Source organism: Benincasa hispida, chromosome 11 (assembly GCF_027475165.1).
Source record: "Benincasa hispida cultivar pf3 chromosome 11, pf3_genome.v1.1, whole genome shotgun sequence".
In the NCBI taxonomy this organism is placed as follows: domain Eukaryota; kingdom Viridiplantae; phylum Streptophyta; class Magnoliopsida; order Cucurbitales; family Cucurbitaceae; genus Benincasa; species Benincasa hispida.
Genome location: NC_143488.1, coordinates 21224077 through 21296165, shown reverse-complemented (window position 1 = coordinate 21296165; position 72089 = coordinate 21224077). Strand labels below are relative to the sequence as shown.

The 72089-nt window shown below is 36.5% G+C and overlaps 1 protein-coding gene across 1 annotated transcript; it reads right to left on the bottom strand.

Moving 5' to 3' along the window:
• Positions 1-42122: 42122 nt before the first annotated feature.
• LOC120091403 (serine protease, putative (Protein of unknown function, DUF538)) lies at positions 42123-43171 on the bottom strand. Its single transcript, XM_039049408.2, has 2 exons — positions 42543-43171; positions 42123-42392 (listed from the first exon to the last, which is right to left on the bottom strand). The coding sequence occupies exons 1-2, from the start codon at positions 42988-42990 to the stop codon at positions 42340-42342; spliced, it is 501 nt and encodes a 166-aa protein (XP_038905336.1). The 5' UTR covers positions 42991-43171; the 3' UTR covers positions 42123-42339.
• Positions 43172-72089: the final 28918 nt, after the last annotated feature.

Genomic DNA, 72089 nt, shown 5'->3' with positions numbered 1-72089 from the left:
TCCCAAAAATATGATTTGCATTCGTGCTTGAGCCTCCTCTTTTGGTGGTCAGTATAATCTTCAAGGAATTGCTCACAAACCAGATAATTTACCACATCTGCGTACCATGGCAATTCTTCAATATGAAATAGCTGCTCGTCTGGGAACATCGCACTCACTTCTGACTGATTGCAGTCAACCTCTGGGTTTTCCAATCTAGATAAGTGATCCGCAACTTGGTTCTCCGTTCCTTTGCGTTCAATTATTTCTATGTCAAATTCCTGAAGGAGGAGAACCCATCTGATCAGCCTCGGCTTCGCATCCTTCTTTGTCATTAAATACTTTATCACCGAGTGATCAGTGTGGACGAGTACTTTTGTTCCCAGCAAATATGCTCTAAAATTTTCCAATGCAAAAATTACCGCAAGTAGGTCTTTTTCTATGGTGGTGTAGTTAGTCTGAGCAGGATTCAAAGTCTTACTCGCATATGCTATAGGATGTAATATTGTTTTTCTCTTCTGTGTCAGAGCTACTCCCATCACATACCTGCTTGCATCGCACATTAATTCAAAGGGAAGTATCCAATCTGGTGTGACCAATACGGGCGCAGTCGTCAATGCATTCTTCAAAATCTTGAATGCGTTGAGGCAATTGTCGTCAAAGTCAAATTTTCTATCAGCCTCCATCAACGCACTCAGCGGTCGTGCTATTTTCGAAAAGTCCTTGACAAAACGTCTGTAAAATCCGATATGCCCCAAGAAACTTCTTATAGCCTTTACACTTGTTGGATGTGGGAGTTTTTCAATTGCTTCTATTTTTGCCTTGTCCACCTCCAACCTACCAAGATACCTTGTGCCCCAACACAATGCCCTCCTTCACCATAAAATGGCATTTTTCCTAGTTAAGTACGAGATTCGTCTCCTTGAATCTTTTCAATATCTTCTCAAGGTTGGCAAGACAGACTTCGTATGTGTGCCCATAGACAGAGAAGTCATCCATAAATATTTCAACAGAGTCCTCAAGATATTTTGAAAAGATGGCCATCATGCACTTTTGAACGTGCTCGGCGCATTGTAGAGGCCGAACGGCATGCGGCGAAAAGCAAAAGTTCCATACGGGCAGGTGAATGTGGTCTTGTTATGATCTTCTGGAGCAATCATAATCTAGTTATACCCGGCATACCCATCAAATAAGCAGTAGAAGTCATTTTCGGCTAGACAATCTAGCATTTAGTCAATGAACGGTAAAGGGAAATGATCTTTCTTCATTGCCACATTCAGGTTGCGGTAGTCCATGCAAATGTGCCATCCGGTGATGGTTCTTTGTGGTATCCGCTCATTATTTAAGTTCGGGACTACCATCATACCACCTTTTTTTGGTACGCACTACATGGGGCTGACCCACGTGCTGTCTGCTATCGGATAAATAATGGCCGCATCTAACCACTTGATTATCTCCTTCTTAACGACCTCTTTCATTGCAGGGTTGAGTTTGTGCTGATGTTCGATGGATCCCTTGTGGTTTTCTTTGAGAAGAATGCGATGCATACAGTATGTGGGGCTAATTCCTTGAATGTCTGCGAGTGTCCATCCAATTGGACGCACATATTTTCTCAGAATGCTCATCAACCCATTCTCCTAGTCTTCATTAAGTTCAGAGGAAATAATGACTGGCCGCTTCTCATTCTGCCCCAACAATGCATACTTTAGGTTGTTAGCAGGGTCTTCAGTTCCATTATTGGTGTTTCTTTTAAGGACTGTTGCGTTGTTTTTCTTTCTTCTTTTACTATTGGCTCTACTTCTTGGGTTGCGATAATCTCATCTTTCTTGTTTGTTTTTTCTATGATTGCATTACATGCAACAATGGATGCATTTTCATCCTCATCTTCGTTTTCATCATCAGGCTTTTTTTCTTCATTCAAATTCTGGTCGTCGTCAGATTCATTCAGGTCTTCTTCGTTAGGAAACTTCATGGCACGGATGACGTTGAACTTGAGCTTCTGTCCATTCACATTCAAGTTGATCTCTCCTTTGTGCACATCAATTTGGGCACGACTCGTTGATAAAAATGGTCACCCCAATATGATGGGCACATCTTTGTCGGCTTCATAATCTAAGACGATGAAGTCGGCTGGTAATATAAATTTCACGATTGTAATATAAATTTCACGATGGTAAGTTGGGCACAGTCGTGGGCGTAAGTTGCCTCACATTCAGCTGCTTAAAGGTTGACAGAGGCATCAAGTTGATGCTGGCTCCAAGGTCACACAATGCTTGCCTGATGTACAATCCTCCAATGGAGCAAGATATAGTAAAACTCCCAGGATCGCTCATCTTTGGTGGGATTATTGATTTCGAGCTCTACGTCAAAGCCATCGTGGCAAACTTACCATTGCCTCTCTTCTTGGTTACCATATCCTTCAGAAACTTTGCATATGCGGGAATCTCATCAATTGCTTCAGTGAACGGAATATTAATATGCAATTGTTTTAACATAGTCATCAAGTATTGGTATTGTACCTCGTCATTCTTCTTCTCTCTGAGTCTCTGCGGGAAAGATAGCAACTGTACTCTCACGGTCGCCTTTTCTTTTGGCTCTGAGATGGATGCAACTTTTGGTTCTATCGCTTCCTTTTCTCCTTCTCGAGTCTCTGCAATCTCGGGTTCTAGCACAATTGGAGCCGTCTAGCTAGGCTTCTTCCTCTCCCCCGCAACAGTTTTTCCACTCCGCAATGTCACAACTTGACATTGCTCTTTACCTGTTCCCCCTGGGTTGCGTGGGAATTCTGTTGAACTCAGTAGGGCCCCTCATGGTCTGTTCTTTAGCTCGGTCACAATCTGGCCCATCTGTAATTCCAAGTTGCAGATGGACGTCGCCTGGTTTTGAAGCACAATTTTGTTCTTCTCGATATACTGCTTCAACAAACTTTCCGAGGAGGAAGATTGCGGCGGTTGCGAATTACTGGCTTGACTGCTCGTCTGACCGTTATTTCGCGGGAAGAATCCGAGTGGCCCTTCTTTTTGTGCCACAGATTGGAAATTTTGCTGTTGATTCTTCCACGCCAAGTTGAGGTGGTTTCTCCACCCGGGGATGTAGGTGTTAGAGAATGGATTATTTTTCACAAAATAAATAGACTGTGAGTTCTGCGGGCATTCTTCCATTGTGTGTCCTTCACCGCAAGTCGCACACTTGCGGCAGTCTGATTAATTGCGTTTACTTGCCCACTATGCGGTGTTGGGCTATTGATTGCGATTCCCTAGATTAAGTTCATCATCGCAGTCATCTGACTCTGAAGTGATGCGATAGCACCATTGTTTGCGTCATTATCCTTTATTCTCAGTCTTTGATCGCTCTCTCTCAAGTCCTCGTGATTTTTAGAGATGTGATCCAAGATGTTCTTAGCCTCATCATATTTTTTGTCTAGCAGACCACTAGTGGCTGCTGCATTGGCAGCGGCTTGTGAAGCGGGATTTAAACCGTGATAAAAGATCTCCATTTGCAAGTAGTCTGGTAATCCATTGTGTGGACAATCCCTTACAAGCCTATTAAACCTCACCCAGGCATCGCTGAGCGATTCGTCCATGTCTTGTTCAAAATTGGTTATTATTTTCCTTCTTCTGGCATTCTAAGTAGGTGAGAAATATTTCTTCATAAACTTCTCTACGACCTGTTCCCATGAAGTGATCTCTCCCAGCTCGAGAGAATACGCCTATTTTCGTGCCTGATCACACAGAGAAAATGGAAACAAGTTAGTCAAACTTCTTCGATAGAGATATTCGGGAACACAAAAGTGTTGCAAATTTCTATGAAGCTCCGGAGGTAAGCATGCGGGTCCTCACCATACCTTCCTCTGAATTCTGCTGTAGTCTGGATCATCTATAGCATCACCAGTTTCATTTCGAATCGGGATCCATCAAAGGTAGGTCTCATGATTCCTGGAGAGAAATCGTAGAGGTTTGGCGATGCATAGTCCCGAATGGGCCTATTGCGATCGTTTGCCAGTAGGATTGGATTCACCATAACGTTGTTTTCGTTTAGTGCTCTATTTTCAAGCTGCTCCACCATATCGTCTTTATCTGGGTGTTGTTGTTGGCAGCTATTTCTTAGTCTCCGTTGGAATGTCCTCTTAATCTTCGGTTTGTAATTCGCCAAAGATTAAGAGCTGCAAAGAAATAAAAAAAATTACCGTTAGCACATTGAATTGCCGAAGCCCCCGGTAACGGCACCAAAAACTTGATGCTTTATTTTATGAGGTGAAATAATGGAATGAAATGTGGTGATGGAAATGCGTTGAGCAACAAGTTTTTTCAACAGAATCCAAGTATAAACCCCACTGAGTTTCCTGGTAAGTCCAGGGTCGAACTTAGGGACTAGGGAAAACAGTATGCGGTGATAATTTTCAAGAAGACCTTGCAGTAACCAATCAATCAAATAGTTGTTTTGGGTTGTTGTTGCGGTGTAAAGTAAATGTATGCACTGAGTTACAAAAAAGAGTGATGATATGGAAGATGTGATGAATATGCGGTGAACGGGTTGAGAAGGGGTTCAACTAACACTTCCTAGGATGCATTCATGTTATGCGATCATGCAACACACATACAATAGCAAATCATCTCTCAACACAGATGCTACGGCTTTTAGTACTAGAACACATGCAATATATTTGATAAGTTTATAGGGCCTACACATAAGCCTCTATTCTTATTTATGCGATGACAACATGACACACACACAACTAAATCGACCACATAATATCATAACCTATCTCTAGGGTGCATGCGATGCATGTTGGCAAACAGAGCTTATTTCTAAGTCCCAATCTCTCGCTTATGCAGATCTAATCTTGCTCTCTCCAGTCTAGATTCTAACCTAGCTCTCTCGAGTCTTAGGTTCTTTCTTTAGACTCTCTCTTGAGTAGCTCTAAAGGGATGTTGGGCACAATATAAAACAAAATAATCGCATGCGATGAAGATCCTAAATCATGTTAGCTTAGTTCTTCTCAACCCATTCGATAAAGTTAGTTACTCATGCGTGCTTTTAAAAGAGTGAACAGATGTAGATAAAGTAGTTTCATTGTATAGATATAGAGATGAAATACAAAATAATAATGCAAGAAGAGAATAAAGAACCTGGTAGCAATTTCTTGCTTCCCAAGGCTTTTACACTGTCTTTTCTACTCTGTTCAAAAAAATATTCTCGCTCTAGAGAGAGTCGGCCCTCTCTTTGCTTTCCACGCCTCTGGGTCCTCTCTCGAGTTGCCCAAAGCGATCTTCCAACGTCTGTTCTCTTCTCTCGCTTTGCCTTCTAAGTAAAAGGGAAAACTATAAACAAAGCTATTCTATCTAAGGAAAAATTCTCTAACTCTCTAAACTCCTTCATTGAAGGTTGCCTTCGATATGTATAGAGCTTCAAGGTGAAAGACTGCTTCTCTCTTATGATTGCACTAATGGGATGGCATTAATTCTCTGTCTGATACGCCGAATATTTGTCACCGAAAAGTTGAGTGTACTTGCTTTCATTAGCGACTTGTCAACTTAATTTGGACTCGACCGACATCAGCTTTCTGTCCCATCGTGATTAATTATGCTTTTCACCTAGATGTGCCCACCAAGTTGCGCCAGTTCTATGCGACAATCCTTTTTGAGCAAATACTTGTGAGCGTAAATCACCGCAAAGCCTTGCAGTAATGATGCATTCGACCGTTGACTTCTTGTGATTGCATTTTTCGCCTTGCGTCAACGCATATTCGGCACAAAAATATACAAGTTAACTGTTTTTATGCGATGGACGCATGTGACCGCAATTTTATAAACTTAATGCTTTTTGGACGCAATCTTATATATTTTATCAATGCAAACCTACATTATTTAGTAACTTAGTACTGTAATAACGTGTATTTCTGCCTGTTATCACTACTCGATCATTTAGCTGTAGCTACACGATCTGGAACCTCTATTTCTTCTTCTCCATTGAAATACCAATTTGCAAGCCTTCTTTGAAACCTCCAGACACCACTAGTGACTCAAAACTAACAAATTTATAGACTCGATTGCAATATTTAATTCCTAAAAACTTAGGGGCCCTTACAAACCAAATTTATAAACATACAGAAAGCCTTAAATGGAGAGGTTTATCCCATAAACATCCATCAACAATTCATCCACAACCATTCTGCACATAAATAGAATGCATATTATAAAACCCACCAATACTGTATGATTCAATACAAGAATGCAATTTGGAATCAGAAACCTACAACCTAGCTCTGATACCAATTGAAAGAACTCGTATGAAGAGAACCTTGTGCGAAAGCGGATCAACCAAATTACATTAATTATTGAATACAAAGTTTACAATAAACATACAAATAAATATGCATTTAAAGATAAATTACAGCATGCTTTACAAGAAAAGAGTTCAGGAAATATTACCTTTGAAGAACCTTTATTCGCGAATTTCCCTCGAACAATCACGTTCAACTTGAAGACCTTTTTCAAGATAGAACTTGAACCAAAACTGGACACTACCACAATAGAATCCTCGGTATTCTCAAAATGAGAACCCAGGAGTGGTGGGCTCTAACTATTTTGGTTCAGAGGGAAAAGCCTTAAGGTGGAGGAAGAACAAGATTGAGAGCTTTCTCACACTAAACTCAAAAGATAGAAAACTTCAATTTTTTTTTTTTTTTTTTTTTTTTTTGTCAATCGTTCAATACACTGGCAAAACGTAGAGGAAGAAGAAAAACAATTTCTCTTTTATTCCTCTTGCCATAAAAGATAACCACCACCTACTAATGTGGGTGGAGAGAAAAGATGGGAAAGGGAGTTGTAACTCCCTTCGATATTATTCAAATAATAATAATATAATATAAATAAATATGGTAACTAACTTATCATATTATATTGGGAAATTCTTATAAATAGAAAATTTTAAAAAATATTTACATTTTATAACAAAAAGTTCCAAAAGTGGTTTGTACTTTAGAATTTTTTGCTATAAAGTGTAAATATTTTTAGATCTTTTTTTTATATTTAAATATGCCCCTATTATATTTCTATTAAATTATATGTTATATCAAATATAACATATAACCTATAGTTTTAATATTGTATCACATACAATCTAAACGATAGTTTCTTTTCTCTATTATATGGCATTTAATATCAATGATATTTATATTACATTTAACAACTATGAAACACATTCATAGAAAAAATATTTGAATATCATTCAAATATTTATTTTCTCCCATTAAACTATATTGTATCAAATACATTATGACAAGTATATCACATATAATTAAAACAATTTAATTATATCATATATAATTAAGTTCCTCCATTAATTTGAACAATTCAAATTAATCCAAAAACTGATTCTCAACTAAATCCTTTTGAGCTATCAAGAGGACCTTATGGACCTGTAACTTGAAGCTCCAACAGTACATGAATAATTAATTAAACTCTTTAATTACATTATAAACCATCTGCTAACTGTCAGACACTCCACTAAAGATCGACAGCTACACTCTTCATGCTATAGATATATTTCTGCATCGATTGGATATAACCAATCAACAGTACGATGATCCTTCATAAATTACTCATAAGTACAGCTAGGCCAAATTACAATTTTGCCCCTGTAGTTATATCTAACTCCATAAGTACCATTGATCCCTCTAATGAACAATAGATCATAGTCCCACTTTGACTAAACCCCTCTTATGCCAAGAGAGGGTCTGGCACTACATTGTTCAAGACTCGAAATCAGCCTTTAAAGGAGCAATTTTATCTACTTACCCCTGCTTCGGGGAAGGAGTGAATTCCATCTTATATAGTTGTGTTTCTAACTCCTTAACCAGATGAATCCCCAAAATGGTAGGCTTGTTGAGTTGGCGATCTGGCCACTCTCACCCATACAAATCAAAGAACTACCCTCATAGGCAGGAGTTCATAACTAACTCAGGATTCAGGTCATGTTACCTATGGTCATCCTAGTGAAATGTAAGTCTCTATTATGAACGGTGTTATATAATAAGACTAAACATTTCGTGGTCCGGTCTTATACTGAAGGAAATCAAACACGAGGATTTCCATGAGTAGCAAAAGGAACGTTCCAAATTCTATTCGAATTGAACACAAACAATTACAATCTAAAATGGAAACTAACAAGTCATACACAAAAGGAAATTACAGCATGCTAAACGATGATATCAAGGAATAGAGTATGCATACCTTTGAAGAAACATTCTTCACGAATCCCTCGATCAAGCGTCCACAACAACATGAATGCAACGAACAGACTACTGCCAACAGCACAAGCACAACAAACACAACGAAACGCCTCCACGAAACAAATCGAGTCCCACTCGATTCACGAACTTAGTGAAGACGACACCACAATGGTTACCTTGGTATTCTCGGTGTGAGAATCCAGGAGTTGTGGGCTCTGTATGATCTTGGCTTGAAGAAGTGATTGGAGGACTACGATTGAGTAGACGATCGAGCAAGTGGAAGATAGGAAGCTGTCTATCGTATAGACGATGTGCTCGATCGTATAGTAAATGGCAGCCTATCGTATCGACAAAACCACTCGATCATTTAGCTATGATCAACTGATGAACTATCTATAGTCAAAGCTCCACAATCGTTTAGTCTTTGCACAGCTATCACTTAGTGAAACATTTTCACTTGATAGCTTATCACCGTGAGAAATTTTCGAATGAGGCAACTTCTAATTTTAGGAAAACAATTTTCTTTTTATCTCACAATTACCATAAAACCACCAATAACCTCTCACTCAATTGGTTATTAGAGAAAAAGAAATTAATTATCATATAATTAATATATTATAAATAAATAAGATAACCAACTTACCATATTATATTTATAACATATAGTTTTAATATTTCATCTCATGAAACATATAAACCATAGTTCTTTTTCTATTTTACGGTACTTAATGTAAATCATATTTACATTAATTCCTCCACTTGATTGATCTCATACATTACACCACTTATATCATCTATAATTGAATTTCCTCTTGTTAATTTGAACATTTCAAACTAACTCCAAGAACTGATTCTCAACTTGAATCCATTGAGTTACCAAGGGGACCTTATGAACTTGTAGCTTGAAGCTCCAACGGTACGTGAATAACTGACTAAACTCTTTAGTCATGGGATCCACCATCTGTTAACTGTTAGGTACTCCACTAAAGACCGAGAACTACACTCTTCCCACTATAGATATATTTCTGTGTCCATATCAACCAATCAACTGTGAGATAACTCTAATGAATAATAAGTCATAGTCCTACTATGATTGGGTCCTCTCTTCCTAAGAGAGGATGTGGTCATTATGTTCAAGACCCGAAATTAGCCTTTAAGGGAGCAATCTGTCTACTTACCATTACTTCAGGGAATGAGTGAATTCTGTCTTGTATAACTGAGTTCCCAGCTTCCTAATCAGACAAATCCCCAAAAAGGTAGGCTTGTTGAGTTGGCAATCTGGCCACTCTCACCCATACTAATCAAAGGACCGCCCTCATAGGTAAGAGTTCCCAAAATACTAAGGATTCAGATCATGTCCCTTATGGTCGTTTTAGTGAGATGTAAGTCTCAAGTATCAACAGTGTTATATAAAGAGACTAATCATCTCGTGGTTCAGTCTTATACAAACTCTTTGTATAGGACACCCCCACTCACATGTCTCCTCATGAATGGTCAGGATCAGACCGTCTGTAGTAGTTCTCAACACTTGTAACCTCTACAAAGTAGGTTGTATCCGTAGTGTCACCAGGATAAGGTATCCTCCTTTATCCTTATACTATAGACCTTTTAGGTTATTACTTAAGGCATGATCCATTTGTATATCTCATATACATGCTCAAGTTTACATACAATAACCATGTATCTTTGTTTATTGAATATGAGTAAATGTAAATAAAATAACCTTGTTTTATTAATAACAATGTGTGTATAATGTTTACAAACTACGAGACTCGAGGAGAATTAGGACACCAATCCCAAAAATCTCCCACTTATCCTAATGCCTCGGAATATACAATACATGAAAAACAAGTACAATATACAATAAATTCCGGAACAACTTAACTCTTATCAACATGGGTTTCCCATTGCGTTGACAGTGGAGTTATTATTCTTAAAAATGTTTTTTTTTTTAGAAAATAGCAAGGTTGAAAACAAATACATCACCCCCAAATTTAAAATGCGGCAATGTCCTCATTGCCAAAAGATTAAAATAAGTCATGCGATGGTCATAGAATGCATTGTAAAGAAAGTTTGAAAGAAAGCTAGCAAACCCCTAACTTCGAGAAATATTTCATGAGGTGACTATTTTAAGACTAAGTTAACTCTAGCGTATACGAAATAAATAGAAGCATATTTCTCATCATTGAAATCATACATGGATAAGAAACAGAATGCAGTGACTCACTAAATTTTTCTATATCAAATGATTGTGTTGATTAAAAAGGATGCGGTGATAAAACTTTGAAGATTAAAATGCAATGTGATAGTGCAAAATTGGAAATAAAGATAAGGAAGAGTATACCCCCAAATCATACTCTATACCCCAGTAAGAAAAAAAAAATTGAAACAAATCATGCGATGTTCCGGAATTTAGTAAAGTCCTTTTGAAAGTTAAACATGCAGTCCCTAGGTCTTAGAAATATTTTAAGAAGAGACTTAAATAAGACTTAAGAAAATTCTGGTATATAGGACTTGAATGAAGTATCCTTGAGAAATCTAGGAAAAGAACTTTGCGGTGGACTTGCTAAAGGAATCTTTAGTTTATGCTTGAGGACAAGCATCGTTTAAATTTGGGGGTGTGATAACGGGCAGAAATGCACGTTACCATAGTACCAAGTTCTAAAGCAATGTTGGATTGCGTTGATAAAATATGTTAAATTGCGTCCATTAAGCATAATATTGCGGTCGCATGCGTCCAACGCATTAAGAGCAGTTGATCTTTACATTTTTGTGCAAAATATGCATTAATGCAATACAAAGAGTGCGATCACAAGAATACATTGGTCGAGTGCAACTTCACCGCAAGACTTTGCGTTGATCGTGCTCGCAAACATTTGCCCAAGAAGAATCACCACAACTTGGTCAGCGTGTAACGCGTTTGGGTTGATGATATAAATTGCTCACAATGATGCGATACTACTTCTAGTTATGCGTTAATTATGGATATTCATGTAGTATGCCATGTGTTGTCACAAGTTTCCTTACGATGGAACCAAGTGCCGCAAGTTTCTCAGTGTGATCCGAGGTCGAACACGGGGAATGGTTTAGGTTATTGTGGTATGTTCATGATACATGCGACCAGGTTTTCAATCTTTAAAAGTATGTTTGTACAAGTATATAAATTGCAATAAAATAAAGGAAAGCAGTAAAGATGCGATAAAAACATAAAAATATAGTAAACCTAAGCTAGATAATACAAGATACAGACTTCATGTACAAGATGTTGGGATTAAGGCTGGCTGTGAAAGTTATGCAAAGACATGGGATGCGGCGACAAGTCTTATGAATAGAATAGAAAGAGAAATGCAAATAATACAAACAACGCAAGTTCTTAATTGGATTGAACGTACAAATACTGTTCCGTTCTTCTCTTGGCGTACACCTCTCAGTGATCGGCCGCGCTCCCACATGTCTGTAGTGAAACAGAGACTAACATAATGAATGCAAGGTTGCTTCCATGTCTGGAAGTACTACTCGCTTTAGTTAATGCATTCTTCTTACCTTCTCTCGATAGATCAGAATGACACCTTCACTTCTGCTTTCACAGGTGAAGATGTCGCCTAGCATGCTTTAGCTAAACGTATTTTATATCTTTAATACAGATTAAGTTCTTAGTGATTCATATTGCTCCTCAGGGGGTTAAGGGACATCATGGAAAAAGTGATTGATGGGTGAACGGAAATAGACAGAAAATGGTAAATGGAATTTATCAAAACATTTCATATTTCTACTAAGCGTTTGATACATGGTGTATGAATGAAGAGATAAAGAAAACATGAAATACACAATGAAAGAGAGATAGAACAGATACAAATAAGTGCCAATGTCTTGGCACAGATTAATGGAGATCTGCTTGCCAAATATGATGGATTTGATGGTAGGAAAAGCCTCCCTCTCAGGCTTGCTCCACCAGTAGCAGGGATCTTTGCACAGAGCTTCCAATCGGGTGTTTGGTAGGTTGGATTTGAGATTCACCTCTCGACCTTATCTCGTCTTCTTCCCGGATTTCTTTTCTTAAACACTCAGCTCAGCCTTTTCTTTACAATCTAGCAGCACTTCGCCCCGTATCAAGTAGCATACCTTTTCTCTGAAATCAATGGGGTATTTATATATGCAGATCTTTGACTCCAGCCTTATGGTCCCCACTCATGGTTATGATAATTCCGAAGATGGAGGGATATTATTCCTTCTGTTATGCAATCAGACCGTCAATTCTGCACAACCGTTAGTTGTACACATGTCTCAATCCTCTGCTCTTGCATTGTTCAGCTGCATCTTTCAATCATAGGTTCGCATGCGGTGTTTTTTTTTATTACCGCATGCGGTTGAAGCACAGCTCTCGGATCGACTGTCACATTGCACCGTCATTGCGGTAATCGTATCTTCATTGTTGATTGACGGGCGCAATGTGACAGAGATGCGTTAATTAGTCTCTCGTGAGCCTTGAGCACAAGTGGTGACTTGGTCTCCTGCAAAACAGAGTAAAGTTCGGCTTGTCTTCCATCTTTTTGGTGTTAGTGGATGTAATTGCAAACATTTATAATTATTGCAATACTAGGCTAATTTTCATACAATTGGCGCATAATTACTAACTTTTGGCCGCAATATCTAGGTAAGGTGGCATAAATAACTTGATTTCTACAAATTATCATACCCCCAAATTTAGATATATGCTTGTCCAAGCATATCTTCTACTAAGAAAATCATGCTCCATTCCTATCCTATATTTCTACGATGATTGGTTGCTCCAAATGTTACACTTAGGCACATTACTTGACATCGCACTTTCCTTCTATCCTTGCTAATTCTTAGCAATCCCTACTTTATTCTTCTATATAACAAAATTTTGCTCAAAGACACTTTTCTAGTTTCCAAAATAGAATGTTTATCTCTTCTTTATCAAAACAACTTGATGTATCTATATGCGGTGAGCAAAACTTTGCGTCATTTATTCACTTAGAGACAGCTGATCATGGTTACACTCTTCATTTTAGCTTGTCCCCACGGGTGTCATGCGAACATTCAACTAAGGTTGTGTGCCGTTTTCAACTGTAACTCATGATAATCAGAGGAGTTATCCCTTGCACTCTTTTTATTTTTCTATTTTTGTTTATACTACGTTGTTCTTGGAAACCCACCTTTGTTTTGGCTTGCTCCTACGGATGTCATACAAACATCCAACTACGAGCAGGCTTCTTTCACAACTAAACTCTTATTAGGTTGGGAACAGTTTTGAAATTTTTCCTTGTGCTGACATTGGAGTTTTGCAAAAAAAAATATAATAATAAATGGAAAATGGACGCATTTTCTTAAATACTGTATATTCTTGATATTATCTGCTCAGATATTCCTCCCCCCTAAATTTAAAGATGAGCAAGGTCCTCATTGCGTTGTTTGGGTAGACTAGACAAACTCTAAAAAGAAAATTTCAAAAAGAAGGTTTGAGCAGAACTTTGAAAGATAAAAGGTAAAGTACTGCTAAACTAAGAGTTAACTAAGTGTTAGTCAGAATTTAATAAGTATGGGAAATGTTTCTAAGTGTAAACATATAATACATCATAGCAACGCAATGAAAATCGTAAAAAAAAAGATTAAGAATGTCACAAAAATTAACAAAGGAAGATAAAGAATGAGGCACAGGAAAAAATTAGAGTGAATATATACTCTAATTGCATTGACTATTAACAAAGTATACAAATATATTACAAATGAACGCATTACAAAAAAATTTCTATTGCCTGTACAAGAGTCAAAGAATTTGATTAACTTACAAATAATAAAAGAATTGAATAAAAGTAATTAATGGCCACATAAAAATACTCAAATTGGAAGAAAGAGTAAACATTAAGGCTGAGGAGCATGGGGATCCACTGGGGGATGTTGAGGTGGCGTAACAGAAGCATCATCAAATAGTAAGTGCTGCCTTAGATGCGGAGGCACCATCAAACCATGCAGATAGGCGGTAAGAAAGTTGAAATACTCTTTATTGCACTCCGCTATCTGCCTTTGGTTTGGGAAGATTCTATGCATACTGCACTGGATATTGATGAGTGCTTCCCTTGAAGTCGCAGCACTACGTTGAATCTCATCAATGCGCTCCATTTCTACCTTAAATCGATGATTGAAGAAGTGATGCTGCTGAGATACAAACTCTTGCAGTTGAGAGAAGAGGGTTCTCATTTCAACTAACTTAGCATCCAAGGAGGTGGAGGATGGTTGTGCCTGCGATGTCTGGCCAGCACCGGTTTGGGGTTAAGCAGATGTGCCTTCATCCAAATCGTGTGGATCATCAACTTGCAGCGGTGGGATGGTGGGGTGTGGTGATGAAGTTGTCGGTGAAGGTAGGGCTGCTGGTTGAATAACGGGAGAGTTGGGGACAAGAGGGAGGTTTGTAAAAGGTTCGTGTAAAAAGGAAGAGGGTTGCGCCGGCGGGTTCAGAGGGCTTGGAGATCGAATAACTAAAGGAAGAGGGTTTGTAGGCTCTGGATCTTGCGCTGGTGACTCATGAACCCTTTCTTTTCCTTTATCTTCTCTTCGTCTTCTTTTTGGTCTGGGTTCCTGCGGCGCATTCAAATCAATCGCAAGTCTCTTGGCTGGCAGCTCGGGGCAATACGGGAAATCCATGAGGAGTATCCTCAAAATTTTGATGTTGATGAGGTCGTGGACTTCTGGCATGGGCTCCTCATCAATGCCTACACCGATGATCCACGGGAAGAAGTACTACCCCCGTATATGCCCCACCAATGCTCTGATCTACCCTACGATCAACCTCCCCATATCGATAGGAATGCCACAAGCAATACAGTATGCGACCATTACCTGATCCCTTGATACAGTTCTATCGTGCGTTGTTGGGATCAGCCGCTTCTTGACCAGATAAACCCAGAGCCTTCCCTCTAGTAGCAAAGACTTGGACTCCAAGGTGCGAATGCCTTTAGGTGAGACCGACCATGTGTGCCTGGTTACGTTAGTACCCTCAGCACGTATGCCATCAGTTCTTCTATAGGATCATCAATAATCTTGTTCCCTGGTGCATCAGGGTTGTCCTTCATTTGATATAGCTCATTGATGTCCTTTGCGCTGAAGTGTACCGTCTCTCCCTTAAAAGTCACTGCATCCCTATTTCCGTGCCGACGCCCGCGGTAAAAGTCCTGCACTACCTGAGGCACGATGATGGACGGGCACTGACAGAACGTGTCCCACCCATGCTCCACAATGATGCTCGTGATGAGGCCAGGTAGTGGGGTCGGTGCAAGGTAGAAGCCCATCTCTATCAACATGTCATCGTATTCTTTTCTTTTTTATGACCGCTTCTTGGCCGATGCGGGCTCGCTGCTTTCTGCTGCATCCTTGCCTTTTGCCTGTGCAAGGCAGGCTACTGGCCTTAGTCTCTTTTCCCGCTCCATGTGCTGTTATTCTTTCTCGGGTTCAGCAAGTTCCTTGCCCTTGATCTTATACAAGCGCTTCTTGTTAGCTTCGCGCTTCCTCCTCTTCTCTTCCAAAACTAGTCTCTCCTCTTCTTCCTTCTTCCTCCTCTTTTCTTCTTCTTCTTCTTTCTCTTCTCTCTCAAACTCTTCTTCAAACTGCTCAGAGGCCAACAATAGGCGTTGTTCCTTCTCATGCTTCCAGATCCCTTCAAGTTGGGCAAGCTCATTGTTGCTTCGCATCTCCTCAAATTCCAATCTTCTTCTTCTATTCCCCTCTGCGATGATGAGCTTGCCCCTCTCCATATTTTCTTGATTCTCTTCCTTTTCTTTTCTTTTTCTCTCCTTCTCTTCCAAAGCTAAAATAAAACTTTGAGGGTCGATGTTGAACCCTTGTGGCGCATTCTCCCTGCGACGCCGCATTAGAGGGGTTCCCTCTGTTTCTTCTCCTTCATCCGTCACAACCAATTGTGTTGCTACCGATTGCGGCGATTCCATCAGTTGTGCCATTCCCCCCCCTGCCCCATCCTCCCTTACGAAGGTTGATTCTTCATCCTTCTCAGGGCTTACAGTCCTCTACTTTTCCTTTTCCTCTTCTCTTAGGTGCCTCTTCTCACGTCGATACAATTGTCTCTCCTCTTTCTCCTTCTTCTTCCTCTCCTTCTTGGCCTCTTCGTCTTCATCATCATCCTTTTTCTCTTTGTTCTTTCTTACCTTGTGATGACATGAATACTCATAAACTGATATCAGGGTCAGCTACAAATTCTAGTTCAGCACCAGGACTCATAAACCATCAGGCTGCTCTTCATTTTGAACAGCCAGTACAATGAGATCTGTCTTGCACAATACAAAAAACACACTCAAACAATAATCCTTAACCAGTTCCCCAGCAACAGCACCATAACTTGTAACGTGTTTGGGTTGATGATATAAATTGCTCACAATGATGCGATACTACTTCTAGATATGCGTTAATTATGGATGTTCATGTAGTATGCCATGCGTTGTCACAAGTTTCCTTACGATGGAACCAAGTGTAATTTCACCGCAAGTTTCTTGGTGTGATCTGAGGTCGAACACAGGGAATGGTTTAGGTTATTGTGGTATGTTCATGATACATGCGACCAGGTTTTCAATCTTTAAAAGTATGTGTGTACAAGTATATAAATTGCAATAAAATAAAGGAAACAGTAAAGATGCAATAAAAACATAAAAATATAGTAAACCTAAGCTAGATAATACAAGATACAGAGTTCATGTACAAGATGCTGGGATTAAGGCTGGCTGTGAAAGTTATGAAAAGACATGGGATGTGGCGACAAGTCTTATGAATAGAATAGAAAGAGAAAGACACATAATACAAACAACGCAAGTTCTTAATTGGATTGAAGGTACAAATATTGTTCCGCTCTTCTCTTAGCGTACACCTCTAAGTGATCGGCCGCGATCCCACATGTCTGTGGTGAAATAGAGACTAACATAATGAACGCAAGGTTGCTTCTATGTCTGAAAGTACTACTCGCTTTAGTTAACGCATTCTTCTGACCTTTTCACGATAGATCAGAATGACACCTTCACTTCTACTCGCACAAATGAAGATGCCGTCTAGCATGCTTTAGGTAAACGTATTTTATATCTTTAATACAGATTAAGTTAGTGATTCATATTGCTCATTAGGGGGTTGAGGGACATCATGGAGAAACTGATTGATGGGTGAACGGAAATAGACAGAAAATGGTAAATGGAATTTATCAAAACATTTCATATTTCTACTAAGCGTTTGATACATGGTGTATGAATGAAGAGATAAAGAAAACATGAAATACACAATGAAAGAGAGATAGAACAGATACAAATAAGTGTCAATGTCTTGGCACAGATTAATGGAGATCTGCTTGCCGGATAGGATGGATTTGATGGTAGGAAGAGCTTCCGTCTCAGACTTGCTCCACCGGTAGCAGGGATCTTTGCATAGAGCTTCCGATCGGATGTTTTGTAGGTTGGATTTGAGATTCACCTCTCGGCCTTATCTCGTCTTCTTCCCGGATTTTTTCTCTTAAACACTCAGCTCAGCCTTTTCTCGACAATCTAGCAGCACTTCGCCACGTATCAAGTAGCATACCTTTTCTCTGAAATCAATGGGGTATTTATAGGTGCAGATCTTTAACTCCGGCCTTGTGGTCCCCACTCATGGTTATGGTAATTCCGAAGATGGAGGGATATTATTCCTTCTGTTATGCAATCAGACTGTCAATTCTGCACAACTGTTAGTTGTAAACGTGTCTCAATCCTCCGCTCTTGTGTTGCTCAGCTGCATCTTTCGATCATAGGTTCGCATGCGGTGTTTGTTTTTATTACAGCATGCGGTTGAAGCACAACTCTCGGATCGACTGTCGCATTGCGCCATCATTGTGGTAATCGTCTCTTCATTGTTGATTAACGAGCACAATGTAACAAAGATGCGTTGATTAGTCTCTCGTGAGCCTTGAGCGCAAGAAGTGACTTGATCTCCTACAAAACAGAGTAAAGTTCGGCTTGTCTTCCATCTTTTTTATTTTAGTGGGTGTAATCGCAAACATTTATAATTATTGCAATACTAGGCCAATTTTCATACAATTGGTGCATAATTACTAACTTTTTGCCGCAATATCTAGATAAGGTGGTATAAATAACTTATATTTCTACAATTTATCACAGCGCACATGGTGGGCGCATCTAGGTGAAAGGATAATTAAGATCGATGGGATAGAAAGCTGATGACAGTCGGATCCAAATTAAGTTGACAACCGATAACGGTCATAAAATACATTCAGCTTTATCGGTAACAATCATCTAGCGCATCAATCAGGAATTAAAGTTGTCCCATCTGTACAACTGAGAGAGAGAAGCCACCTTTCACCTTTGATGCCCTATAAATACAAAGTGCAATCTTCAGAAAAGGGGTTGATCAGTTAACGAATTCATCAGTGCTTCTGTTCATAGTTTTCTTTTCCATTTTATGGCAGAGCAAGAGAAGAGTGGTGACGCTGGAGATCGCCCAGGGCAGCTCGAAAGAGAACCTTGGGGCGTAAGAGCAAAGAGCGGACCGACTCTCGTGAGAGTAAGAATATCTTTAGAGCACGAGTAGAAACAGTGTAAACGCCTGGCAGCAAGAAATTGCTCCAAGCTCTTTACTATACTTGCATTGTTATTTTGTACTTCATCTCATATCTATTCAATGGAAGTTCTATTTCTACATCTGCTCACTCTTTTAATACGTATGAGTAGCTAAACTAGTTGAATGGGTTGAGAAGAACTAAGCTACATGACCTAGGAAGTTCATTGTTTGCGATTGTCTTGTTTTATGCTGTGCAAAATACCCTTTAGAGTTACTCGAGAGAGAATCTAAAGAAAGAACCTAATGTCTCGAGAGAGCTAGGTTAGAATCTAAACTCAAAAGAGCAAGATTAGGCTTGCATAAACAAGAGATAGGGACTTAGAGACAAGCTCTGTTTGTCAACTTACATCGCATGCATCCTCAGAATGGGAATGATATTATATGGTCGCATATTTGTGTGAATGTCATGTTGTCATCGCATAAATAGAGATAGAGGTTTATGTGTAAATCTTGTAGACTTATCGCATATTTATCTCATGTGTTCCAGCCTTAGAAGCCGTAGAATTCACGTTGAGAGGTGGTTTCACTAGAAGAAATTCGAGCTTTAATGTCGGTTGACAACCAACATTAAAGATAGTGTTATTAAAGCCCTTTAATGTCGGTTGCCTTTAATGTTGGTTTTAAACTGACATTAAAGGGCTTCAATAACACAGCCTTCAATGTTGGTTGCAACCGACATTAAAGACCTTCAGTGAAATTTCCAACCGACATTAAAGGTCTTTAATGCCGGTTGCAACAGACATTAAAGCCTTTGTTTTTTTTTTTTTAATTATTAACTGACATTGAAGCCCGAATCTGTCCGTTTTTTTTTTTTTAATTCCGTTGCCAGATCCATTTTTTTGGTCAAAAAGTATAACATGACACATCATCATTGAACGTTGTGGCTATGACATAATATTCATGTATGGATTGTAAATCTATTACATTTAATCCACAAATTCTGCTATAAAATTATAATTTAAAAGGCTGTACAATAATTCAGGCCTTGAAAACACAAATTACCAGTAATACAAACATTATGAGATTACTGTCTCTCTCCACTTGGTAAGTATGGATCCCTTCATAATTCTTCTTGAACCAACCCCCTAGGTTCAGTAGTGTCTGGTTATAGGCATCTTTGTCTGACCACTGTTGTTCAAAGGATCACAAACAAAAAAGGTTTAAGACAAAGGATTGAAAGTGAAAATGTGATAAGAATTCATATTCAACTAACCATGTTTATTGGGAATGTGCATAAATGGTACATTCAAGGAAAAATTCTTGTAGTGAATGTGTTGGATCTAAGGTTCCCCAAGAAAAAGCATAAAGAGGTTGCGATACCTATATTTTGTCCCATATAGTTACAAAATTATGTTAACAGCAAACAATCGATACAATAAGCATTACAAGATTCAATCGTATGACAAACATCATGCAACTTGCTTAATTATAAAGTTGAATAACAAGAAAATAATATTCTTATTTCAAGCTCATTCTACAAATCCATGTTACGACTTCAGAAGTAGCCAAAAAGATTACCAAGCTTATTATGAGATTTCGCATAAAATCCATTTTTTTGTCCTAAAACTAGAAGTGGTATCTGGTTTAATCTAGTTAGGTGTTTAAACAATCATTTCTAGAAATTATTGTTTGAACCGTCAGGATGCTCCCCCGCATGAAATTGACAGAAGGACACTTTCTATTTCAGTTCACAAGTATGTAAATCCCATAAGCAAGACATTCCCAATATTAATCAGGATGGTTTTACTTAAATAAAGTACAGTGCCCAATAATATCATGTTAATATATTGCTTTAATCAAACAGAAGAATCATCAAACGGGCAATCAGGTATGGAGAAAACATGAATAAATTGGATCAATCATTAGCTGATAACTTCCCAATCGATGCCAAGAAACAAATATGTTAATAAAATTACCAAACAAAATGAGGTCCAATTTGAGAAACTGCCGTTTGCCATCCAGCAGCCCACAATTGTGGTCCTTCCACAGCAAATGCAAATGGCGTCAAGAGTAACAGAGATAAAATTGATAAACATGCATAGTAGTTCATCCCGCTAACAGATTTTCCCTTCATGCCCCTCTTCGAAAATATGTTGCGGAATACAAATGCCAAGTTTGATATCATGGCACCCATGAAACCTGAAGCAATAAAACCATAGGAAAGCAATTATATTAGAATTGATATAAGAACACCGTAGAGGGACAACATTTATTCCAACGCAAGCCAATGTCAGCAAAACATAAAACAACAAACAAGTATTAAAATATTGCATTAATGTCTCAACTTGAAGTTTAGAGAGACAGAGCAGACTAAAGATAAGGAATGTAAACTACTTGTACACTAGTGAATGGTTAGCATGATACACAATAATCTTGAAAAGAACAACAATCGGCAAGGGCCAGATGCAGTATACTGCATCGAGAGGGCTGACTGATACTTCGACAACTGAGAGTGCAGCGTGCGGCGACAGTCGATGAGATGGTATCGAGCAGGAACAGCAAGTGGTAGGGCGAGGTGCAGTGGCTGGTAATGGGAGGGAGGAGGCGGATGATGGGGGGAGGAAAAGGGTTGTAGGAAAAGAAATGGGGGGGGTGGGGGGGGGGGGGAGAGTTGAAGCGGGAAATAAAAAAAAATGAGGGGAATGGGTTTGATTTTTTTTAAATAAAAAAAAAAAAGAAACAGGGAACTTTAATGTCGATTTAAAACCGACATTAATGGTATACCTTTAATGTCAGTTTTAAATCGACATTAAAGATCCGTTTTTTTAAAAAAAAAAAACAAAACAAAACCGACATTATACATCCGGTTTCACTTTTTCTAACCGACATTAAAGTCCAAAATTCTTGTTGTGTTTACTATTGTATGCATGTTGCATGATCGCAAAGCATGAATGCATTCAAAGGAGTGTTAACCAAAACTTTTCTCAACCCGTTCACCGCATATTCATCGTATTTCCCATTTACCAACTCTTTTCAAACTCTGTCGCATTCGTTATTTATTTTCATCAACGCAAACAACAACCCAACGATTTATTTACTTAACTAGTTACTACAAGTTTTCATAAAAATCACCAACGCAACTATTTTCACAAGTTCCTATGTTCGACCCTGGACTTATCAAGAAACTCAAAGGAATTTACACTTGAATTTCGCTGGGGAAACTTGAGTGCACAACACAATCCACCAACACATATCATCCATATTTTCATTCATAAAAATAACGCATCATGAACCCCTCTAGTTGAGCCATGTAGATGGTCTCCTCAAGATTACCATTCAGAAAGGCAGTTTTGATGTCCATTTGTCATATCTTTTAATCATACAATGTGGCTATGGATAGTAGTATCCTGATAGGCTTCAACATGACAACAGGTGAGAAAGTTTCCTCATAGTTCACTCCTTCGACATGGGTATAACCCTTTGCCACGAGTCTAGCCTTAAAGGTTTGCACCTTTCCATCTACATCTCATTTTCTCTTGTAGATCCAGTTACACCCTATAGGTTTTACCCCATCAGGCTGATCCACTAGTTCCCAGATATTGTTGAAGTACATAGACTCCAATTTCTGGTTCATGGCTTTAATCCACTCATCTTTGTCAACATCCTCCATTGCTTGCTTATAAGACAATGGATCCTCGACCCCATCATTAAACATGATGTTTTGGGCTTCAGTCAAACCCATGCGGCGTTTTGGTGGGTTCATAACTCTCCCACTACGTTGAGGCAGTCTCAACTCTTGAGATGGTTGACTAGATGTACCAACATCAACAACTCTTGTTGATCTATTAGTCTGTTCAACAACTCTTGTTGAACCCTCAGTAGTCTCACTAGAAATCTCATGTAAAACAAGCTTGCTTCGTGGTTTATGATCCCTGATGTGGTCTTCTTCCAAGAAGATAGCATTGTCGACACAAACACTTTGTTCTCACTCAGATCATAGAAGTATCCATACCTCGTTTCCCTGGGGTAGCCTATAAAGAGGGAAAGTATCGAACGCGGTTCCAACTTCTTTGGGTTAGCCACTAGCACGTGGGCCGGACACCCGAAAATCTTGAAGTGGCGTAAACTACCTTACGCTTCTCCACAACTCAAAAGGGGTTTTAGAAACACTTTTACGTTGTTCAAAATGTAACATGCAGTCTCCACTGCAAATCCCCAAAACGAGTCTGGAAGATGAGCATAACTCATCATAGACCAAACCATGTCCAACAGGTTTTGTTACTCTTTTCTAATACACGATTTTGCTGAGGTGTACCTAGGGCCGAGAGTTAAGACATGATTCCATGTTCTATCATATAGTTTAGGAATTCGAGGTCCATATACTCTCCACCATGATCAAATCGTAGTGTTTTTATCTTCTTACCTAACAAGTTTTACACTGCAGCCTTATACTCCTTGAACTTGTCAAAAGCTTCAAATTTATGTTGCATTAGTTATAGATACCTGTACCTTGAATAATCATCAATGAAAGAGATGAAATATTCATACCCACCTCGAGCCCTAACACTCATCAGACTACAAAGGTCAAAATGTATAAGCTCCAAGGTTTCCTTAGCTTTATAACCTTTTCCAATAAAAGGTCGTTTGGTCATTTTGCCTTCAAGGCATGATTCACATACCGATAAGGAATTTTCTTCTAAACTCTTTAGAAGTCCACATTTCACCAACTGCTCAATTCTATTGATGTTCATGTAACCTAACCTTAGATGCCAAAGATGGGTGTTTTCCTTAGGAGAAACCTTTGGTCTTTTTTGCAGTTGTCGTCGTATTGAACATCTCAGTATTAAGCAAGGCTTTTATTACTAACAGCCTTAGTACATATTAGTTATTTTCCATTGAACCAAAACCATTCTCCATACCATTCTTGAAAATAAACATTTTAATCTCAGAAAAGGAGACAGTATAACCTTGTTCAATGAGACAAAAAATCGAGATTAAGTTCATCTAGATATGAGGAACTACAAAAACATTATCCAGTAACAGATAACGTTTTTTGTCCAAAAATAACTTCAGCTTGCCTATAGCAATAGCTAAAATAACCTCACCAGTATCGACTTGAAGAGTCAGCTCTCCCTGTGGCAACTTTTTCCAGGAACTAAATCCTTGGTAGAAGGAACTGACGTGGTTAGTAGCACCTGAATCAAGTATCCAGACAGAATCATCATTCTCTACCAAACACGTCGCTAAGACCAATAAATCATATTCACTGTCTTTAGACTTCTTCCTCTTCTAGAGTAGTGGGATCAATATCAGAACCTAAGTAAGCTCCAAGTTCCATTTTAGAAAACACTTTTCGTCGATGAACTTCATCAGAGTCAGCAACACTTGCTTTCTCTAACTGGGGGTTATCTTGGGAACTGACACTACTGGTTTCTTTGTCATCCAACCCTTTGTGCTCAAAAAGTAAGAACTAACGTTCAAACAATTCGTGTAACGAGTCCATGATCTCTCGTGCAATGACCATGTTCTCAACTCTTCTGGCCAAAGCATCAAGTATGCTAGCCAAAATGTGAAGTCGGGCCAATGAATTAGCCTTCATCCACACCTCATATGCATTACAAACATTTTGTGGTGCATCAAGGACTGGGACTTGAGGACATTCCTCAACCATGATAAACTTGAGGTCGTTTACAACGAAATATGTTTTAACAGAGCCTTTCCACTATATAAAATCAGTCAAACTAGAGGCATTTAACGAAAAAAACATTCATGTTGCTAAAAAAGAAACACATGAACCTACATTAGGTTTTAAGCAAATACTCGTTGAAAAAAAAAAAACAACATCCAATATGGTTTAGCAAAATTGAAATGAACCCCATATGACATCTAGTTTTGCAATGACACTTCAAAGGTTTAGGAAAAAAGTCGTCGAAGGGTGATCAATTTATCCCTCCTCAGAATTGGGGCATTCTCAACCAGCCATTAATATCAGAACAACTCTTGCTCCTATAACGACTAGCCATCATTGATTTGGTCAAGAAATCATTAACTTGCTTAACAATTTCCCATAAGTGTGACCCATCATTTTAGGCCCTAGATTTCTGCCCCAAGCAGCCAATCCGAATGGAAAAAATCCGATTGGGATAAAAACTAAAGTGATCCTATCCATTTATGGAGTTCACCTTGATATTGACTAACTGTACAAAACCCATCCGAAGGGGGACGCTCCTAGGGTGCCATGAAGGAATGCAAGAAGATCTCACGGTATGAACTAATGAAAGAGATTGCATGACGTGTTGACACATACCCTTCACCCACTTACTATAAACACTCTCTATGTCCACCTTGATATTGACTCATGCAAACACCATCCGAAGGGGGATGCTCCTAGAGCACCACGAGGCCAAGCATGAATCTCACGATGTGAACATTCAGGGAGAAACGTGAGTGGAATCATTGACATATCATATATATCTCTTCCTCCCACTGAGTATTATAACATAGGATTTAGTTTATTTAGAAAAAAACACGGCTAAGAATTTTAACTAAGTGACTTTTTAGGTTTGCCCAAGAGTAACTTTTACCTTAGAAAATTGAAACAACTTTTGATCATCATTCATTAAACTCTTTAACGAAGTCTTTGATCAACTGTCGTATGCTCGCAGCAAATCTATTTAATTCACCTTTCAGGTAGGTTCCCAGGTAGGAGTGTTCTGTTTCCGCCAGCTTAAATACCCCAGCCTAGACAGAACCTGCCTTAAACAAAAGATCCCTTATAGATAAATTTAATACAAATTTAATCTTTTATTCCAATCAATTTAATCCTATTAAACCGATTCAAAATAGTAAACTTAGGTATCTAATCACATTAGAACCTTGAACTTAGGTCTATCTCAATCCAATTTTAAAACCCTTTTAAAACATGAGTTTGCCTAAGTTCGCATGCAACTCTTTCTTATTGATTTTAGTTTTAATTTCCATTATAACGCTTATAACAGGAAACAACTAAAACCATCACAATGTGAAGCCACACATACAAGGCATTCGTAACTTTTATAAACAAGCTTAAGTGTCATGCTCCATGCATTGTTCATTCATTGCTATTTTTATTTAACACTTATACAACCAAGCAATGAACCAAGCATACATGCTCTCATACACCCTTATACTATAACTCTTATAATATAAAGATGATGCATGAATATGCTTGCTACATGCACAGATATAACTCTTATATTTCATGATGCATGCGCATTCTCTCTTGTAATTTCATCATGCCAAAAACTATATTATAACATTAATAATATATGATGTATGAGTAATTGCATAACCTAAAATGGGTTTTAAATCTATATGTCATACACTATGGCATATAAACCAACATACATCATATGTACATTAAATAAAAGTTGATGAACCGTGATAATTAGCCTCAAATCCTCAAAAAAAAAACCAAAGCTAACTATTACAAAGAACAATGAGTCTCCGGTTCATACAGGCAAACCGAGTCTTGAACCGTCCGGATAAAGAAACGCGTCTCCTTGATCGTGTAACAAACTTCTTGTGATCACCTAGAGAGAGAGTAAATGCTTTACTCAATCGTTTAGCAATGCTTCCTGAGCTTAAATGATCGTTTAGCAACAATCATGTACCTTTGACTATGCGATGAAGCATGAAGGCACATGATTGTGCAACACACATCTTGAAACGCAAGCCTTAAGGGATCATCTAAACAACAACGTGATGCTAGATTTTTATGAAGTGGAAATGTGGATGTTATGCATTGATGAGATTGCATTGTGCACCCAAGTTTCCTCAGTAGAATCCAAGTATAAATTCCATTGAGTTTCCTAGTAAGTCCAGGGTTGAACACAGGGACTTGTGAAAAAGGATGCGTTGGTAATTTTTATGAAAACCTTGCGGTAACCAAGTAAATAAATTTTTGGTTTGTTGTTGATTGCGTTAATGAGAAAATAAACAAATGTGGCGGATTAGAGAAAAATCAGTTGTGTGATAGATGCAATGAGTATGCGATGAACGGGTTGAGAAGATCTTTAGCTAGCGTTACTTGGGAATGCATCAGACTATGCGATCATGTTACAACCATGCACAGCAAGTCATTCTTCAATGCAAATGTGATGCTCCTAAGTCTAGGACGCATGTGTTAAATGCAAAAGTGTCTATAGAGCTTATCCCTAAGTCTCTACTCTTGTCCTATGCGATGATGCAAACTGCATAAAAGCAAGGTGACAGCATACAATCATATCCTATCTCTAGGATGCATGCGAGCGTTAATAACAAATAGTGCTCATTCCTAAGCTCCTATCTCTTGATTATACGTTCTAATTTGGCTCTTCCGAGCCTAGATTCTAACCTGACCTTCCCAAGTCTAGATCCTGTCCTTAGACTACCCTCCCGAGTATCTTTAATGGACGAATGAAGCATACATAATACAAGATAAACACATAGCATGAAGATTCCCTAGTTGTGTTAGCTAAATGCTCCTCAAACCATTCAACTGATAGCTACTCATGCGTAAATAACAGAGAGTGAACAGATATAGAGAAGGAAATTCCATTTTTTATAAATGAGTTGAGTACAAAATCACAATGGAAGTTAAAGGTAGAGAGCCTGGTAGCAATTCCTTGTTCATTGAGGCTTTTAAACTGAAATCTCTATTCGGTTCTAAAGATGTTCCCACTTCCGCAGGCGTTGGCCCTCTCTCTGTCTTTGAAGCTTCTGGCACTCTCTGATAACTTGTAGAAATACAAGTTATTTATGCTGCCTTATCTAGATATTGCAGCCAAAAGAGAAGGAATATGCGTCGATTGTATGAAAATTAGCTCATAAACACAATAATTATGAATTATCATAATTACACCCACTAACATCGTCAAGATGAGAGAAGAGGATATTTCTACTCTGTTTTGCAGGAAACCAAGTCACTGCTTGCGATCAAGGTTCAACGAGAAACTGAACAACGCATCTCTGTCACATTGTGCCCGTCAATCAACAATGAAAAGACGATTAACGTAATGACGGCACAATGCAACAGTCAATCCCGTGCTGAATTTCAACCGCATGTGATAATAAAAACAACACCACATGTGAGCAACAAGTCGAAAGATGCAGTTGAGCAACACAAACGTAGAGGATTATGACACATGTACAACTAACTGTTGTGAAGATTTGACGGTCTGATTGCATAATAGAAGGAATATTTGTTCCTCCAACTTCGGAATTTCCATAACAAGAAGTGGGGTCCAGAAGCCAAGAGTTAAAGCTTTTCACCTATAAATACCCCCATAGAATTCAGAGAAGATATACGGGATACGAGTATACTTGATACGAGGGCTAATTAATGCTAGATTATTGAGAGAAAGGTTGAGCTGAATATTGATCGGAAGAAATCCGGGAAGAGAAGAGACAAGGTCGAAAGGTGAGTCTTAGTGCGATTCTTCCATATCCCCGCCGTGAAGCTCTATGCTTAGATTCCTGCTACCGGTTGAGCAAGCCTGAGAGGGAAGCTCATCTTTCCGCATGACCCATCCACGCCAGCAAGCAAATCTCCATCCAGATCGGTGCTAAGACGTTGGCGCTTATTTGTATTTGTTTCTAACTCTATTTCATCAAGTGTATTTCAACTTCTTAATCTCTTCATTCACAAATCATGTATCAGACGCTAAATAGTTTTATTGAATGTCTCGATCACTTTCACTTCCACTTTTCTGTCTATTTCCATTCATGAATTAATCGTTTTCTCCATGAATTTCTCTTAATACCTTAGTAATTAATATGGATTAAACGAGTAACTTAATTTGTGCTAAAGAGATAAATGCGTTTAGCTAAGGCATGCTAGACGGCATCTTCACCTGTGAGAGCAGAAGTGATGATGTCATTCTGGTCTGTCGAGAGAAGGTTAGAAGAATGCGTTAACTAAAACAAATAGTACTTCCAGAGATGGAAGCAACCTTGTGTTCATTACGTTCATCCTGTTTCACCACAGAGATGTGGGAACGCGGTCGATCACCGAGAGGTGTACACCAAGGAAAAATCGGAACAGTACTTATATCTTTAACGCAATTAAGGAACTTGCGCTGTTTATATTAGTTATCTTTTCTGTTTCTGCTTCGCACATAAGACTTGTCACCGCATTACACGATCTTTGCATAATCGTCATAGCCAGCTTTGACCTCAGTATCTTGTATCATGAAACTTGTATCTTGTATCATCTTAGCTTTGATTTACTTTATCGCAATTTACTTTAATGCAATTTATGTTATCATCGCAATTTTACCGTTTTACTTTACTTTATCGCATGTTTAATTACTTGTACACAAAACTCTTTTATAAATTGAAAAACCATTGGTCGCATATATCACAAGCATAACGCAATAACCTAAAACAGTCCCTGTGTTCGACCTCGAATCACACTGAGAAACTTGTGGTAAAATTATACTTGGTTTCAACTCAAGGAAACTTGTGACAACGCACAACATACTACAAGAACATTCGTTAATAAAGCATATCTAGAAGTAGTATCACATATCATCGCATGAAATCTATGTCATCAAGTTTAAGGCATGGACTTGCATCATACTAAAAATACGCGTTATACTCTCCCAAGCTTATTGGAATGATCTGTCGGCAAAACTTCCTCCCTCGCGTCCACCTTAAAATGAAAGAAAACTATGAACAAGGACGTGCGTATGAACTTTGAACTAAAGAATGGTGAACTGATCGAAAACTTTTTCTGAAGGCTGCCCTTGGTATTTATAGACATCCAAGGTGAATGGCACTTTCTCTCTCATGATTGTACAGATGGGACGGTTTTAATTCCTGACTGATGCACTGAATATTTGTCACCGAAAAGCTGAATGTACTTGTGATTGTAATCGGCTGTCAACTTAATTCGGATTCGTCTGTCATCAGATTTCTGTCCCATCGCGATTAATTAGCCTTTCACACAGATGTGTCCACCATGTTGCACTAACCAAGTTGTAGCAATCCTTCTCGGGCGAATGTTTATGAACGCAATCATTGCAAAGCCTTGCAGTAAAGTTGCGCTCGACCAATGATTTCCTATGATCGCAATTCTTGCATTGCGTCAACGCATATTCTACACAAAAACAACTGTTCTAATGCGATGAACGCATGCGACCGCAATATTATGAAATTGATGCTTAATGGACGCAAATTAACATATTTCATCAACGCAAGCTAACATTGTTTAAGTACTTAGCACTATGATAACGTACATTTATGCCCGTTATCACAACGATGCGGTGAAGCACAATCATCTAAACGATCATTGAGTGAGCATCAAGGTATTGTATACCATATGATCGTGTAGTCAATGACTATGCGATGAAGAATGCTAATTACACGATCGTTTAGTGCGCACGCCTTTTATTAAATGATGAGCATCAAATGCTCTATGCGATCGTTTACCTCCAACATCCACGCGATCGAGCAACCAACGCTATGCGATAGAGTAAACACTTTACCCCATTGTTTAGCATTAGCTAAATGATCGTTTAGTAAATACTACACGATCGCGTAGAAATTTTCTACACAATGTTTTAGCCAAAACTCAACGATTGTTTACCTTAGGCTACATGATACAACCAACCTTTGGCCTTCTTCCTCGATGAGAACTGCATTTCCAAACTTCGAAACTTCATCATGAACGACTCAACGAACTCAAACACTTTAAATTACAGACTCGATTGCTTGTTAATTATGTGTAAAAACGCAGGGGCCCTTACAAATTAACACTTTGTAATCATAAAGAAATCTTTCAACAGAGGCAATTAACTCGTAAACATTCATCAACACATCCACAAATGCATTTAACCTTTAAACGCAATGCAGAAAACCCACCACGACTATAAAGCTTCAAAATAGAAATGAAATTTGGAATATCAGAACGACTTGACTCTAATACTAATTGAAGAAAATCAAACATGAGGATTTCCATGAGTAACAAAAGGATCATTCTAAATTCGAACACAAACAATTACAGTCTAAAATGGAAACTAACAGGTCATGCACAAAAGGAAATTATAGCATGTTAAACGATGATATCAAAGGATAGAGTATACATACCTTTGAAGAAAAATTCTTCACGAATCCCTCGATCAATTTACAAGCATCCACAGCAACACGAACACAACGAACAGACTGCTACCAACAGCATGAACACAACAAACAGCCTCCACAAAACTAATCGAGTCCCACTCGACTCACGAACTGAGGACACCACCACAATGGTTACCTTGGTATTCTTAGAGTGAGAATCCAGGAGTTAAGAGATCTGTATGATCTTGGCTTGAGGAAGAGACTGGAAGACTACGATCGAGTAGACGATCGAGCAAGTAGGAAATAGGAAGTTGTCTATCATATAGACGATCTGCTCGATCGTATAGTAAATGGTAGCCTATCGTATAGACAAAGCCACTCGATCGTTTAGCTACGATCAGCTTATGAACTATCGTCAAAGCTCCACGATCGTTTAGTCTTTGCACAGCTATCGATTAGTGAAACACTTTCACTTGATAGCTTATCACCGTGAGAAATTTCAGAATGAGGCAACTTCTAATTTTAGGAAAAAAAATTTCTTTTTATCTCACGGATACCATAAAATCACCAATAACCTCTCACTCAATTGGTTATTAGAGAAAAATAAATTAATTATCATATAATTAATATATTATAAATAAATATGATAACCAACTTACCATATTATATTTATAACCTATAGTTTTAATATTTCATTTCTTGAAACATATAAACCATAGTTCTTTTTCTATTTTATGATACTTAATGTAAATCATATTTAGATTAATTCCTCCACTTGATGTATCTCATACATAACACCAATTATATCATATATAACTGAATTTTCTCTTGTTAATTTGAACACTTCAAACTAACTCCAAGAACTGATTCTCAACTTGAATCCATTGAGCTACCAAGGGGACCTTATGGACCTATAGCTTGAAGATCCAACAGTACGTGAATAACTTACTAAACTCTTTAGTCACGGGATCCACCATCCATTAATTTTCGGGCACTCAACTAAAGACTGACAGCTGCACTTTCCTCACTACAGATATATTTCTTTGTCCATATCAACTAATCAACAGTGAGGTAACCCTTCATAAATCGCTCGTAAGTACAGCTGGCCCAATTTACCGTTTTGCCCCTATAGTTACATCTAACTCCTTGTGGAAAGAATAGAATATGACCCTAATCGTTCTTCTTGGATCGCTCCAAAAGGAAATGGAACTAAGGAATAGACCAAGAGTTTGACGGATGTCGGAGAAGTCAACTAGCTGCAACTAATCAAAATATTTGCCAGAAAGCAAGGGTAAGTAGATAGATTGCTCCCTTAAAGGCCATTGATTCCTCTAATGAATAATAAATCATAGTCCTACTATGATTGGGACCTCTCTTCTAAAGAGAGGATGTGGCCACTATGTTCAAGACCCGAAATCAGCCCTTAAGGGAGCAATTTATCTACTTACCCTTACTTTGGGGAAGGAGTGAATTCTGTCTTGTGTAACTGAGCTCCCAGCTCCCCAACAGACAAATTCCCAAAAAGGTACGCTTGTTGAGTTGGAAATCTGGACACTCTTACCCATACTAATCAAACGACCGCACTCATAGGCAGGAGTTCCCAAAATACTCAGGATTAAGGTCATGTCACCTATGGTCGTTTTAGTGAGATGTAAGTCTCAAGTATCAACGGTGTTATATAAAGAGACTTATCATCTCGTGGTCTGGTCTTATACAAACTCTTTGTATAGGACACCTCCGTTCGCATGTCTCCACAAGAATGGTCAAAATTAGACCATCTGCAGTAGTTCACAACACTTGTAAACCTCTACAAAGCGTGTATCCGTAGTGTCACAAGGATATGGTATCCCTTCTTTATCTTTATAATACAGACCTTTCAGGTTACTACTTAAGGCATGATCCACTTGTATATCTCATATGCATGTTTAAGTTTACATACAATAACCACGGATCTTTTTTTATTGGATATGAGTAAATGTAAATAAAATAACTCTTATTTTATTAATAACAATGTATGTACAATAATGTTTACAAACTGCGAGACTTCGAGAGAATTAGGACACCAATCCCAACATATACAAACTCCTTTGTATAGAATATCCCTGCCCGTATGTCTAATACATGAATGATCAAGATCAAATCATTTGTAACACTTTACAATAATTGTAACACCTACTAAGCAGGCCATACTCATAGTGTCATCAGGATAAGGTACCCAACCTTATCCATCCACTACAGACCATTTAGGTTATCATTTAAACATGATCCACCCGTATGTCTCCACATACATGTTTAAGTTACAAAGATAACCTTGGATGTTAGTTTATTGGTTTGTGGTTAATGCAACTAAAATATCACATATTTTATAGACAATGAATAAAAATATCATATATTTTATTAAATACAAAATGAGTTGTTCTTACAATGTTTACAAACTATAGGACCCTAAGAGATTTAGGGCATCAACCCCAACAATTCTAAGGTTTAGTTCGATATGAGCTAGTAGGAGAAGCCTAATAAATCTACAGATCATGAGCTCCAACAATCCTAGATTAACTAGTTAAATTCTTTAACCTAATTAACCAACATTCATTAACTATCGGGACACTTCACTATAGTCCATTAGTTACGCTCTCCTCACTGTAAATATATTTTTATCCATTCGATATAACTATCATCAGTAAGTTGACCCTTCACAGGTCATTCGTAATTATGGCTAGGTCAAATATCCGTTTTACGCCCGTAATTATCTCTTATTTCTTAAGTCCCACTGATTTTTTAATGAACAATTAGTTTGTGATCCAATCACTAAACCGAATCCCTCTCGGGCCAATGAGAGAGTGGGGACCTTTGTTCAATACTAAAGTCAGCACTTAAGGGAACAACCTTTCTACTATCCCTACAAGTGGCTAGGAGTTAATTTCGTCTTGCACCTTGTCCCCAGCTACCTACCCGATTTTACCTCTTAAATGGGAGACATATTGAGTCGACGCTGATGAGCCACCCTCACCCATGTAGATCCAAGGATAATCCCAAATAAATAAGTTTTTATAGTTAAATCAGAATTAATGTTAAGTTATCTAAATCATCTTATTTGAAATAGTTAGTCTTAAACAGTAAATGGTATTATAAAGTAAGAGTCTATTTCTTGGTCCGGTCTTATACAAATTTTTTGTATAGGACACCCCCAATCGCATGTCTCCACATAAACGATGCAGGATCACATCGTTTGTACTAAATACAAAGTGGATCGCATCCGATAGTGTTTCCAGAATAAGGTACCCAGCCTTATTTTGTATATTATAGATCGTTTAGGCTATTTACCCGAACTTGATCCATTTTTATGTCTCTACGTAAAGTCCAAGTATTCATGTTATAGCCATGGATCTTAGTTAATTAGATTTAGGATTTTCTAAAACAAAATATGCAATCCATATATTCAATAACAACTTTATAGAATAAACCTTAGTAACATCTTTATTAGTTATAGAATATGTTTAACGTTTACAAACCACAAGGTTTAGGACATAAAACCCAATACTTTTGAAGTCTCAACCCGAAAATCATGCCAACACAACATGTGATAAATGAACAACTAGTTATGAATTTTTGTGGTGGACAATGTTATGTGTTTTTTTTTTTTTTAAGGTAGATTTCAATGTCATCTCCAAATTTTTGCTTTATAAAATTAACATTCATATAACTATATTAGGTCATGAAGGTCAAAATTAAAAAAAAAAAAAAAAAAAATTGAAAATGTCAATAAAACTCCTGACGAATTAAAGATCATTGGGGGTAGACTATCTCCTGACGCTGCATCGGGAGATTAACAACAAAACAAATTGGTGTTTTTGGGGATATTTGTCGACGACCAAAGTCACTGTCGAGGGAACTTCTATCCATCATCGACGTAAAAATACTGTCAATAGTATTAGAACTGCCAATGGCATACAAACACTATCGGCAGTTTATACTAACTGCCGACGGGGTACTTTTTTCATTGGAAGAATAACTCTCGACGCGTTTCTCCAGACTAAACTTCTGACAAATTTTTTACCATCGGCAGAGCTTCTCTCGACGTGTTTTCCAGTGTCTGCCAATAGGTTTTCGTATTGGAAGAGGGCTCATTTGTTATAATGATAGATAATGTCAATAGAAAATTTTGGCCAAGGAAACTCACTTACCTACATGTGTCATCAACAGTAAATTTGTAATTTGGGAGAAGAGATCACCTGAAAATAATAAGAATAGAACACCTATGTGGTTCCTACCACATAAATCTCAATGCTAAAGTAGTTTCCAATAAAAGGTTAGAGCAAGCTTTTTTAGAAATTAGATGAATTTACCTAATTTGTAGCTATGAGGTCCTTTATATGGTTGAAGTTGAACCCTAAGGTTTCTCCAAACCTAATCTAAATAGGATTTGAAAAGTCTAGCTTTTGACTCTAGGTTGTGGAAAAGTCAAGAACCTAAAGAGACATGAACTGCTCAACCTTGACCTCGACCTTTGAGGTCGAGGCGGACTAACACAATTGCCTCTCCATCTTCCTATCTATTAATTGATTTTAAGTTTTATCTTTGATTTGATTTTCCTTTTTGGGCTCTTGATCTTTAGTCTAAAATTACCTATAACAGATCCATTATGAATTATGGAAGTTATGGCCACGGAGAGTAAATCTATAAAATTCATAATTCTATCATAATTTATTTCTTAAGCTATTTATTTATTGTTAAATTACTCTTGGTACTAATTTGGCAATTCCCAATAGGTTGACTTTTTTTCTAGGTTAGGCCGGATGTAGGTTCAAATTTTGTTTCTTTCTTTTGTAATTATTCATTCATTAAAATAATAATAATAATAATAATAAAACACAAGTATCTTGTAATATGTGCATATAACAAAAAAATATATATATGCGACGTTTGGTGCATAAGTTTAAAATCTTAAAATTGATGTAACTTAAAGAAATATCAAAAGTTGTCAATACAAAAAGATAATTTATCTATTTATAGAGAATTAGAAAACAAACTATTCCTAATTCTAATCCTAGTTAATCTTAATCTTAATATACCTAAAACTAATCCTAAATCTAATCAATCATGGAAACTAATCTTAATCCTAATCAAGGCTTTGACCATAATATCCTAATTTACCCTAATCCCACCATATCATCTTATCTCTCAAAAGATTTTTAAAAAAATAAAAAAAAACTCATCCTCGAGTTCTAAAACGAAAATGAAGGTAAAAAAAAAGAAAAAAAGTAAGCCACTCGAACGGACACATATCTGAACATCAGGCACCAATAACAACCAATTTTTACGAGTCATACCAATATATCGAATATTTGATTCTTGAAAAGGAAAATTATTTCTATCAATACTATCATCAATGAACCCAAAAATTAGGTTGTTAAAAAATGTTTTGTCGTTAAAATATATATGCAACAAAGAATGGAGGAAAAAAAATTCAATTTTCTTCGAATAGGTTGACCATGAGTATCTTCTTCTTCCACACTTGAAGAGTCCACATCCTCCCAATATTTTCTCTGATATAACCTTGATCCTAGTTGTTCTTGAAAAATTTTAGGTAAATCTTGGACATTTCTTACAAACCATTGGTATTATTGTCTCTTATTGTCTTTCTTGGTGGCCAAGGCTAATTTCAACTCTATTCTCTTGCGGTGGAGGTAGTTGTGGTTGGTTGTGTGCCTCAGCTAATTGATCTAACCGAGTAAACACATTCTTTGCAGTGGCTTCATCTTCTTCAACACCTCCATTGTTGATTTCATCGATTAATTGTTCTTGATCAAGCTTGAGAATGTTAAGCCTGAGGATTGGTCTGGGGGTTAGATAGTTTGGGTTTAAAAAAACTATGTCTGTAGGTTTTAGAAGTCTAAATTTAACAAGTTTGTGTTTGAAGTGTAGATTTAGAAAACCTGGGAATAAAATGCAGATTTATAAATCTTGAATTTGTGAAATATTTTCTTGTATTTAATCAATAGTTAGATTTTATATTAGTTTAAACTTATCATTTTAAATATTTTAATACAGTTAATTTTAAAATAAACTAAAAAATATAGAAGAATATAGTCATATACAAGAATTAACTCCGAAAAATGTTGAGTTAAAAAATATCTTAAGGGGAAAAAAGAAAAAAGAAAAAAAAGAACTCAATTAAAAATCTATGAGGTGACCCCTCAAGTTTGAAAGAATCCCAATTAACACCAACAACTTAACGACAAATACTTGTCTAGCTCATAATTTTATTTATTGATGTCTTCTTTGCTTTTTGATTCCCAACCTCCTCACCACTTTATTTATTTAGACCCCATCAAAACCTCATACAGGACCTCCAAACAACCTACCAATACAATCATTCTCAATCATTATTCTACATATTAAATAGAAAAAATATGGGGCCAATCAATAAATTGTCTCATTCTTTTTCTTTTTTCTTTTTTCTTTTTTTTCAATTTTCATCTTTTAAATGGTTTTTTTTTTTTTTTTTTTATCGATGATATATAGAAATATTGAAGGATGAATACCTCTTTCAACCAAACCCATTAATACGCTTAATTGGTCCATTTTGTTTTGTCCAAAGTTCCGATGTTTGATTGCAATCCATTCATTCAACTTATATTTGTTTTTTTTTTATTTTAGTTTTTTATATTTCCAAATTTTTAATTTTAATCCATATATTTTTAAATAAATATTTAATTTAATCCCTTATACTGATTTATTGTTGATTTTTTTCAAACATTATTTTATTAATTATTAGTATTTTTACTTTGAATTTTGGAAACATATTTTCATATTGTATTTTATTGTATGAAAATTATTATTATTATTTAACTAATTTTGATAAAATTTAAACTTGAGAGACTAAATTTAAATTTTATTAAAAATATAGGAACTAAAATTATACCTTTGAAAGTAAAAAACTAGAATGGAACAAAATTTAAAATAGATGGACCAAAATAGTAAATTTTTTAAAAAGAAACATAATTATTGGAATTACCATATTTTGACCCCACCAAAATATTTACAATAAAAAATAAATACAGCAAGATTTGTAAAGCTGTAACCAACAAGTATATACAAAATTAATTATATAATAAGTCAAGTTGGGACAGCTTCTCTTGATCGATCCAAACATTGCACCTACTAAATAATGATAATCTCAACATTCTTGCTTCAAAAAAAGGAGAAAAAACCTTTAGGGACTTGAGATCAAATTAAAATGTACAACTTTCGAATCAATTTGTCAAGGTTTTATATATATATACATTATAGATTCGCAATTTTTTTTTTTTTTTGACAATTTTGTTAAAAATTTTAATTTAATTTGGATGGAAATAAAGCATAAATTTCTCATAAATAGTTATGAATGAAATAATTTTAAGTTAAATATAGCATTTAGACTCAGAATTATATATTATTTATCAATTTTATATTATTTATCAATCAATTTGTCAACGTTTAAATCTTATTTTGGTCTCTAATTTTTTAATAATATTCTATTTTAGTCTCTAGACTTTTAAAAATATTTGTTTTAATCCCTAAATTTTGAATATTGTTTTATTTTTTTCCTTAAACTTTTAAAAATGATTATTTTAGTCCTTCAACTTTTAGAAAATACTTATTCCGATCCTAGGCTATCAAAATTAGTTACGCTAAAAAATCTAAAATTTCAATTTTGAATAAAGTGATTAAGTTAGAGAATTTAAAAGATATTTTTAGTTCAAAATTTTGGTCGTTTAGTATTTTGGAGTGTATTAGTTGTTGATATTTTATTTCACATTCATTTTACTCAATACATCTAGAACCTACTCGTCCAAAAATACAAGTATGCTTACATTTCTGACTAAAATATGATTTAAATCCAAAATTAAGAATAAGTCTCAACGATATAACACGTGAAGAAGTGGTAGATCTTGATGATACTATTTGTGATGCTCCGAAATTAGCATCTCTCGCTCCAAATATACTATGTGATCCATGCAACATGCCTTTTATTAAAATAATAATAATAATATATAAATAATCTATTTTTTTAAGACCATTTCAAAATTAGCCATGGTATTTTCAATAAAGTTAAATTTAGTTCTTCAAATTCATTTTTATTAAATACTTAAAAATTAAAAATAATTTACGTGCAAGAAAAACACCATGCCGTTATATTTTCAAAATTTATGAAAGTAATGCTAATACAAACTATATTTTCTTGAAGAAAATACAATAAATTATCAACCTAAACTAAATTTAGGAGTCCGTTTGAATTGATTTGAGAAAAATATTTTTCAAAAAACGCATTTTATTTAAATATTTTCGACAAAATTTGTTGAAAATACTTTTTAAAAGCTATCTTAAGTGGTTGTCTAACACTCTAATTTTTTCTAAAATATTTTTTTAAAAAAATTAAACACTTGAAAATGCATTCCAAACACACCTTAGGATTCATAGAAAATGTGAAGACTAAATTTAGACATATGACTAAATCAAGAGGATTATCATATCAATGTTAGTCCACCTTTACCAATTCGTAATGATTAGTGTAATCGTAATGAGATTCCATCGATAGATCAATCATAATAAGCTATAATTGCAAATGTAATTTGATTGCGTTTGATGACATTTACTTAAAATTATGAATCTATCATATTTATTTGTTACCATCACTGTTAACGTTTAGGGTTAAACAGTAACAGTAAGTGTGACAAATTCATAGTTCTTATACTATAATAGTAATAATGACAATAACCGTAACAGTAACGATAATGGTAACAATACCAACGTAATATCCAAACACAATTGGATTGAGCAACCTTCACTCGTTAATCAATTTGCATTTTTTATGACAAAATTGAAAGTAGCACCAAATGTCAACATGGGTACGAAACAAAAGTAGACAATACCAAATGTAATCAACAAAACCACTTTTTAAATTACCATTAATCCATTACATTTTTTCTGAAATAAACGTGAGTTTAGATCCAAAAATCATAAGATTTGAAACTAATATAAAAAATTAATCAATATCTTCGATGTATTTAATAAATATCCGTAAAGCAATGAGATAATACCATGTTAATTTCAAAAGAAAAAATTGGATAACAACATTGTTATTTACGACATGAATATTTGAAGCAAGAAAATTAGGAGGAGGATTGTGGTGGGCCAAGCCGGAGAGACACATAGTGGAGCCCACTCATAATGGGGTGTCAGATTTCCCGCGTAAAAAGGGAATTAAAAGGAGGATCCTCAGCAGACAGCCTAAAAGCGAAATTGAAATGTAATTTCAAACTATTTCCCATTATTCCCTTTTACAGTAATAAAGCTTACGTTCCCGCAAAATCAGTCCGTGAACTCTGGCTTTTTTTTTTTCAAATTTAACATTTATTATTATCGATTTTAATTTTTAACTTCTTTTTCCACCTCGTAATTCTCAATATTAATTTCTCACTTTTTTTTCTTTTTATCCCACCCATTTTTTTTCCTCACTACCACTAATTAGATGGAATAATCATTATTCATGTTAAAGATAAGGATTTGTATAAGCAAATACCATAAAATTAAAATTAAATCAATAAAAACGTTTGTTGAATTTAGAACTGAATTTATAATTTGTAATAATAATAATAATGAAGAAAAAAATATTTGTTCGCCTTAGATTTTGGATTTCTACTTCGTCATTAAGTTTCAAAATGTTATACATTTGTCTCTAAATTTTGGATTTGATTTCAATTTAATCCTTAGATTTCAAAATGATACAATTTTATCCTTGACATATAAGTTTTATTTCAATTTGATCTGTACATTTCAAGATTTATAATTTTAACTAAATACTCATTTCCCGTCTACAGTGTTAATGTATTTTAATTAATTCAAAATAATTAAATAAATATAATTAATTAAGTTCACTATTTTTCATCACTTTTAAATTAAATTTAAAATGTTATTATATAATTATTTTTAATAGGCATTGACGTCAATAATTGAAATTGAGTATTTAATAAAAAAAAAATCAAGGTTAAAATGTAAAATCTTGAAATCTATGGACCAAATTGAAATAAAATTCAAATCTAAATGGTAATATTGTAACATTTTGAAATTTATAAACGAGATTAAAATTAAAATCAAAACTTAAATAAATAAATGTGTAACATTTTAAAATTTAAGGACCAAATAAAAACAAAACCCAAAATCTCATGATGAAAAAATTATTATTTTTTCTAATAATAATAAAGCTCCATTGTACACATGTATCTAAAATCAAAGTAATGTATATCTTCCCATGGTGTACTACAAAAACAAAAAGGAAAAAAAAAAAAAAGAAAAAAAGAAAAAAGAAAAGAGTAATGTGTATCTTACTCAACGTTAAATTGTTTCTCCATTAACAAATGGAAAGGCAATACGGTAAGTTTTAAAATAAAGCTAAAGAATTGTCCTAAAAAATAAACTCAAATTACATAAACCTAATTTACTTAATTTAAAAACAATCATGTTAATTAATATTTACTCCAAGAAATATTAATTAATAAATTAGTTTAGAAAAACATGACACTAGTTTTGTTTAACCAAAACTAATTAATTATCAAAAGTAAACCCTTGAAGTTGGAGCTTCAAACCTAGACCCCACTCATATATTTTTTTTTAAAAAAAAAAAACTAATTAATTCATTCAAAAAACATTACTAATGAGTTGGCAAAGGACAAACCATGTATTACAGCTAATGATAATTTTTTTTTTTTTTTTTTAGAAATATTATTTTGATCCTCTACTTTAAAAGTTGTTCGATTTTAGTCTATAAAATTTTAAAAAAGGAATTTAGGACAAGAAGTTGATTATTAGTCTTAGATTATTATAGTTTGATCATAATAATTTATATTTAAGATATAAATTATTTTAATTTAAATTATAATGGAATGTATTTAAAGTGTACACTATTTTAGTTTAAAAATAAAATAATAAAGAAAAAATATGATGAGTAGCTAATTGAAGAGTACAAAATAGTTTAGTGGTAAGGAGTGATTATTATCATCGTTCCAAATTTAGCCTTTATAATATTAATTTTTATGTAAAGAAATATCATGTGAATATGTTTTTAAAATTTATAGTAAAAAATAAACTAATGAATAGTAAAATTAAGATTTATTGAAAGTATGTGTACTAGATTAATTTTTTTTTATTATTATTATTATTATTACTACTATTTTAAAGATTTGCTTTAGAGAATAACAAATAGTTATAAGATATGGGCATAGGATTCCAAGAAAGGGAAACTCATCTTATCATTTTTATACAAAAGAAAAAGAAAAAAGAAATTAATTGTAAAAAACAACTCTGGTAACTCTATAACAGTATAAACTATTATTATAAACTATTATTAGAACTAATTTAGTTATATAGGCCTTGGGAGCAAAACAAAAATAAGACGACAAAATTTTCCAGCAGAATTTTGGCATTTTCCTTTCCTTTCCTTTCTATCTCAAAGCTTCAAATCCTTTCTCCTTCCTCACATGATTCCTCAAACCCCCTACACAGAAAACCAAAATCAACCAAAAAAACAATCAAATCCGCAAATCGAATCATCAACGAAATCCAAATTCACAGCCAAGAACAGAACAACAATCAATTCAATTCAAAATCAACAATCGAAATTCGAAACCCTAATTTCCAGTATTACCTTTAGGTTGCGATTTGCAACTTGGAGGATCTTCGAATAGTGAAAGAGCGAGTTGTTTATGAGCAACACCAATGTCAAAGAGAATCAAGCCAGATTTAGGATCATCAACGATTATATCTTTAACAGGAAGCCATAGAAAGAGTTCTTCCTGAGTGAGACCTTGAACGCCAATCAAACTTCCATAGCTGAGATTAGCCCTAACAACGCTTTGAAAAAGAACTCTGTTCTCGTATTTGGTTAAACAAGGGCCATCTAAGAAGACTTCGAGAAGACCATTTGGGGAAAGGGAGTAGGATTTAACTTCTTTCGGAAGAAGGCCCGGTGGGAGGCCTTTGGAGCGGAGGAGATCGTGAATGGTGGAGGAGAGAGAGAGGGAGGAGGGAAGAGAGAGAGAGATTAGAGAAAGAGAAATGGTGAAGAAAATGGTGAAATGGAAGAAGGCGGCCATGGCGGATTAAAAGAGGGGAACCCAAAAGAAAAAGAGATTTTAAGAACACAGAGTTGGTTTTGTTATTGTTGTTGATGTTTTCAATTGGGGAAGCTTAAAGAAATACGGTGGAGGATTGTTCTGATTTTACCATTTTGCCCTTTTACTGTAACTCGTCCATGGCCCCCTTCTTTCCATTTCTGGCCCAGTGATTTAAGCCCACATTTTATTTATTATATTAATATTTCGAAAAAATCACGGACAACTAGATAACATCCTCAAAATTATTTTATTTAATTTTTTTTTCATAAAAATAGTTTTAAATGCATTTTAAAAACTATTTCCACTGTTTGTTGAATATTTTATTTTTTTTCAAAATAACTCATTTTTAAAATTAAGTTAATCCAAACACACTTTCAGCCGTTTAAAAAAAAAATGAAAACCCATTTGAATGAGAATCTAAAGAGAACTAGTAGACTACGTTAGCTTTGATGTAAATCAACAAACAAGTGCTTAAAATAGATGAAATCTTAAATCAAATCAAAATCAAAAGAAGGTATCATATGACTAAATCTCATGGATCAAATTTGAGATAAACCGACGTTATAATAAAAAGGTGCAGAATAGTAAATGCAATAAATATATATGTGTATAAATATAGATCTTGTGAGTTGACTATCTAAATAGTGTAGTAGTGGATGAAGAAAAAGGAGTGAGATGCAAGCATTCCTTCTCCCCCATATTTTTATGTGAGTCCAAAAATGGTAACATATCAAATTGAATCTCGGGTTGTTTGGAGCGTATAATTGGTTATAATAGTTGTGAATTTTATAATCTATGAGTTTATAATAGTTTGTGGAGTTGAATAGTCTGCATCTATAATGTAAACTATCTTAGTATGAGTCCATATATACAATTTTCCTACTTTGAACTTTCATGAGACCCATGAGACAAGTTATATATTAGGACATGTTTGGACTTACAAGGAAAAGATATTTTTCAACAAGTCTTTCCAATTTAAACATTTTTTTCATAAAAATTGTTTAAAATAAAAACACTCATGTGTTTGGTTACACTTTCCCAAAAGTTTGTCTTGTTTGCTATATACTCAAAATATGTCTATTAATATCAAATTACTATAAAAGAAAACTATTAAACACTATGAACTAGTTGTTGGAGTGATTGTTGGAATTAGTCGCCAGAGGTGGTTGCCGGAATTGGCTACTGGAGGTAGTTTTCAGAGCTAGTTACTAGTGATGGTTTGTTGCCACAATTGGGTGTTGGAGGTTGCTCCTAATCCTATTGGGACAATCCTTCTGTAAAGATTTTAAATGATTTAAAAATATTTAAATCATTTATCTCCTGATGAATCTTTAATTTGAATTAATAATTAAGGTTTAATACTATTTTCTTCTTTGTGTTTTTTTATTTTTGTTCATTTTGGCCTTTCTTGTTTTAAAATGTTTATTTTGGTCTCTATACTTTCAACTTTAGTTCATTTTAGTTCCTATACTTTGAAAATGTTCATTTTAATTCTTGTACTTTTAACCTTGGTTCATTTTGGTCCTTATACTTTTAAAAGATTTTCATTTTGGTCCATTCGTTTTCACTTTTAGAGGATAAAAGTAGTCACTTTTCTGAAAGTTCAAGTTCCAAAATAACAAAAATTGAAAGTACGATGATCAAAATGAACATTTTTAAAGTATAGGGACTAAAATGAACTAATGTTGAAAGTATAGAGACCAAAATGAACATTTTAAAACTAAAGAGACCAAAATGAACAAAAATCAAAAGTACAAAGACCAAAATAGTATTTAAACCTTAATTATTTAATTTGAATGAAAATCAAATTAAAGATTCAACATGAGATAAATGATTTAAATAGTTTTTAAAGCATTCAAAATCTCCGTAGAAGGGTTATCCCAATAGGATTAAAAGCAACCCGAGTTCTATAAATAAGGCCCTTGAGAGCTCTCATAGAACATACTCTACACTCTCTACAAGAATAATCTTTAAGATTACTCTGGAGGGGGTGTAACATTTGCAGAGAGAATTCCAAAGTAATCTCAGAGATTATTCTTGTAGAAAGTGTAGAGTGTGTTCTACGAGAGCTCCCAAAATAGATTTATAGAATGTGTGTATGGAGCAAAGAGAATAATATTCCTCCAAAAATTTTATGGCATCATAAATGTTGAAGGATTTTACCTCTCTCTCAAATTCTACTGATAAAGACCCTTTATCTACATCAATTATAGGTTTTGCTTTTTTCATGAAGGGTCTACTAAGTAAAATATTAGAGGAAGAATTGAAATATGGTTCATCCATTTTTAAAATATAAAAATTAATGGAAAATATTAATTCTCCAACTCTCAACAAACATCTTCTACTATGCCAGGGGTTGAATATATGACCTATCCACTACTTGTATGCAAAAATTCGTTTTTTGTAGGCCATTTAGTTTAAGATCTTCATAGACATGAAAAGGCATGACATTTATTGATGCACCTAGGTCTAGCATGGCATGAGTGATAATTCAGTCTCCTATCTTACAATGTAGAGTAAACATTCCAGTGTCTCTATATTTATTAGGCATGTCCTTTTTTAACAAAGCAGACACGTTTTTGCTAACAATTACTCTCTCATCCTCTTTCCCTTTTCTTTTCTTAGTACATAAGTATTTTAAGAATTTAGCATATCTAGGAATTTGTTGTATTTTATTAAGTAAAGGGATATTGATCTGTACCTTTTTAAACATTTCAATTAATTCTAAATCAGCCTCTTCTCCTTTAGGCTTAGCTAGTCTATTGGGGAAGGAAGCCTTAGGTACATATGTCTCTACATTAGGGGGAGAGTTGTCACGTACCTCTGGGAAAGATTCTTCAGATTCATTTACCTTGTTATCCTGATCAATTACCTTTTCAGGATTCTTGAGAGTTGGTTGAACTGGGCTAGCTACTTGGGAAGAAGAAGGAGTTTTCATACCGCTTCTTAGAGTGATTACGCTTACATTTGCATGCTCCAATTGAGCGAGAAGCTTTCCTGATGACTCTCAAGCTTGCTTACCACAATTGCTAGTTGCGTGATTTGTGTATCCAAGTTTGAAAAGCCTTGTCTAGTTTCAAGATTTTGTGTCTTGTTGAAGTTGTTTTGTTTCTTGTTGAAATTGTATGTTGTTCTTTTGTAAATTGTATAGCTCCTGTTGAAATTTTAATGAAAGATCAGCAAGAGATTTAACTACATCCTTGAGAGATATACCTGAGGAGCTTGAAGATGATTAGTTTCGATTCTCAAATTACCCTTGGGATCCCTACTTGAAATTTGGGTGATCTCGCCACCTTTGGTTATAAGTTTGCCCATGGGGTCGTACTTCCTTTGAAAACCTCCTATTATATTAACTTGAGGTTGACCTTGTGGGCAAGCTTCAGAAGCATGTCCAACCACTCTACATGCTCCACATGTTTTAATTTGGGGAAGTTCTCTTTGAGCAAACTGTGTGAAAAAGGAAACTAGTTTTTTACATTTTAGAAATGGATGAACCATATTTTAATGGATGAACTAGAAACTAGACTTTTACATTTTAAATATGACAAGGAATATGGTTCATCCACTAACCTCTTTAGCTTGAACAACGTCATATTTTAGAGTCTTTGATCCAAAGTTTTGTGAATTCTCCGCCATGGTTGATATTAGTTGGTTAGCTTCAGTGGGCATTTTGTCAGCTAAAGCTCCACCGTGGCTGCATCAATGTTGCTCCTATTAGATGGAAGCAATCCTGAATAGAAATACTGAATAAGATATTGGTCAGAAATTTGATGATGGGGAAAGGAAGCACAAAGTTGCTTATACCTTTCCCAATACTCATATAAGTACTCTCCTACCAATTGTTTTATACCATATATTTCTTTTCTAATATTATTAGCCTAAGATGCAAGAAAAACTTTTTCTAAAATTTTTTTCTTAAAACCATTCCATGTGATGATCAATCTGGCCGGCAAGTAGTACAACCAATCCTTAGCCACATCCTTCAAGGAGAAGAGGAAGGCCCTAAGATTAAATTGTTCTTGTGTTACCCATGCGGGTGCATATCGTCACATACCAAATTGAATTCTTTCTGTTGGGATTGGTGTCCTAATTCTCCTGGTAGTCTCGTAGTTTGTAAACACTTTGTGAACATATTGTTATAATAAAATAAGTGTTGTTTTATAAGCATTTACTCAATCCAATAAACTAAGATCCGAGGTTATTTTATATAACTTAAGCATGTATGTGGAGACATACAAGTAGATCATGCCTTAAGTAATAATCTAAATGGTCTATAGTATAAGGATAAAGGAGGGATATATTATCCTAGAGACACTACGGATACGGCCTACTTTATAGATGTTATAAGTGTTGTAAAGTGCTACAAATGGTCTAATCCTGACCATTCATGTGGAGACATGCGAGCGGGGGTATCCTATACAAAGAGTTTGTATAAGACCGGACCACGAGATGATTAGTCTCTCTTTATATAATGTCGTTAATAATTGAGACTTACATTTCACTAGGATGACCATAAGTGACATGACCTTAATCCTGAGTGAGTTAAGAACTCTTGCTTATGAGGGCGGTCCTTTGATTTTCCTGGTGTGAGTGGCTAAATTGTCAACTCAATAAGCCTACAATTTTGGGGATTCGTCTGATTGGGGAGCTGGAAATGCAGCTACATAAGACTAATTCACTCCTTTCTCGAAGCAGGGGTAAGTAGATAAATTGCTCTCATAAAGGCTGATTCTGAGTCTTGAACATAGTGGCCACACCCTCTCTTGGGAAGAAAGAACTCAGTCATAGTAGGACTATGACTTATTGTTCATTAGAGGAATCAGTGGTACTTAAGGAGTTAGATGTAACTATAGGGGCAAAATGGTAAATTAGTCCAGTTGTACTTTCAAGCGATTAGTGAAGGGTCACCGCACCATTGATTGGTTATATCCAATGGACACAGAAATATATCTGTAGTGCGAAGAGTGCAACTGCAGTCTTTAGTGCAGTGACCAATAGTTAACGGATGGTGGATCTCGTGATTAAAGAGTTTAGTCAGTTATTCACGTATTGTTGGAGCTTCAAGCTATAGGTCTATAAGGTCCCTTTGGTACTCAATGGGTTCAGTTGAGAATTAGATTTTGGGTTAGTTTGAAGTGTTCAAATTAACAAGAAATATAATTAAATTAATTAAATTATATATGATATAATTGATATGATGTATTAGATACATTAATTGGAGAAATTAATATAAATATGATTCATATTAAATACCATAACATAGAAAAAGAACTATGGTTTATATGTTTCATATGATGAAATATTAAAACTATAGGTTATAAATATAATATGATAAGTTGGTTATCATATTTAGTTATAATATATTAATTATATGATAATTATTATTTTTCTTTAATAACCGACTGAATGGGAGATTATTGAAAGTTTTATGGTAACTGTGAGATAAAAAGGAAAATTGTTTTCCAAACAGTTGATGATTCATTTGGAATTAGATCTCACAGAGTTTATCGAGTAAAAGCGTTTTACTAAATGATAGCATAGAGAGTATAAAGGATCACATATCGAGTTTGCTCTACAATAGTTACTCGATACTACACGATCGAGTTGCAAAGTCTATGCGATAGGCTTCTTGTTACTAAACAATCAAGTATCTAGTCTATATGATAGACTTCATTCCTCTCCCACTTACTTGATCGTCTACCTGCTTATTTCCTCTATTCAAAGTCACACAGAGTCCACAACTTCTGGATTCTCACACCGAGAATACCAAGGTAACACTTATGGTGGTGTTCTAGTTCTGTTCGAAGTTTGAGGATCGAGTTGGACTCGATAGTGATCGAGGATTCATTAGTTCGTGTTGTTGGCTATACTGTTCGTTGCGTTTGAGTACTACTTTGGAAACATTGGAGTTTGATTGAGGGATACTTGAAGAAAGAGTTCTTCAAAGGTTTGCATACTCTATCCCTTATTCATTCTTTTAAGAAGCATGCTTGTAATTTACTTATTATGCATAATCATTTCCGTGTAGACTGTAATTGTTGTGTTCTTTCTCAATGGGATTTGGAGCAATCCGCTTCCGCTCACTGGATCTCTATGTTTAGATTTCCTTCAATTGGTATCAAAACCAAGTTGTTCTGATATTCTAAATTCCATTGTTGTATTGAACTTTATTTTACAGTCTTGGTGGGTCTTAAGTTTGTTCTACAATACATTTAAGTGTTAAGTGTGTTTATGGATGGTTTGATGGATGTTTCGGAATGATGGTCTCTATTTTAAAGCTTTCTTTGCATTTCAAAGTTGATTTGTAAGGGCCCCTGCGTTTTTAGGCATAATTAACTTGCTATCGAGTATGTATTCAAAGAGTTTGAAGAGTCTTGAGTCGTTCGTGATGAAGTTTCAAAGAAGCATGGAGATACTGTTCTCATCGAGGAAGAAGAAGACCAAGCGTTGGTCATATCGTGTAGCCAGGCTAAATGATTGTTTAAAGTTGGCTAAACGATTGAGTAGAAAAGTTCTAACTCGATCGTCTAGCATTTACTAAACGATCGTATGGCTGATGCTAAACGAATGAGTAAAGAGTTTACTCGATCGATTTGCGTTGGCTACTCAATCGTATAAACGATGGGGGTAAACGATCGTTGAGTATATGATACTCGTTGCATGATAGGCGCGTGCACTAAACGATTGAGTAAGCCAGCATGCTTCATCGCATAGTCACTAACTACTCGATCACTCAATATTTGATAATCGTTGCTTACTCCTCGATCGTCTAGACGATCATGCTTCATCGCATAGTTGTCGTCTACTCGATCATTTAGGCTTGTGTCTAAACTCGGTGCATTGCACGATCGAGTGACTTCATACCTCATCACATAGTCAAAGCTACTCGTTCGTTGCTACATGATTGTGGTTACTCGACCAACGTTACTCGACAATCACAAGGAAAAGCTGCACGATCAGTGGAACGAGGATTCACCCAGACGGTTCAAGACCCGGTTCACTTGTTTGAACCGGTCGACTTGATGGTTCAATGTAATACTTAGTTTTATTCCGGATTTTGAGGCATATTATCCTGGTCCATCATTATTTTTAATGTACGTGAGATGTATATTTGTTTATATGCCATAATGTATGACATATAGATTTAAAATCTACCTTAGGTTATGCATTTATCTATGCATCATCTTTATATTATAAGTGTTATAATATAGTAGATTGCACGATTAAATTATATTAAAGCATGCTCATGCATCATATAATATAAGAGTTATATTTATGCATGCATTAAGCATATTCATTCACGTTTCTCCCTGAATGTTCGCGCCGTGAGATTCATGCTTGGCCTCGTGGCGCCCTGGGAGCGTCCCCCTTCGGATGGTATTTGCATGGGTTAATATCAAAGTAAATGGAGAGAGTATTTATAGTAAGTGGGTGAAGGATGTATGACAACATATCATGCGGTCTCTTTCATTGGTTTGCACTATGAGATCTTCTTGCACGGTCTTGTGGCACCTTAGAAGCGTCTCCCTTCGGATGGTTTGTGCAGTTGGTCAATATCAAGGTGAACTCCAGAGATGGATAGGATCGCTTTAGTTTTTGCCTCAATCAGATTTTTTCCCTTCGAATTGGCTGCTTGAGGCAGAACTCTAGGATCTAAAATGAAGGATCACACTTACGGGAAATTGTTAAGCAAGTTAATGATTTCTTGACCAAATCAATGATGGTTATGTTGGGCTTGATGCCCTAAATCTCGTAGGGTCCAGTAGTTTATAAACATGTGTATGAACAAACATTTGTGATGTAATAATATAAGATATTTTCTTCACTATTGTCTTTAAATATGAGATAATTTAAGTTACATTAACCATAAACTAATAAACTAAGATCCCTGGTTATCGTTGTAACTTAAGCATTATGTGATGACATACAAGTGGATCTTGCTTTAAGTGATAACTTAAATGGTTTGTAGTATATAGATTAAGGAGGGAAACCTTATCCTGTTGATGTTACGAGTGTGGCCTGCTTTGTAGATGTTATAAGTGTTGTAAAGTGCTACACTCATCCTAACTATTCATGTATTAGACATGCGAGCAGGGATGCTTTATACAAAAGAGTTTGTATAAGATCAGACCACGAAATGTTTAGTCTTATTGTATAACGTCGTTCATGACAGAGACTTTCATTTCACTAAGATGACCATAGGTAACATGACCTTAATCCCGAGTGAATTGGGAACTTCTGCCTGTAAAGATGGTCCTCTGATTTGTATGGGTGCGAGTGGCCAGACCATTGACTCAAACCTACCTCGTCCGATTGGGGAGCTGGGAACTCAGCTACACAAGACGAAATTCACTCCTTCCTCGATTTAGGGGTAAGTAGATAAATTGCTCCCTTAAGGGCTGATTCCGGGACTTGAACAATGTGGTGCCACACCTTCTCTTGGCCCGAAAAGGATTTACTCATAGTAGGACTATGATGTATTGTTCATTAGAAGAATCAGTGGTACTTAAGGAGTTAGATGTAATTACAAGGGCAAAATAGTAAATTGGCCCGATTGTACTTACGAGCAATTTGTGAAGGTCATCGTACTATTGAGTGGTTATATCCAATGGACACAAAAATATATCTATAGCATGAAGAGTGGAGCTATCGGTCTTTATTGGAATGTCCGACAGTTAATGGATAGTGGATATCGTGATTAAAGAATTTAGTCAGTTATTTACATACCATTGGAGCTTCAAGCTAGAGGTTTATAAGGTCCCCTTGGTAGCTCAATGGATTCATGTTCAAAATAAGTTTTCGGGTTAGTTTGAAGTGTTCAAATTAATAAGAAGAAATTTGATTGCAAGTGGGAGATTGCTGGGATTGGTGCCCTAATTCTCCTGGTAGTCTCGTAGTTTGTAAACACTTTGTGAACATATTGTTATAATAAAATAAGTGTTATTTTATAAGAATTTACTCAATCCAATAAACTAAGATCCGAGATTATTTTATGTAACTTAAGCATGTATGTGGAGACATACAAGTGGATCATGCCTTATGTAGTAACCTAAATGGTCTGTAGTATAAGAATAAATGAGGGATATATTATCCTAGAGACACTATGGATACGACCCGCTTTATAGATCTTATAAGTGTTGTAAAGTGCTACAAATGGTCTGATCCTAACCATTCATGTGGAGAATGCGAGCGGGGGTATCCTATACAAAGAGTTTGTATAAGATCAGACCACGAGATGATTAGTCTTTTTATATAACACCGTTGATAATTAAGACTTACATTTCACTAGGATGACCATTGGTGACATGACCTTAATCTTGAGTGAGTTAGGAACTCCTACTCAAGAGGGCGATCCTTTGATTTGTATGAGTGAGGGTGGCCAGACTGCCAACTCAACAAGCCTACCATTTTAGGGATTTGTCTGATTGGGGAGCTGGGAACTCAGCTACACAAGACATTATTTAATCTTTCCCCGAAGCAGAGGTAAGTAGATAAATTTCTCCCTTAAGGGCTAATTCCGGGTTTTGAACATAGTGGCCACACCCTCTCTTGGGAAGAAAGAACTCAGTCATAGCAGGACTATGACTTATTGTTCATTAGAGGAATCAATGGTACATAAAGAGTTAGATGTAACTACAGGGGAAAAACGATAAATTGGCCCAACTGTACTTACGAAAGATTTGTGAAGGGCCATTGCATTGTTGATTGGTTATATCCAATGGACACAAAAATATATCTGTAGTGCGGAGAGTACAATTGTCGGTCTTTAGTATAGTGACCAATAGTTAACAGATGGTGGATCTCGTGATTAAAGAGTTTAGTCAGTTATTCACGTACCGTTGGAGCTTCAAGCTACAGGTCCATAAGGTCCCCTTGGTAGTTTAATAGGTTCAAGTTGAGAATTAGATTTTGGGTTAGTTTGAAGTGTTCAAATTAACAAGAGAAAATTAAATTATATGTGATATAATTAAATTAATTAAATTATATGTGATATAATTAAATTAATTAAATTATATGTGATATAATTAAATTAATTAAATTATATGATAGAATTAAATTAATTAAATTATATGTGATATAATTAAATTAATTAAATTATATGTGATATAATTAAATTAATTAAATTATATGTGATATAATTGATATGATGTATTAGATATATTATCTGGAGGAATTAATATAAATATGATTTATATTAAATACCATATCATAGAAAAAGAACTATGGTTTATATGTTTCATATGATGAAATATTAAAAATATAGGTTATAAATATAATATGATAAGTTGGTTATCATATTTATTTATAATATATTAATTACATGATCATTATTCTTTTTCTTTAATAACCGATTGAGTGAGAGCTTATTGGAAGTTTTATGGTAATTATGAGAGAAAAAGGAAAATTTTTTTCCAAACAGTTGATGATTCATTCGGAATTAGATCTCACAGAGGCTATCGAGTAAAAGCGTTTTACTAAACGATAGCGTAGATGTAACGTGTTTTGGGATGTATGATATTAAGTGCTCTTGATGATGCGATACTACTTCTATTTATGCGTTAATTTGGAATGTTCATATAGTATGCTCTGTGTTGTCACAAGTTTCCTTACGATGGAACCAAGTGTAATTCCACTGCAAGTTTCTCTGTGTGATTCGAGGTCGAACATGGGGAAATGGTGTCGGTTATTGCGGTATGTTCATGGTATATGCGACCAGGTTTTCAATTCTTTATAAAGGAGTTTGTACAAGTAAGTAAATTATAGTAAAATAAAGGAAAGCAGTAAAGATGCGATAAAACATAAAAATGCAATAAACCTAAGCTAGATGTTACAAGATACAGACTTCATGTACAAGATGCTAGAATTAAGGCTAGCTGTAAAGGTTGTGCAAAGATGTGGGATGTGGCGACAAGTCTTATGAACAGAATAGAAAAAGAAAGATAAGTATTACAAACAACGCAAGACCTTAATTGGATTTAAAGGTACAAATACTGTTCCGCTCTTCTCTTTGTGTACACCTCTCAGTGATCGGCCGTGTTCCCCACATGTCTGTGGTGAAACAGAGTCTAACGTAGTGAATGCAAGGTTGCTTCCATGTCTGGAAGTACTACTCACTTTAGCTAATGCACTCTTCTGACCTTCTCTCGATAGATCAGAATAACACCTTCACTTCTGCTCTCACAGGTGAGGAAGCCGTCTAGCATGCTTTAGCTAAACGTATTTTATAAATTTAATACATATTAAGTTCTTGGTGATTCATATTGCTCATCAAGAGATTAAGAAAATATCATGAAGAAAGTGATTAATGGGTGAACGGAAACATACGAAAAATGGTAGATGGAATCTATCGAAACATTTAATATTTCTACTAATCGTTTGATACATGATGAGTGAATGAAGAGATATAGAAACTATGGAATACAATGAAAGAGAGATAGAACAAATACAAACAAGTGCCAATATCTTGGCACAGATTCAATGGAGATCTACTTGCTGGATAGGATGGTTTCGATGGTGGGAAGAGCTTCCCTCCCAGGCTTTCTCCATCGGTAGCATGGGTCTCTGCACAGAGCTTCGATTGGGTATACGGCAGGTCGGATCTGAGATTCACCTCTCGGCCTTATCTCGTTCTCTTTCTGGATTTCTTCTCTTCAGCACTCAGCTCAGCCTTTTCTCTCTAAAATCTTGCAGCACTTAGCCCCGTATCAAAATAGCATACTTTTCTCTGAAATGAATGGGATATTTATAGGAGCAGATCTTTGACTTCGGCCTTGTGGTCCCCACTTGATGGTTATGGTAAATCTGCAAATGGAGGGATATTATTCCTTCTGTTATGCAATCAGACCATCAATTCTGCACAACTGTTAGTTGTACACGTGTCTCAATCCCCCGCTCTCGCGTTGCTCAGTTGCATCTTTCGATCATAGGTTCACATGCGGTGCTTGTTTTTATTACCGCATGCGGTTGAAGTATAGCTTTGGATTGACTATCGCATTGTGTCGTTACTTTGGTAATCGTCTTTTCATGGTTGATCGACGGGTGCAATGTGGTAGAGATGCATTAATTAGTTTCTCATGAGCCTTGAGCGCAAACGGTGACTTGGTCTCCTACAAAACAGAGTAAAGTTTGGCTTGTCTTCCATCTTTTTGGCATTAGTGGGTATAAGCACAAACATTTATAATTATTGTCATACTGGGCTAATCTTCATACAATTGGCACATAATTACTAACTTTTGGCCGCAATATCTAGATAAGGTGGCATAAATAACTTGTATTTCTACAAATTATCAGTAGAGAGTATAAACGATCAAGTATCAAGTTTTCTAGACGATAGTTACTCGGTACTACATGATCGAGTAGCAAAGCCTATATGATAGGCTTCTTTTGACTAAACGATCGAGTATCTAGTCTATATGATAGACCTCATTCATCTCTTACTTCCTCGATCGTCTAGCTCCTCTTTTCCTCTATCCAAAGTCATAGAGAACCCACAACTCCTAGATTCCCACACCAAGAATACCAAGGTAACACTTGTGGGGGTGTTCTAGTTTCGTTCGAGGTTCGAGGATCAAGTTGGACTCGATAGTGATCGAGGATTCATCAGTTCGTGCTGTTGGTTGTTTTGTTCGTTGCATTCGAGTACTACTTTAGACATGTTGGAGTTTGATCGAGGGATACTTGAAGAAAGAGTTCTTCAAAAGTTTACATACTCTATCCCTTATTCATTCTTTTAAGAAGCATGCTTGTAATTTAGTTATTATTCATAATCATTTCCATGTAGACGGTAATTGTTGTGCTCTTTCTCAATAGGATTTGGAACGATTTGCTTTTGCTCACTGGATCTCTATGTTTAGATTTCATTCATTTTCATGTGTTTGTGTGGGTCCTGTTTGGTTGTAAAGTAGGTGTCATTAGTTCTACCTAACCCGAAACAAACAATATTTATAAAGCTCGAACAACAACCTAACTAACTCGTAGTTAAAGTGGAAGTAAGAGGTCAATCCACAGGGAAAGTTTTAATTCTTATCCCTTTTTAACTAGCCTTGACTATTAAAGCAATAAAACGAGGGTTTAAGGAAATTTGAAAAAAAAAAAAATACTAGAAATCAAAAGATAAAAGATGAATGTTAACAAGTAAGGAATGATCTTACTTCTGGTTCAAGTTAGACGTTCAATGCAATTCCTATCATCAAATTCTAAAAGTTTATTGACAATTGGATTATGCTCACAACTACTCGCTCAACTCGATCAAGCTAGCCTCTACAAAGGCCGACAACTAGCAATAACCTAGTCGAGACATCGTCCTAATCATTGATTAAGGTTGGATAGGCCAAACCCTAATCAACCTACATGCTCCTACTTCTATTGGGTTCGATAACAGCCATATAGAATAGAAAACATATGCATTAGGTTCTTGAATTCAATTGTGCTGATTAATTGTTAAGATAGCTTACTCAATTAACCAATTTTTCTCCAAATCTTGTAATTAGTGCATCAAATACACAATTACTAATGCCTTTTGTAGATCTTGGCTAGACATTCCATTGAACACATTGAAAGCAACATATTCAACAACGATTGTGACAAAACCAAGCATCTAGGTTATACATGTTCGAGATATAGATCATTCAACATGCATCAATAATTAAAATTAGATTCAAGAAAGCACAATTCGAATTTCAATTGATAAAGAAAGTAGAAAACTCAAAAGAATTTGCAAGAACCCTTGAAATCGAAACAAGATTCAATTAAACTTCACAAATTCATTGCAAATTGTATGGAGAATTACAAGAGATTTGTTTACATTTCAACAAAAATATAAAATCTAACCTAAATTAGAACAAGAATTACCAAAGAAGTGAAAGAACTTGGAGAGAGATCCCAGCCTCCATGGATTTTCTTCCTCCTCCTTTGCAAAAATGCAAGAAAAACCTTTTATAGTCCGCAGGCTAGCGTCACGACGTTGGGGTAGCGTTGCAATGCTAAATCGATGAAAAGGCCTCGAAGCGTTGGGCTTGGGTTGCAACGCTACCCCTCAACGCTTGTCAATGCAAGGTGCGCGCGCGGTGATGTGCGTCAAAGTCCAGAGCGTTGCAACACTATAGGGATCATTGTAACACTGCCCTATTTTGCAGCGAGATTGAGCGTTCTATCTTCAAGCATTGTGCAACGCCTCTTCTAGGGGTCATGACGCTGCAACTCAATGGTGAAACTCGATTCTCGATGGTATTTTGGTAATTTACTCGATTCTTTTCAATTTTGTTGATTTTCTTGGTTAATTTGGATTCTTTTTGGCCCGATCTTCTCTTAATGACTTCTAAATGCTTCAGGGACCGTTTTACCTACAAAATAAGCATTTAAAACAAATAATCAAGACAATTTTGGGAGAATTAACATAGAAAATATGCATCCTTTAAGAACTAACAGTCCTCACTTGGATTACCTCAAAAAGTGGGTAAAAGATAAACTAAACCGGGTTTCAATTCAAATGGTACCATAGTTTCTTGATATACTATACATAACAGTTGTTGAGTGTAATCCAGTTCGGCAAACTGTCTTAACATTTGCTCCCTTGCTTCACCCATAGTATTTGTTTGTATTGGTTCCTCTTCTTGACTCGATTCTTCAAATTCTCTTTCTTCTCTTCTTATTTTTTCCTTTCGTAGTCTTCTCTCCTCACGGGTGATATCTAGGAGTGGGTCAAGCACAAAAGGATAGTTTGATGAAACTATCCTTTTGCACGGTTCCCCGACACTAGGAGTGGATATACTATACATAACATTTTTTTTCCGTTTTGTTTTTTATTTATTTTTTTTCTAAAAGAAAGGAATTCAAGGATTTTTAAAGGCCAATTGCACGGTTCCTCGGCAACGGTGCCAATTTATTTGGTCTAGAATAGGTGTCATTAGTTCTATCTTACCCAAAACAAATTAAATTTATAATGCTCTAACTACAATTAAAACTAGCATGTAGCAATAGTGGAGTAAGAGGTCGATCCCAAGAGAACCTCTATTAATTTGCCTAAAATAAACTAATTGAATTCCAAAATGCAAAACATTAAACCGGGAGGGGGGGGGGGGGAGGGGGTTGTGATAACGGGCAGAAATGCACGTTATCATAGTGTTAAGTTCTTAAACAATGTTGGATTGCATTGATAGAATATGTTAAATTGCGTCCATTAAGCATAAATTCTATAATATTGTGGTCGCATGCGTCAGCACATTGAAACTATTGATTTTTGTATTTTTTGTGTGCAGAATATGCGTTAATGCAATGCAAAGAATGTGATCATAGGAATACATTGGTCGAGCGCAACTTCACCGCAAGACTTTGCATTGATCGTGCTCACAACATCCACCCAAGAAGAATCACCGCAACATAATGGGTGCATCCGGACGAAAGGACAATTAAGATCGATGGGACAGAAAGCTGACAGCAGTTGGATCCAAATTAAGTTGACAGCCAATAACGGTCACAAAGTACATCCAGCTTTATCGGTGACAACTATTCGGCTCATCAGTCAGGAATTAAAGCAGTCCCATCTGTACAACCAAGAGAGAGAAGCTGCATTTCACCTTTGAGGCCCTATAAATACCAAGTGCATTCTTTAGAGAAGGGGTTAAGCAGTCGAATACTCCATTACTTTATAAGTTCACACCTTTGTTCATAGTTTTCTTTTTCCATTTTCACGGTGGAGCTAGAGAAGAGTGGTGACGCCGGAGATCGTCCAAGGCGGCTCGAGAGAGAACCTTAGGGTGTACGGGCAGAGAGCGGGTTGACTCTCACGAAAGCGAGAATATATTTAGAGCACGAGTAGAACAATATAACACCTGGTGGCAAGAAATTGCTCCAGGCTCTTTACTATACTTGCATTGTTATTCTGTACTTTATCTTTTATCTATTCAATGAAAGTTCTATTTCTACATCTGCTCACTCTCTTAATATGCATGAGTAGCTAAACTAGTTGAATGGGTGAGAAGAACTAAGCTAACATGATCTAGGAAGTTCATTGCTTGCGATTGTCTTGTTTTATGCTCTGCAAAACATCCCTTTAGAGTTGCTCGAGAGAGAATCTAAAGAAAGAACCTAATGTCTCGAGAAAGTTAGGTTAGAATCTGACTTGAAAGAGCAAGATTAGGCCTGCATAAACAAGAAACAAGGACTTAGAGATAAACTCTGTTTGTCAACTTGCATTGCATGCATCCTAGGAATAGGAATGATATTATGCGATCGCATATTTGTGTGAATGTCATGTTGTCATTGCATAAATAGAAATAGAGGTTTATGTGTAAATCCTGTAGACTTATCGCATATTTATCACATGCATTCTAGCCTTAGAAGCCGTGGCATTCACGCCAAGAGGTGGTTTACTATTGTATGCATGTTGTATGATCGTAAGGCATGAACGCAACCTAGGGAGTGTTAGCCAAAATCCTTCTCAACCCATTCACCGCATATCCATTGTATTTCCCGTTACCAACTCTTTTTGAACTCTGTCGCATTTATTATTATTTTCATTAATGCATTCAAACCAACCACCTTATTTATTTTACCGGTTATCGCAAATTTTCATAAGAAAATTATATACGCAATTATTTTCACAAGTCCCTGTGATCGACCCTGGACTTACCAGGAAACTCAGAGGAATTTACACTTGGATTCCGTTGGGGAAACTTGAGTGCACAACGCTATCCATTAACACATATCATCCACATTTTCCACACTTAATAAAATAACGCATCAAGTTTTTGGCGACAGCGCCAGGGGACTTCGGCAAAATAGTTGTTAACGATAATTTTTGTGAATTCTTTGCAGAACTCTCAATCTCTGGCGAACTATGACCCAAAGATTGAGAGAACATTTCGAAGGAGACTAAGGAATCGCCAACAGTAACCACAATCCGATAAAGAAGAGATGGCAGAGCAGCCTACGAATGAAGCACCAAACAACAACGATGTCATTGCAAATCCAATTTTGTTGGCCAACGATCGCAATAGGCCCATTAGGGACTATGCATAACCAAACCTCTATGATTTCTCTCCGAGAATCATGAGGCCTGCCTTAGATGGAAGTAGATTTGAAATGAAACCGGTGATGCTGCAGATGATCTAGGTTGCAGGTCAATTCGGAGGAAGGCGTGGTGAGGATCCCACGCCCACCTCCAAAGTTTTATTAAAATCTGCAATACTTTTGTGTTCCCGAACATCTCTTCTGAGGAGGTTCGACTAACGCTGTTTCCAAGTTCTCTCTGTGATCAGGCTAGGAAATGGGCCTACTCGCTCAAACTAGAAGAGATTACTTCTTGGGAGCAGGTGGTGGAGAAGTTTATGAAGAAGTATTTCCCACCTATAGAAAATGCCAGACGAAGAAATCTTATTACTAATTTTGAACAAGATATGGACAAATCGCTCAGCGATGCCTGGGCGAGGTTTAAAAGGTTAGTCTGAGATTGTCCGCATAATGGGCTGCCAGACTACCTTCAAAAGGAAATTTTCTACCACGGTTTGAATCCTGCTTCCCAGACTGCTGCTAATGCGGTAGCAGGTGGTGGTTTGCTTGACAAGACTTATGATGAGGCGAAGAATATCCTGGATCACATCTCCAAGAATCATGAAGACTGGAGGGAGAGCGACCAGAGATTAAGACTCAAAGACTCTGACGCAAATAACGATGCTATTGTTTCATTGCAAAACCAAATGACTGCAATGATGAATTTAATTCAAGGAATGATGATCAACAGCCCAACACTGCAAGGTGGGCAAATCAATGCAATAAGTCAAAACACCACAAGGTGTGCGACTTGTGGTGATGGGCATGCGATGGAAGATTATCCACAAAACCCACAGTTTGTATATTTTGTAAAGAACAACCCCTTTTCCAATACCTACAACCCTGGGTCAAAAAATCACCCAAACTTTGCTTGGAAGAATCAACAACAAAATTTTCAATCTGTGGCACAAAAAGAAGGGCCACCAGGGTTCTTTCAACGCGACAACGGTCAACAGAGTAACCAAGCAAGTAGCTCATAAAAACCACCGTAATCTTCTTCCCTAGAAGGCCTATTGAAGCAATATATAGAGAAAAATGAGACGGTGCTTCAAAGTCAAGCTATGTCCATCTGCAACCTTGAATTACAAATGGGCCAGACTACAAATGAGCTCAAAAGTAGACTATAAGAGGCGCTGCCAAGTTCAACCGAGCTTCCACGCAACCTAGGGGGTTCAAGTAAGGAGCAATGTTAGGTTGTGACATTGCGTAGTGGAAAGACTGTGGAGGGAGAAAAGAAGGAGCAGAGTAGATCAACCTCCATCGCAGTTGAACCTACGATTGCAGCAACGCAAGAAGAAGAAAAAGAAAATGAAGCAGTAAAACCTGAGGTTGCGTCAACCTCAAAGTCAAATGAAATAGGAACTGTGAAAGTCCAGTTACCACCTTTCCCTCAAAGGCTAAAGAAGAAGAAAAACGAAGAGGTACAGTACCAACGCTTCCTATCTATGTTAAAGCAATTACATGTTAACATTCCTTTCAGTGAAACGATTGAGGAAATGCCTGCCTATGCCAAGTTTCTGAAGGACATGGTAACCAAGAAAAGAGGCGTTGGAAAATTTTCCACGGTGGCACTAACGCAAGGTTCCAAATCTATTATCCCACCGAAGATGAGCGATCCTGGGAGCTTCACTATTCCCTGCTCCATAGGAGGACTCTATATTGAGCAAGCCCTGTGTGACTTGGGGGCCAACATAATTTGATGCCGTTGTCAATCTTTCGACAACTAAATGTGGGCAACTTGTGCCCACATCCGTGACTCTCCAACTGGCCGACAGATCTCTGGTTCATCCAAAGGGTAAGGTGAAGGATGTGCTGATCACGATTGATAAATTTATTTTGTCAGCTGACTTCATCATCCTGGATTATGAGGCTGATAAGGATGTGCCCATCTTTTTGGGGTGACCTTCCCTGTCAAAGGGTCGTGCTCAAATTGATGTGCACAAGGGTGAGATCACTTTGAGCATTAACGGATAGAAGCTCAAATTTAATATAATTCGTGCCATGAAATTTCCTGATGAGGAAGACCTGTCAGATTCGGAAGATGACTTTAATTTTATTAAGGAAGAAAAGTCTGATGAAGAGTATGAAGAAAAGGATGCCGACGCATCCGTAGCTGCTTGCAATGCGATTGTAGCAAAAACGAACAAAGAAGAAGGATCGGTCGCAACGCAAGAAGAAGAGTCGAAGGAAGAAAGAAAAATAACGCAACCTTCTCTCGTGGAGCTACCAACCCTTGAACTAAAAACCCTACCAACGCATCTGAAGTACACATTTTTGGAGCAGAATGAGAAGCTGCCAGTCAAAATTTCCTCTGCGCTCAATGCAAATCAAAGGATTGCGTTGATAAGTATTCTCAAAAAGTATGTGCGAGCAATCGGCTGGACACTCGCTGATATCAGAGGAATTAGCCCCGTGTACTGCATGCACCACATTCGTCTTGAGGATGACCACAAAGCAATCATTAAGAATCAACACAGACTTAACCTTGCAATGAAAGAGGTCGTAAAAAAGGAGATTATCAAGTGGCTGGATGCGGGCATTATCTATCCCATTGCAGATAGCACATGGGTCAGCCCCGTGCAATGTGTGCCGAAGAAGGGTGGAATGACGGTAGTCCCAAATGAGAATAATGAATTAATACTGCAGAGGACCATCACTGGATGGTGCATCTGTATGGACTACCGCAAATTGAATGTGGCCACAAAGAAAGATCATTTCCCTCTGCCATTCATCGATCAAATGCTGGATAGATTAGATGGGAATGATTTTTACTATTTCTTGGATGGATACGCTGGGTACAACCAGATCATGATAGCTCTTGAAGACCAAGAGAAGACCACATTCATCTGCCCATCTGGGACATTCGCTTTCCGTCGCATGCCGTTCGGCCTCTACAATGCGCCAAGCACGTTCCAGAGGTGCATGATGGCAATCTTTTCAGATTATCTTGAGGACTCAGTAGAAATATTTATGGATGACTTCTCCGTTTATGGGAACACTTATGAAGTCTGCTGGCCAATTTGGAGAAAATTCTGAAAAGATGTGAAGAGACGAACCTGGTGCTTAACTGGGAAAACTGTCACTTCATGGTGACAGAGGGTGTAGTGTTGGGGCACAAGGTCTCTCGAGAAGGGTTGAAGGTGGACAAAGCAAAGATTGACGTAATTGAAAAGCTTCCACCTCCAACCAACGTGAAGGCAGTACGAAGCTTCCTAAGACATGCTGGATTCTACAGACGATTCGTTAAAGACTTTTCTAAGGTAACAAGGCCATTGAGTGCATTACTAGAGGTAGACAGAAAGTTCGAATTTGACTACAATTGCCTCGACGCATTTCGAATTTTAAAGGATGCGTTGATTACCGCACCTGTCTTAATTGCACCAGATTGGACACTGTCATTCGAAATCATGTGCGACGCAAGCGGGTATGCGATGTGAGCTGCATTAGTGCAAAAGAAAAAAACAATTTTGCACCCCATCGTATATGCGAGTAAAACTCTAAACCCTGCTCAACTTAATTATACCACCAACGAAAAAGAGCTCCTGGCTGTGATTTTTGCGTTGGAAAAATTCCAGGCATATTTACTGGGAACCAAGGTACTCATTCATACTGATCACTCAGCAATCAAATATTTGATGACAAAGAAGGATGCAAAGTCGAGATTGATCAGGTGGGTTCTCTTCCTTCAAGAATTTGATATCGAGATAATTGATCGGGAAGGGATAGAGAATCAAGTTGCGGATCACTTGTCCAGACTGGAAAATCCCGAGGTTGACCACAATGAATTTGAAGTGAGTGTCATTTTTTTGGATGAGTAGCTGTTTTGCATAAAAGAACTGCCATGGTATGCTGACATCATTAATTATTTAGTCTATGAACAATTTCCTGAAGATTACACCTACCATCAACGGAAGATGCTCAAGAATGAATGCAGACACTACTATTAGGATGAGCCGAATCTGTATAAACAAGGTGCAGACCAAATCATTCGATTATGCGTACCAGACGCTGCTCAACAATGCACATTGTCACAGTGCCACGATTCACCTTATGGAGGGCACTTTGGAGGACAATGTACTGTAGCCAAAGTTTTGCAAAGTGGATTCTTCTGGCCTTCATTATTCAAGGAAGCTGCTGACTACGCAATGAAATGTGATCGGTGTCAACGCACTGGCAACATTTCATGGAAGAACGCAATGCCGGTGAATACTATCTTGGAGCTGGAATTATTCGACCTATAGGGGATTGATTTCATGGGACCATTCCCTCCTTCAAACGGTAAGCACTATATTTTATTAGCCGTTGACTATGTCTCCAAGTGGGTAGAGGCAGTTGCATGTGCCACAAGTGATGTGATAGTAGTCTGCCAATTCCTGAAGAAGAACATTTTCACACGTTCTGGCACTCCCCGTGCTATCATAAGTGATGAAGGATCACACTTTGTCAACCACAATATAAAGGAACTGCTGCACAAGTACAATATCCTCCACAAAGTGGCCACCGCATACTATCCGCAAACAAATGGCCAAGCTGAAGTGTCCAATGGGGAAATTAAATTGATACTTGAGAAGATAGTCAAACCTTTGTGAAAGGATTGGGCAACGAAGCTTGATGATGCGTTATGGGCATACCGAACCGCATTTACAACACCTATAGGAATGTGCCCCTATGCATTGGTATTCGGCAAAGCGTATCACTTGCCCTTGGAGCTCGAATATAAAGCATTGTGGGTGGTCGAGAAACTGAATTTTGATTTAAAGAAAGCAAGGCAAGCGCGGAAAATGTAGGCCGAGCTATAAGAATGAAGGAACAACGCATATGAAAATTCGAAAATTTATAAGGAGCACACTAAGCACTAGCATGATCAACGCATATGCGGCAAGAACCTTCAAGTCGGGCAGAAAGTCTTGCTTTTCAATTCACGTCTGTGACTCTTCCCGGGAAAGCTAAAGTCTTGTTGGTCTAGACCGTTCATAATTTGACAAGTACATCTGCATGGCACGGTGGAATTATCAAATGACGATGATACCTATAATTCAAAGTCAATGGGCAGTGAGTAAAGGTATACCATGGAGAAGACTGGCATCGCCAAGTCGACTCCATGGAACTAAGAAACTTTGAATAAAGAAGGAAGTAGGCGGTCCCTGCATTGTCAAATGATCGCAAATTCTCAGGGAAGCAAGTTTTGAAAAACTTCAAGTCTTCAACTCTTTTCTCCACTACTCAGAATCTTCACTATCTTTTCAACTCTCTTTTCAGTTTTCAGTTCTCAAAAAAAAAAAAAAAAAAAAAAAAAAAAAAAAAAAAAGCCTTTTCTTTTGGTTAAAATAATTTGACCCTCTCTTTGTTTTCCTTACAACGATCGAGGCGCTGGATTGCGGGAACGTACACAAAGTAAAACTAATCTTATTCCATCACCGGAACCCAACGAAGAATGATCGCTGCAAGGTGGATGCGTCAATACAATGCGGGCAACAATGCTAAATTTGGGGGTGTACCTTTCCTTATCTTTATTTCAAATTTTGCGCTATCACATTGCATTTCGCTTTTCAAAGTTTTATCACCGCATCCTTCTTGATTACCGAAATCATTTAACAAGTAGATAAATTTAGTAGTTTACCGTGTTCTGTTTTTTTGCCAAGTAAGATTTCAATGATGAAAAATATGCTTCTATTTCTTTTGTATATATTGGAGTCAACTTAATCTTAAGATAGTCACCTCATAAATATTTTTAGAAGTTAGGGGTTTGCTAGCTTTCTTTCAAACTCTCTTTACAACGCATTCTAGAACATTGCATAACTTATTCTTGATGGAACACGAGACATACACAGTGGAATTAGGACCTAATTACACTCTAATTGCTTTTAATTTAAAAGAAAAAATGCATGCAATTGAAAGAAAAACAGTAATTAAAAATTGCCTTTGAAGCTCCCGAAACGATTTTCCTCGCTGAATCTCGACCCGAACTATTTCGGACCACCACTAGAGTTGACCTATTATCCTCTGGACTCATAACCGGATTGTGGGACCCGGTGGATGAAGATCCCGAGAGAGAGAAAGAGTTGGAAAAAAGAAATGAAATTTTGGATTAGATTTGGGTTTTAAATTTTTCTAGCCCAAATTTACAAAAAAAAAAATTTGGCAAAATGGAAAAAAAAATTTCATTCAAAATGAAAGCCCATTTTATAGGAAAAAACCATGTAACAACTGCATGAACCAAATCCATAAAAACCCAACACTTATCCCACTATCTTAGTGGGCTTAATGTCTCCACTATAAGCCAACACCTAGCCCACTATTTTGTTAGTGGAATTATCCAACAAAAATTTGGATTTTCCCACTAACTTTAGTTAAAGGGCAAAATAGTCATTTGGTCAAACTTTGACCAAAAAGTCAACATTTTGACTTTTTATGATTTTTCTGTGTTGACTAATTTTGATCTCCCAAGCATGAATCCGCGTTCATTTTCTCAAAATTCAAATCACAATTCAATATAAGGTCGATCAAAGTTTGACTTTTCTATGTCAAAAGTCAACTCTTTGACTTTTTACATCTTTGATCATTTCCATCATTTTCGAGCTTCCAAATATGAACGTATTCATATTCTTGATATTTAAATCACATTTAAATATTAAGGTTGTATCTCTAAACTGAAAAACCTGACCACTATATCACATATACTTGTCAGTTTCTTTTTCTTAACCTAATTCGAACAATTCGAATTATTCTATCATACTGTTCTAAGTTTATTCCATATGAGCTAGTAGGGGAACCTAATGGACCTATAGATCATGGGCTTCAACGATCTGAGATTAGCTAGCTAAACTCTTTAGACGGAGCTAATCAACATTTGTTAACTAACGGGTCATTCCACTATAGTCCCGTAGTTGCACTCGCCTCACTATAGATATATTTGTGTCCATTTGATATAACCATGATTAGTAAGCTAATCCTTCACAGGTTGTTCGTAATCTCGGTTGGGTCATAAAAACCGTTTTACCCCCAAGACTACATCTTGTTCCTTAAGCTCCATTGATCTTCTAATGAACAATTGGTTTAAGGTCCAACTTATAAACCGAATCCCTCTAGGGCCAAGGAGAGGGTGGGGCCCCTTGTTCAAGACCTGGATTCAGTACTAAAGGGGACAACCTATCTACTATCCCTATAATGGGTAGGAGTGAATTCCTTCTTGCACCCTATGTTCCCAGCTATCCACCCGATCTTACCCCTGAAATGGGAGGCTTATTGGGCCAATGATGATGAGCTACCCTCACTTATGTAGATCTAAGGATAATTCCGAGTGAACAGGAGTTCATAGTTAGCTCAGGATTAAGATTAAGTTACCTAGGTCATTAATTAACGAAATAGTCAGTTTTATACATAAAACGACATTTAGAACGTAAAAAGTGACTATTTCATGGTTCAGTTTTATGAAAACTCATTGCATAGGATGCCTCCACTCATATATCTCTATATGAACGATTTAGGATCACATCGTTTGTACTAACTACAAAGTGGGCCGTATCCATAGTGTCCCCAGAATAAGGCGGCCAACCTTATTCATATACTATAGACCATTTTGGTTATATATTTGAACTTGATCAACATTTATGTCACTACATAAAGTTCAAACTACATTAAATAGCCTCAGGACCTTAGTTTATTGGATTCAAGATTAAAATTTCAATAACAACTTTATCGAAAAACAAAACAGAATATGTTTATTAATTTACAAACTACGAGTTTTAGGACATAAAATCTAACAAACTCCCACTTGGACTAAAACTCCTAGTGGAGTATCACAATGTTGAATTTAAGTGAGAAACATATGAGTACAATAAATACAATAAACTAGGGCATATACCCAAAAGTTATTCCACTTGTCCTAGTTTACAAACTTCATAGACCTAAACTCTGTAGGTGACCTTCAAACACTTTAGCCGTGAGGGCCTTTGTAAAAGGATCAGCAATGTTTTGCTCAGAAGATATCTAGGTTACTACAACGTCTCCACGATGTACAATCTCCCGGATTAGATGGTATTTGCACTCAATATGCTTGCCGCGCTTGGGGCTTCTTGGTTCTCTTGAATTTGCAACTGCACCACTATTATCACAATATAGGGTGATAGGCAGATGCATATTTGGAACGACTTCCAAATCTATCAAGAATTTCCTCAACCATATTGCTTCCTTTACTGCAGCACAAGCAGCTACATATTCAGATTCCATTGTGGAGTCCGCAATACAATTTTGCTTCACACTTCTCCACACTACTGCTCCTGCATTCAGAATGAACACTGATCCCGATGTAGACTTTTTAGCATCTTTATCAGTTTGAAAATCAGAGTCAGTGTATTCAGTAAGGATCAAATCCTTAGTACCATACACGAGCATGTAGTTCCTCATTCTCCTAAGATACTTGAGGATATTTTTAACGGCAGTCTAATGATCATATCCAAGATTTGACTAATACCTATTGATTATCCCTACTGTATAGCATATGTGAGGTCTAGTACATAACATTGCATACATCAGGCTCCCTACTGCAGAAGCATAAGGAATGTGTCTCATATCTTCAACCTCTTGAGGTGTCTTAGGACATTAATCCTTTGACAAATGAATTCCATATCTGTAAGGTAACAGACCTCTTTTGAAATTCTACATCTTATACCTAGACAACATTTTGTGTATATAAGTTGCTTGAGACATGGCTAGTGTTCTGTTCTTGTGGTTTCGAATAATCTGAATCCCGAGAACATACTGCGCATTTCCCAAATCTTTCATTTGGAACTGCGTTGCTAGCCATTTCTTGATGTCAGTTAGGTAACCTACTTCATTCTCAATGAGTAAAGTATCGTCAACATATAAAACCAAAAACGCCATAGTAGAATTGACGATCTTCTTGTAAACACAAGGCTCGTCAACATTCTATTTAAAGCCATAAGATTTGATCGCAGTATCAAATCTTATATTCCAAGATCTAGAAGTTTGTTTCAACCCATAAATGGATTTTTGAAGCTTACAAACCTTTTGTTCTTGACCCTATGCAATAAACCCCTCTAGTTGAGCCAAGATCGCCGTTTAGAAAGGCTGTTTTGACAACCATCTACCAAATTTCATAGTCATAAAAGGTGGCAATGGATAAGAGTGTTCTAATCAACTTAAGCATGGCAACGAGAGAGAAGTTTCTTCATAGTCCACTCCTTCTCTTTGGGTATAACCCTTTGCCACAATTCGAGCCTTAAAAGTCTGTACTTTATCGGCTTGGTCTTGTTTTCTCTTGTAAATCCACTTGCAACCAATTGGTTTTACATCATTTGGTTGATCTACAAGTTTCCAGATAGAATTGAAGTACATAGACTCCATTTTGAGGCCCATGGCTTTGACCTACTGATCACGGTCTACATCTTTCATCGCTTGTTTATAGGTCGATGGATCCTCTATGACGTCATTAGGTATGTCGACTTGTGTTTCTGTTAAACCCAAGTAACGGTCAGGCTGATGAACAACCCTCCCACTACATCGAGTCATTCTCAACTCTTAAGAAGGATGTGACTAACCAAATGTACTAGTTTTATCTATTACTTTAGTAGATGAACTAGCTTTATCTGTAGCGTTTTTGGAAATTTCATTCAATACTAGTCTACTGCGAGGTTGATGACTTCTTATGTGGTCTTCCTCTAAGAATGTGGCATTTGTCAATACAAATACCTTATTCTCTTGAGGATTGTAAAATAGACCACCATTTTTTTCTTTTAGATAATCTACAAATAGGCATAGTTTTGAATGACATTCCATTTTTTTTAGGATTTTGCACCAACACGTGTGCCGGGCATCCCCAAATCCTAAAGTGACGTAAACTGTTTTTACGCCCTTTCCATAGCTCATAAGGTGTTTCTGAAACACTTTTAGAGGGAACGTTATTCAAAATATAGACAACAGTCTCTAATGCATGTCCCCAAAAGGAATCAAGTAACTCAGCAAAACTCATCATTGAGCGAACCATGTCCAACAAGGTTTTGTTTCTTCTTTCAGATACACCGTTTTGCTGAGGCATATTAGGTGCAGAGAGTTGTGACTTGATTCCGTGTTCTATCATATAGTCCTGGAATCTTAAGTCCATGTACTCCCCACTTCGATCTGATCGTAGTGTCTTAATTGTTTTACCTAATTGGTTCTCAACCTTAGCCTTATATTCTTTGAACTTTTCAAAAGAACCAGACTTGTGATGCATTAGGTAAATATGCCCATACCTTGAATCATCAATAAAACTGATGAAATATTCATACCCACATCGAGCTTTGACATTCATCGGTCCATAGAGGTCCGAATGTACGAGCTCTAACGGTATTGTGGCTTTGAGACCTTTTCCAGTAAAAGATCTCTTAGTCATTTTTTCCTCAAGATAAGACTCACATGGAGGTAAAGAATTGTCTTCTAACTGATTTAGGAGTCCATTCTTAACCAATCTCTCAACCATTTTGAGATTTATGTGGCCAAGTCTTAGGTGCCATAGATAAGCATTAGAAGAAACTTTTTGTCTTTTATTATGAGTTTCGGCTGTTCTAAACATCTCAGTATTTAAAACAAATTTTACTTTAGTTGGTCTTAACTTATATAAGTTGTTTTCAAGTATAGCAGAACAAATTTAAATACCTTTCCTGAAAATGAACGCTTCATTAACTTCAAAAGATATTTTATACATTTGTTCCATAATACAACCGATAGATATTAAATTCCTCTTCATTTTAGGAGCATACAAAACATCTTTAAGTATGATATATCTATCGTTGAAAAACAACTTCAAGTCTCCCACTACTTTGGTCGAGACAACCTCTCCTGTTCCAACTTTGAGGGTGATCTCGCCTTCTTCAAGCTTTTTCTAGTAACTAGTTTCCTGAAAAGAGAAACAAATATGATTAGTGGCTTCTGAATCCAATATCTAGGTTGAGGTATCATCCTCCACTAAACATGTCTCGGCAACTAGTAAATCATATTTACCTTGTGCTTCTTTCGAGGCAGGGACCTGAGGACATTCCTCAGTTAAGACAAATCTCAGGTCCTCTATTACTAGTGTTGAATTCGGATTTGTTTTCCGTGTTGAGTAATTATCGCCGTTTAGTTTCTCGGAAGCTAAGAGTTGATCTAAAGAGTTTCATGCTGAAAAGAAAAACATATCCTTTTTAGTAAAAACATTAATTTTTAAATCCAATCAAGTTTAGCAAAAAAACTAATAATGTACCCTTCATTATTATATTTTGCAATGATATTTCAACGGTTTAGAATAACCTTCACTGAGGGGTGATCGACTACTCCTCCGTTGAACCAAGACTATCTTGACTAGATACTATCACCAGAATAAAAGTTATCCCTAAAGTAACTTAGTTATCGCTACTTTGGTCAAGAATTTACTAACACTTAGTAATTCTCGTAAGTGTGACCTTCCATTTTCAGACCTCAAAGATCGGAATCATTATGCTCTCAAAGTTGGAAAGACAAGAATAAAAACAGACCTGAGAGACCTTATCAATTTCTAGAGTTTGCGGAGTTTCGAATCCTATAATACAACCCTTCGATTGGTAAGGTCGCTCCAGGGCAGACATGCAAGCGTATCATAGGAATCTCACAGTGCGACTTAATGGAAGAGACCGTAGGACGTGTTGACACACTTCCCCTATTCACCTTGGTATTGACTCATGCAAACACTTTCCGAATGGAGTCTGCTCCCAGGGCGGCCCAAAGCCAAGCATGAATATCACGGTGTGAACTCTTAGGGATGCTGGAGCTTAAAGTACATTACTTCTCTCCAACTGAAATGTTCTAAACGGTTAGGGTATAAAATACTTAGCGATACATTTCGGCTGACTAAACATATCCTAAGTCTAGGTGATTCATCCGAGTATAACTTTTATACTGGATTTTTAACCTACGATGTCTAGGTGATAAAAAAATTTTATTACCTCACACCGCTCACGCATGCTCATAAAACCAGTTTAACCTAACTCAAACGTCGACTCGATCTCCAGGTA

Bases quoted from the DNA above. Each gene is read 5' to 3' on its own strand.
- LOC120091403 (XM_039049408.2), bottom strand. From the start codon at position 42,990: ATGGCCGCCTTCTTCCATTTCACCATTTTCTTCACCATTTCTCTTTCT. The intron at 42,393-42,542 runs GTAATACTGGAA...TTTTCTGTGTAG, and splicing joins TTGCAAATCGCAACCTAAAG to GGGGTTTGAGGAATCATGTG.